At 37.4% G+C, this 72,089-nt stretch overlaps 3 protein-coding genes, 1 long non-coding RNA gene and 3 other non-coding genes across 7 annotated transcripts; 5 read left to right on the forward strand and 2 right to left on the reverse strand.

The window, feature by feature from the left end:
• The first annotated feature begins 20,480 nt into the window (after window positions 1–20,480).
• LOC149713736 (uncharacterized protein F54H12.2-like) lies at window positions 20,481–21,784 on the forward strand. Its single transcript, XM_089844530.1, has 2 exons — window positions 20,481–21,122; window positions 21,179–21,784. The coding sequence occupies exons 1-2, from the start codon at window positions 20,481–20,483 to the stop codon at window positions 21,782–21,784; spliced, it is 1,248 nt and encodes a 415-aa protein (XP_089700656.1).
• A 3,969-nt stretch (window positions 21,785–25,753) lies between these two features.
• LOC149713737 (uncharacterized) lies at window positions 25,754–30,824 on the reverse strand. Its single transcript, XM_089844542.1, has 2 exons — window positions 28,707–30,824; window positions 25,754–27,316 (listed from the first exon to the last, which is right to left on the reverse strand). Exons 1-2 carry the CDS (start codon window positions 30,822–30,824, stop codon window positions 25,754–25,756), a joined length of 3,681 nt encoding a protein of 1,226 aa, XP_089700668.1.
• Window positions 27,487–27,558, forward strand: TRNAP-UGG (transfer RNA proline (anticodon UGG)). Its single transcript has one exon. It is a non-coding gene; the product is annotated as a tRNA-Pro (tRNA).
• On the forward strand, window positions 28,120–28,191 carry TRNAP-UGG (transfer RNA proline (anticodon UGG)). Its single transcript has one exon. It is a non-coding gene; the product is annotated as a tRNA-Pro (tRNA).
• On the forward strand, window positions 28,439–28,510 carry TRNAP-UGG (transfer RNA proline (anticodon UGG)). Its single transcript has one exon. It is a non-coding gene; the product is annotated as a tRNA-Pro (tRNA).
• A 1,559-nt stretch (window positions 30,825–32,383) lies between the features above and the next one.
• Window positions 32,384–33,790, reverse strand: LOC149713741 (uncharacterized). The gene is made up of 3 exons (XR_016371494.1): window positions 33,286–33,790; window positions 33,122–33,220; window positions 32,384–32,973 (listed from the first exon to the last, which is right to left on the reverse strand). It is a non-coding gene; the product is annotated as an uncharacterized LOC149713741 (long non-coding RNA).
• An 807-nt stretch (window positions 33,791–34,597) lies between these two features.
• Window positions 34,598–37,485, forward strand: LOC149713742 (uncharacterized). The gene is made up of 3 exons (XM_089844550.1): window positions 34,598–36,817; window positions 36,885–37,032; window positions 37,241–37,485. Exons 1-3 carry the CDS (start codon window positions 34,598–34,600, stop codon window positions 37,483–37,485), a joined length of 2,613 nt encoding a protein of 870 aa, XP_089700676.1.
• The last annotated feature ends 34,604 nt before the right edge of the window (window positions 37,486–72,089 follow it).

Here is a 72,089-nt window from a genome sequence, read left to right on the forward strand (position 1 = left end):
TATTTTGGTTTTCCCAACTTGTATTTTCAAACCTTAGCTTTTCGCAAGGCTCCCTAGATAAAATAACGGCTGGTGCACGCTTCTCTGGTAAGGGGCGGCAGAAGCTTGTATAGAAAAGGGCATCTCATACCTAGATGGCGTTACAAATCATCAATTTTAAGGCGCGAACTTTTGAAGCAGTAGAAACTTAGCGGGTAACGGACAGCTCAAAGGTGATAATATTCAATAACTTTATATATTTTTTGAGGTTTAAAAAAAAAATATTTGTAATTTTTTAACCCATGAGACCATTTAATGCTTTCAGTTTTAACACATGAGATAATTTTATGCTTTTAGTTTTAACACATGGGATAATTTTATACATTTTAACACGAGAACATTTTATACATTTTAACGTATGAGATCATTTTATACATTTTAACGCATGAGATCATTTTATACATTTTAACGCATGAGATCATTTTATACATTTTAACGCATGAGATCATTTTATACATTTTAACGCATGAGATCATTTTATACATTTTAACGCATGAGATCATTTTATACATTTTAACACATGAGATCATTTTATACATTTTAACACATGAGGTCATTTAACATGTACAAATAAATTTATGACTTAGGTCAGTTGCCTTAAATCAATTTAAAGCATAGAAAGTTGTTGTTTAAAAGACTGAAACAATCCAAGCTCGCGACGTTTACAAATGGGTGCCATTTTGTTTGCCTATACTTGAATTATAGAATATTACTCCGCACTAGAATTTGCTTACACTTAATATATGAAAAGGGTTGATCATGAAAGGGTTTAGAAATTTCCTTCCGTTTCAGCATTCAATTCAGTGCAGCCTTTCGGTTAGGTTCTCCGTGAAATATATTGAAAAACAAACCTATAGACCATTCCATTAAATACTTGCCGAGAAACCAACGCAGAAGGTAAGGGCCACCATGTTAGGCTAGTTCCCTCGCTCCAAGAGGCAACGCCAGATGGAGCTCGCGTTCGCTACACGCGGGAGGCTAGTCGACTCACACTGCCGCGTGCGGTACTTCTTAACGCGAGAAAACTAGCCTAATATGGCGGCCCGGTCCTTTTGCTGTTTACTTTTACTATGGAATTACAGGAATGGTCTATTCTTACAAAACTGCCAGACTTTCGCTCTACAGTCTCTAGTTTCGCAAACTGTCTGGCAACATCTTATAGGCTTGTAAAATAAACCTAGACTTATAACACAGACTTATGACCGGACAACTCACAGACTTCTAAAATAGAGCGAGACTTATAACATAAACTTATAGAATAGACAGATATGACATATTATAGACATAACATAAACTTATAGCATAGACATATTATAGACATAACATAAACTTATAGAATAGACATATTATAGACATAACATAAACTTATAGAATAGACATATTATAGACAAAACATAAACTTATAGAATAGACATATTATAGACATAACATAGTCTTATAGAATAGACAGACATGACATATTATAGACATAACATAAACTTATAGCATAGACATATTATAGACATAACATAAACTTATAGAATAGACATATTATAGACATAACATAAACTTATAGAATAGACATATTATAGACATAACATAAACTTATAGAATAGACATATTATAGACATAACATAAACTTATAGAATAGACATATTATAGACATAACATAAACTTATAGAATAGACATATTATAGACATAACATAAACTTATAGAATAGACATATTATAGACATAACATAAACTTATAGAATAGACATATTATAGACATAACATAAACTTATAGAATAGACATATTATAGACATAGACTTATAAAATGTTCGTATTATAGACCTAGACTTATAACATAGACTTATAAAATGGACGTATTATAGACCTAGACTTATAACATAGACTTATAAAATGGACGTATTATAGACATAGACTTAGCCCAGACTTGGACTTATAATTGAGACGAACCTTACACTTATCAAATTACACTTATAATTTAGCATTATCCTTATAACATAATTTTATATTTAAAGTATAGGGAGCTAACAGTTCTGGCACTGAAACGTCACACCCTTCTATTTCTTACTGGAGTTTCATCCCCTCTAAGTTCTAACGGTTGGCAACAGTATTCTACGCGCAAAAATACCAGCCAGAGTGGGGGCTGCGTGACGTCAGACTATCTCTTCCCCCTAGCCATTTTTTAGCTCCCTATAGTCTTAAACTTATAGCATATACTTATGTACGGACATCTTGCGCTAACAACATCTTACCATGGATCAAGAATGCGCGTGAGGAAATTTGTTTTCACGCTATAGGATAGGCAGCTCCCTTTCTCGAACGACAGCTTATTCTGTTTCAAATACGCGTGAAATTGCCTACAGCCTACTACACGTATTTGAACTAAGGCCTAGAGGTCAGTGCACTCGAGCTAAAAAAACTCGCGGATATTTTAAATCCTGAAGTTTTTCTTGTCTTGACAGCACGTACAAAGCTAGGTTACATAGAGACTTAGCTTTGCGCGTGCTGACAACCGATGTTGTAACAGAGTATATACAGAATATGCTGTCGTCCGAGATAAGGAGTTGCCTATCCTGAAAACAAATTTCCTCACGCGCATTCTTTATCCATGATCACACAATCCTCCACCTTTTCACTCTGCCTTTGAAACACTTTAACTTATAATCTGATAGTGATAGACTGACTTATAATACAGATTTATGCATTCTTATCTTAAAATCTAGTGTACCATACTATCTAAACTTGGGAGTTTTGACTGGTTTGCTTCTTTTATGGTTCAAAGCTTAATAGAGAGCTCCCGCCATGTTTTAACTTCAATTTCTTAAGATTTTGATTTGGATCATTATTATTGTTATTAGATATTAATAGCGAATTCCACTTACTGCTCTCGGAGCGCTCCCATGGAGCAATAAATATAGGAGACCCTGATTTAGCAAAAACAGTCTTTAACGAAGCCGAGAACTACTTCTCCCATTTATATGGCTCCATGGGAGCGCTCCGCGAGCAGTCAGTGGAAATCGCTATAACACTAAAAAATAAATAATATGACGGGCTTTAGATGTTTACATTAAATATGAAATTTAGTTAGTTTAGACAGTTAATTTTCAGATTGTAATTCCTCGAAACATCTCATTAAATAGATGGAACTTATTTGAGAATTTAATTCACTTGCAGATTGGAATAAGGATGATTTTTAAATGTCCTTCAATTCAATGCTCATTTAAGTCAAATGCTTATGGATCGTTTTTCAGGCATTGTTCATTGCACAAACATCTTCCCAATATGAAATTTCGTTGTAGTTTTAAAAAATGTCGAAAAGTTTTTTCAAATTTTGGATCTTTCAAAAGTCATGCCTTTAGACTACATAAAGAACTTTTAAACACGTTTGATAATGAATTTTCAGTATCAAATGAAAAAGTTTTAGACATCTTTGCGTGCAAAGTAATTGATTGCGATTATCAATGTAATAACTTAAAATCATTTTATTTCCATTGTAAAGAACATTTTAAAACTGAACCGGCAATGCCCGTTTAAGGAATGTGTAGCACGAAAATACAAATCTTTGTCGTCATTAAGTTGCCATTTTAGTCGAAATCATAAATCAAGTTATAAGCTTCAATCTAGACCAGTAAATTCGCTTAATGTCGATTTTGATGAGGAAGGACCTTCTGGTTTTAGAGTTGTAAATACTAACGCGGTTTATCGTACGCAACCAAATATGGATGACCAAACACTGATTTCAGAACCAATTTCCCTGGTAAATGAGATTAAATTTTTTCAAACAATCTAGGCATCTTTTATTTAAAATTACAAGCTAAAAAATTTTTGCCAAGTTCAACTGTGCAATTTATAGCCGAGGAAATATCTAATCTGAAATATTTAGAGAAACATTTCATGACTAACAAAATAGCCCTTGAGTTAAAAAACAGCGGGATTAGTAACGAAATAATACAAAAGGTTCTCGGAATATGTTCCGAAGAAACTGCATTTGATAAAGCAAATGAAAATTTTAAATCAGTTCATAAAAGGCACAAGTTTTACAAAACGAATCTATGTTATATTCATACTGTTGCCATATTGATTGGATATCATAAAGGAAAAAAAACAATTTTATCACTATGTACCCGTAAAAGATACTTTAGTTGCTCTCCTTTCAAATACGGAAGTAAAAAAGTTATTAATTTTCCCAAAACCAACATACGTGAATGGACAAAATCAACTACTGGAGGATGTTAGTAACGGAAAAATATTTCAAAAAAATAATATTATTACTGAAGGGAATGAAAACGTTATACATCTACTCATATTCCAAGACGCTTTTGAAACTGTGAACCCACTGGGTTCTGCTAAAAATATACACAAAATTATTGGTGTTTATTATACAATATTAAACATTCCTAAAGAATATAGATCAACAGTTGATCATATACAGTTAATGATTCTTTGCAAAAGTTCAAATTTTAAACATTTCGGGAGTAATAAATGCTTGGAGAAACTGGTAACTGATCTTAAAGTTTTAGAAACCGAAGGATTAATGACAAATGGCCAAAACCACAAAGTGTTTGTAACAAGTATTGTTGGTGATAACCTCGGCAACCACGAAATTGGAGGATTTAATATGAGTTTCTCAAAAGGTTACATTTGTCGGTTTTGTCACATAAAAGCATCTGAGCTAAACGAGAACAAAGTATCTCCAAAGAGAACGATAAAGAGCTACAGTAAAAATGTTAATGCCCTCTGATTAAACTCTGACATGAAAAGTGACCAGGGTGTCCGTGTAGACTCTGTTTTTAACAAGTTAAACAATTTTCACGTTTGCACACCGGCTTTAGCGCCTTGCTTAGCACATGATTTGTTTGAAGGCGTAGTGGCGTACGATCTCCACCGTTTTTTAGTATATTTCATAGGAGAGAAAAAATGGTTCTCGTGGAATTATTACAATTGGGCATTAAATCAGTTTCAATATCAAGGAAATGACGTTTGCAATAAGCCATGTAGTGGTAGTGCTAGTGGGATTAAATTATGTGGAGATGCTTCCCAAATATGGTGCCTACTAAGGCTATTATCTTTAGTCTTTAGAGAGAAAATTAGGGACTATAATGATCCAGTATGGCAGCTTTATTTAAATTTAAAAAAAATGTAGAGATCGTGACGGCGCCAAAGATATCAAAGTACGAAGTTGCTTCTTTGGCACATATGCTTTTGCAGTATAATGAAGGTCTTTTGAATGCATTTCCGAATTATCAATTAAAAGCCAAGCATCATTACCTGATTAGGCATTACCCAGAACTAATTTTACACTTTGGCCCATTGATTCGGGTATGGACACTACGTTTTGAAAGCAAGCATTCAATATATTAAAAATTTGCTGAAAACACGAAAAACTTTATAAATATAACCAAAACATTATCCGAAAAACATCAACTTCAGCAAGCGTATTTTTTATCTGGTTCTCCCTTCACACCCGTTATGAAACGTCATATTCCTACGATTTTTCGTTAAGAGATATTTTCACTGGATCTTATGGAAAAAATCAAAATTTTAGAGTTAACAAGCCAGAACGCTGTTTGCTCAACAAAGCTAGAGTACAAAGGCACTCTTTACGAGCGCGGAAAATTTGTGGTTTTGGAGTCATTTGAAGATGACTTACTGTTTGGACGTATCGAAATTCTGATTATTCATAAAAATGAATCTGATGAAGTTTACATTTGTGTTTCTCTATTTAGGCCGTGAGCTAGGTGCAGTCTACGGTACCAATAGGTGGTACCAGACGAAACTTTAAGGGCTGATAAATGAGGCTTAGGGACGGCTGATAACACTTGATGGACGTCTCAAATCCGTAGCATTTAAAAATGGCGGCCATTTAAAGATGGCGGCCACGTGAGAACACAAAACGGCTTGTATCTCTTGTTCTAATCATCGTAGGCGCTCGTTCTATACATCAAATTAAAGCTCAAAATGCGCTTGACATTTCATCTTAGCACAAAAAATATGCTTCACTGAACCGTTTAGTTGCTGCGGTTGATTTTAGTTAAAATCAACCGATTCTAAATCATGCATTCCCAATATTTCAGAAAAAATAGCCATAACCTAAACATTTGTATATTTTCCATGTAAAGACTGAACTCTTGCCTTTTTATTTAAGCCGTTATTCAAAACACGTACAATATATTTTCAGCACAAGTGATTACAATAATATTGTTTTATTTTTTAATTTTTCAATTATCGTCTTCGCTGTCAGTATCAATTGTATCTAAAGGCGAAGTATACTGGGTTGGGTCAGCAAAATTTGAACAGTTCTGAATCTTGCAAGCGTCTGTACATTTCAGTCCATTTGACAAACATTGACATCTCCTTCCTTCGCACGACTTGGAACAATTGCATGCAATGAATTCGAGAATTGCTTCAGGAGCGGGAGACCCTGTTATCCATTTTATAGACAAATGCCCATCGTTTTCAATTTTCCAACCATTGCCATCAGGAGAAGGAATATCAGGGCACTTAGCCAGCGAACGTCTCCATATGCCTGTTTGATAATTTGCTCGCAGAGTATGTAGGTAAAGTGCGTCCGCGCAAGGAGGCAATTGCCCAGACTCCACTGTTCCTTTCTTGGCCCGCCAAAGCTGATATCGAAGAACGTTGACTAAAGTGACATTGGTAGTTGCATTGTACAGTCGACAAGTGAAATCTTGTAAAATGTTAAACAATTCACTTTCCAAATGAAATTGGTCCCCCAATGAAGCAAATGCCACTTGATACTTAAGATTTTGGCGAAGTATTTTAAGTCCTTTAATTTTTCCTTGCCCTGAAAAAGCGCTTACTGTGTCACATCCGGTGAATGCATGAAGTCCAAGCATTGCTTTGCACAAGTCTGGTCCAAATTTGGAAGCTATTTTTGTTACGTTAACCAAACGAGTTCTTGTTTTGGTTCCACATTTTAGTTTTATTTCAGCAGGTATTTCGAAAGAAAAGGCTAAACCCAAAACCAAGACGTCGGTATCTTCTGTCACAATGATGATAGACTTGAATCCATGCTTAGCAGCGTTACTGGCATGCAGGATCATTCTCGTTTCAGCCTCTTCATGAGAACACTTGAGTTCATTAACTTCGGCGCTAGACTCTCCAGATATTGAAAGACATTTTTGGTTGTATTCCACATACAAACTATTTTCACCTATTATATTTAGTTTCGTGCACCAATCTTCTGCTAAGAACGTCACCAAGTTTTCTTTACTGGAAGAACTTTGCAGGAGACGTCTCCAGTTTTTAATTTTGTGCCCAGCAACGATTCTAGAGAAAGTAATTCCGGAATCAGATCCTCTTTTAATCCTTTCGGCATTTTTAATGGAAACTTCCTTATAGACGTCCAACACAATGTCGATTCTTCTGCTCCCTGAGCCAATTTGAAGTACAAGCGTTAGGAGATGATGAGATAACTCGCCAAATGTATAATTGTCCCCTTTCAACTTTTGTATTTGAGCCATTCCGTCGATAATAGTGCATGTAACTGATGGATGAAATAAACTATCCTGAGGATACGATCCTAGGCCTACCTCGAGATGCCTTGCAAGAGAAGACTTGTTGGTTTTCTTCATGCTTCCGTCATTATTTGCCAGGGACCATGGCAATGGTCCTAATGGATGTTCAAACACAGTCTCCATGTTGAGCTTTCTTGTGGAAGCTATTAGTATCATACGACCAAATAAATGATGTTCTGCCTTCAGAATTGTATCTTTGTTGACACTTTTTGTCTTATTTTTCGTTTGTATTGAACTGAATGTTTTAAGATTCAATTTTGTTAGTCGATCATAAAAAAAAGCTCCTTGGCTTAGCCTTGAATCAATGAACGTTTTATACGCGGCTTCACCCTTTTCTTCTGCCCGTAGAAGATCATTGGCTACGTCCTCTGTTGCTGTTACACTTGTTGAAATGCTTATCAGTTCACCATCGTTCTCATCAAAAGGATTTATCCAGTTTTCTTCAAGTAGATCAACAACCGACTGTACGTTTTCTTCGTCTTTTCTCATACGAATCTGACTAAAATCTTGGTGAGTGTTTGTTCCTTGATTTCGATCGACAAGGTTTCGAAGTTGTTTCAGTGACGTATTTCGGTATTCAGCAGTCAAATAGTATTTGGAAACAGTAGCTGGTTTCAGGCTAAAACCCTTCGTCCCACCTGCCGTTTGAGTGTCCCTATTCACTGTCTCTTCGAGTGTTTGATCGACTGGTATTCGCGCAAAAGCGTTGGTTGTACTCCTCTGAACCGAAAAGCCTCCCGCTAAAAGGTGCTGATAACTATCTGGGTGAGTCAGCGGTAGTCTGCTCATCTGCGAGTGGTAGACCGATAAGTATCTAGCGTAATTCTGTTTGTCGTAAGCAAAGCACAATGGTATTAGTGATCTTATGGCTTGTAGGTGGAGTATCCAGTTTCCTTCTCTTGACGCCCGGATCAACGCTAAAATGTTTTCAGCCATATTGATGTATGACATCCAGAAAGAAGCTAGAGGGCTCGACTCATTTCGTAAATAATTTTGATGATGATCTACTAACGCTGTTATTTCTTCGAAAGCGCTACTATTCATCACGTCAATTGTAAATTGGTAATTTGGATTTAAGGATAAGTCTTTCATGTTTATGAACAACTCCTCTAATGTTGGTAGTTTTTCTGGATGATGTTGGCCAATCCACTTTTCAAATGCTTTCCAGTACAGACGAGAAAGGCCTTCATATACAGTTTTAAGTAGTCTCACTCCTCGATTGTAATGGCGACCATCCAGGACCGCATCAATAGAACCCTCTGCAATAATGCCAGATTCGACGGCTATATCGCGAAGACCAGCTTCTCTGAATCTCTTTCCAACAACAGACAGGTCATTACATATTGTATGAAATGCTCCCATTCGCAAAATTATAGGTTTATAATAATCAGGATCATTCCAAACTATTTCCGCCGCTTTGGCATATAGCGCTTGATCAAATACTAAAACGATTTCAGAGAGGCAAAGAGTCTTCATGATCTTCATTGCCTGACGGTGTACTTCATGTACTGTAGACATATGCGTGGCTGGTGCATTTATTGTTGGTAGATATCCGATTGTATCAGGCTTTACTATTTCATTTTCATTCTTGTTTGTCAGGATGTTGAATCCAGTCCTCGAACTCACAAGTTGGGTATCGTCTTTCATCAAACGCGTTAAAATCCACGTTAAATTTTTGAGTTTGGTCAACCTAATTTCATTGGTATCAGGTGTTAAAGGCTCTATTGGTGTAATAGCAGGAGGACTTTTCCTGATTCCAGATACATATTGTGGTAGTGTAATCGTAGTTAGTGGAATGGATCTTTGCTTGCCCTTTTCTGTCATTTGGTACTGCGGTGGATTAAAGGCACTTAGAACTTGAGGTTGGATAATAATACCGTTCACTCTGTGTGATGTTCCTGAGCCGCTCAAAGTTTCTTCTAATCGATCAATATTATCGAAGGCTAAAACAGTTGGAACTTGACAGTAAGTATTTTGTGGAAGTGGCAAATTTTCTTCAGAATTGTTCAACTTTTGCAAGCATAGAGCAGTGTCAATTTCTTCAAGTTTACTGTAGGATATTCCATGACCCAAACGGTTTATAAATTTGATCGCTTCTACGTTTCCGGTGAGTGTTTTTATTGCCCATGGAAGCAACACATGTTTTGAAGTTATGACTTGACCTCCTGATGCGCCGTATATTAAATCTTGACTGATCGACCAGACCAGCCTCTGAACCCGTGCCGAATCAGCATACCGAGGCATTTCACCACTAATTATTACATTCAAGAGTTTTTTTAAAGTATCCGGTATGGAGATGAAATTTTCGTCGAGCTGCTCCGGGTTTGGTGGCCACGTCTGATCAACTTTTGATTTATTTATTTCTCTTCGTACAGTCGCCGCAATTAAAAACTTTCTCTCTCGCGACGTCTTGTTTCAATCATAAGCCGCAAATTATTGATCTGATACAATGGGTATAAAAAAACGTATCTTATTTTGTTGTTTCAATAAATTTTTTACTAAGCGTTTTTTTTGCACTCTCCACTTTCCATTTCCAACTGCTAAATAGGGGGTTTTGAATGATTGGGATGATTTTAAAGAGAAGGTGAACAGCTGAGCATAGCTCGTCCGAATTACCGAATGACATTCCAGTAAAGGGAGAGTGATGTTAATTGCAATTTTCTGAATACACGTCCCCACGGAATCAATGCCTTGAGCCATATTCTTATGGATAGAGATACCCTTTAATGTTGCACAAAGATATAATCAACAATTGTGGAATGAAACTTAAAATCTTCCTCCGGTGAAGATATGGCCACGGGTGCGACATTCTGTTCCACTATGGTTCGCAAATGCCAGGGGGTGGAGAAAGATTTCTATCTAGATTAGTGGGCGATTCTTGATGTCAGATTCAACATAAGTCTGCACGAACGTTTGGTTGAAAACGGCGCATTTCGGAGAGAACCATCTAGAATTTCAATGGCCAACCAATTCCCTCAATATGTCACCCATTGAAAACCGCTTGATGGAGGAAATAAAGGTTCACTGAAAAGGAGAATACCCACACTCAAATTATAGCATGGGTCACAAAGTGGTGCCTACATTTGAGAAAGTGGTTGTGTTCATTGTCTTCAACTAATTGGGATTCGCCATAATCAAGATGACGAACCTTTCTCAAGAAACCCTTTATTTACAATGCGAAATTAGTATTATACTAAAGTTACACTAGTCTTAGCAGTGTATCCGATGGCAAATTATGGTCTAATTGACAATCAATGGAATCTGCTGAGCTGCACGAAGTATTAAATCCTTGAAGGTTAAGTAAGGACGCAATTAATGCAGAGTGTGTATATATTTTATTGAGAAAAACCCAACCAACATAACAAGTTAAATAAAGAATAAAGACACTTTGCTAATTACTATCCAACATTTATTCTTAATTATGAACATGGTTAGGATAAATACATTTATACGTTTTCATTTTTAATTTCATTATGCGATTAATATTTGATCATTTTCCCGTTGGCGTTTACAACCTGTTGCATTCTCTGCGGCATTGATGAAAACAGATTGCTTATGTAATCGGGCCGCTCGCCAACCTCTTCCCATGCGGCCTGGATGATGGTGAATAGTTCGTCCTTATCATTGGGAATTATATTGTTCTGGGATACAATCCTTTTCATAATCGCCCAGACGTTTTCGATTGGAGATAAGTCGGGTGAATTTCTTTGCCAGTTCATTAGATCTATTTCCGGATCATTCTCATTCAAATTAGCCATGGTTGCACGTGACTTGTGTATACTCGAATTATCTTGTTGAAATATAAATTTACCGTCCGGAAAATGATTGTCTACGACATGAGGAAAAAAAGTATGTTCCAATACATCAATATATTTATCGGAATTAAGGTTCCCTTCTATTCGCGCTAAGGTGCCAATTCCATGTTTTGAAATATAACCCCACACTGGCACAGAAAACCGTCCGCTCTTCTGGATTGAATGAATGTTAGCCGCATCATATCGGGTCCCTTTCTCTCTCCACACTCTTACGTGATGGTCCGTAGATGAACAAAATGTTGATTCGTCGCTGATGACAACTTCATTCCATTCGTTCCTCCAGTGAGGGTGAGCGCGCGCAAATGCTAGGCGTTCTTGTTCGTGCTCTGGTTTGAGATATGGCTTCTCCGCGGCGATAAGACTGTGTAGCCCAACGTCACGTAATCGGTTTCTAATCGTTGTTTCCGACGCTTCCAATTCCATGATGGATTTTACAGATCGAACAGTGGTGGTAGGATTATTCAAAACAAGAGCAGCAATAACGTCGTCTTCTTCTGCAGTGGTAACGCGTGGAGTTCCCGGTCTTGGTTTGTCTGTCAATCGCCCATTTTCACCATAAGCGGCTAGCCATGACCTCACGGTTGGCTTTGAACAGCCCAGTTGCTGCGCAATAAAAGGAACACCCCTACCAGCCTCATGTAACGCAACGAGCCTATTGCGTTCTTCCTGTGATAATCTTGGCATACTGACTGGTGAATGAGTGAGACAAACTGATAGTCTTTATATAACAATTTAAGGTAAAAAATATATTCTAACACATATTTGTTCTATTTTATTTTTAAAATAGAACAAATATGTGTTAGAATATATTTTTTGTTCTATTTTATTTTTAAAATAGAACAAATATGTGTTAGAATATATTTTTTACCTTAAATTGTTATATAAAGACTATCAGTTTGTCTCACTCATTCACCAGTCAGTATGCCAAGATTATCACAGGAAGAACGCAATAGGCTCGTTGCGTTACATGAGGCTGGTAGGGGTGTTCCTTTTATTGCGCAGCAACTGGGCTGTTCAAAGCCAACCGTGAGGTCATGGCTAGCCGCTTATGGTGAAAATGGGCGATTGACAGACAAACCAAGACCGGGAACTCCACGCGTTACCACTGCAGAAGAAGACGACGTTATTGCTGCTCTTGTTTTGAATAATCCTACCACCACTGTTCGATCTGTAAAATCCATCATGGAATTGGAAGCGTCGGAAACAACGATTAGAAACCGATTACGTGACGTTGGGCTACACAGTCTTATCGCCGCGGAGAAGCCATATCTCAAACCAGAGCACGAACAAGAACGCCTAGCATTTGCGCGCGCTCACCCTCACTGGAGGAACGAATGGAATGAAGTTGTCATCAGCGACGAATCAACATTTTGTTCATCTACGGACCATCACGTAAGAGTGTGGAGAGAGAAAGGGACCCGATATGATGCGGCTAACATTCATTCAATCCAGAAGAGCGGACGGTTTTCTGTGCCAGTGTGGGGTTATATTTCAAAACATGGAATTGGCACCTTAGCGCGAATAGAAGGGAACCTTAATTCCGATAAATATATTGATGTATTGGAACATACTTTTTTTCCTCATGTCGTAGACAATCATTTTCCGGACGGTAAATTTATATTTCAACAAGATAATTCGAGTATACACAAGTCACGTGCAACCATGGCTAATTTGAATGAGAATGATCCGGAAATAGATCTAATGAACTGGCAAAGAAATTCACCCGACTTATCTCCAATCGAAAACGTCTGGGCGATTATGAAAAGGATTGTATCCCAGAACAATATAATTCCCAATGATAAGGACGAACTATTCACCATCATCCAGGCCGCATGGGAAGAGGTTGGCGAGCGGCCCGATTACATAAGCAATCTGTTTTCATCAATGCCGCAGAGAATGCAACAGGTTGTAAACGCCAACGGGAAAATGATCAAATATTAATCGCATAATGAAATTAAAAATGAAAACGTATAAATGTATTTATCCTAACCATGTTCATAATTAAGAATAAATGTTGGATAGTAATTAGCAAAGTGTCTTTATTCTTTATTTAACTTGTTATGTTGGTTGGGTTTTTCTCAATAAAATATATACACACTCTGCATTATTTGCGTCCTTACTTAACCTTCAAGGATTTAATACTTCGTGCAGCTCAGCAGATTCCATTGATTGTCAATTAGACCATAATTTGCCATCGGATACACTGCTAAGACTAGTGTAACTTTAGTATAATACTAATTTCGCATTGTAAATAAAGGGTTTCTTGAGAAAGGTTCGTCATCTTGATTATGGCGAATCCCAATTAGTTGAAGACAATGAACACAACCACTTTCTCAAATGTAGGCACCACTTTGTGACCCATGCTATAATTTGAGTGTGGGTATTCTCCTTTTCAGTGAACCTTTATTTCCTCCATCAAGCGGTTTTCAATGGGTGACATATTGAGGGAATTGGTTGGCCATTGAAATTCTAGATGGTTCTCTCCGAAATGCGCCGTTTTCAACCAAACGTTCGTGCAGACTTATGTTGAATCTGACATCAAGAATCGCCCACTAATCTAGATAGAAATCTTTCTCCACCCCCTGGCATTTGCGAACCATAGTGGAACAGAATGTCGCACCCGTGGCCATATCTTCACCGGAGGAAGATTTTAAGTTTCATTCCACAATTGTTGATTATATCTTTGTGCAACATTAAAGGGTATCTCTATCCATAAGAATATGGCTCAAGGCATTGATTCCGTGGGGACGTGTATTCAGAAAATTGCAATTAACATCACTCTCCCTTTACTGGAATGTCATTCGGTAATTCGGACGAGCTATGCTCAGCTGTTCACCTTCTCTTTAAAATCATCCCAATCATTCAAAACCCCCTATTTAGCAGTTGGAAATGGAAAGTGGAGAGTGCAAAAAAAAAACGCTTAGTAAAAAATTTATTGAAACAACAAAATAAGATACGTTTTTTTATACCCATTGTATCAGATCAATAATTTGCGGCTTATGATTGAAACAAGACGTCGCGAGAGAGAAAGTTTTTAATTGCGGCGACTGTACATGGTGCAGCCACCAGGTTTTACTAAGATCGGTCAGGAACACCTTTTATGCAAACTCAAGAGATCCAATCAGTAAGAGCATGGAATCAAAAAGAGAACGAGTTTTTCATCCAACAAGGATTTAACAGAAGTAGAGCGGAGCCTTGTGTGTATAGTAAACAAGCCGAAGACTCAAAATGGACTTACGTCCTACTTTATGTTGATGATATTCCGGTTGCCAACGGGGCAAATCATATTATCGACGCTCTACTGGAACAATTAACACAATGTTTCGATATCAAGGATTTGGGTGCAATATCATACTATCTTGGAAAACAAATCGAGAAAACGAAGGAGGGTCACTACGTACTTAACCAAGCTTCAAAGATAAATTATATGCTCCAAGACTTCAACTTGACTGATGCGAAGCCTTCAAGGATACCAATGGATCCTGCATACCCGAAGTTGTCTGGTGAAGATGACATACTTCCAGATAATAAACTCTTCCGCAAAGCCATCGGGATACTGCTTCACATTGCTACAGTTTCCCGCACGGATATCGCACATGCTGTTGGAGTTCTTTGTTGAAGGATTGCAAGTCCAAGAGAACGAGACTGGACCGCAGTAAAACAAATCATGAGATATCTGAAAGGCCCTATCGAGTTGTCACTTCAAATACTAGCGTCCACATCAACTGAATTGGTTGCCTTTGTTGATGCAGATTGGGCTGGAGACTACTCCGACCGAAAGTCAACTAGCGGATATTTATTCCAAATGGGCGGCAGTGTCATCTTATGGTCAAGCCGAAAGCCGTATCGTCAACGGAAGCCGAAAGCCGTATCGTCAACGGAAGCCGAATATAAAGCTGCAGCGTACGCCACTCAGGAAGTTATCTGGTTAAGACAACTGTTAGCTGACATGGGATTGGCTGTTTGTTCAGCGACAACACTCTTTGAAGAAAACCAAGGATGTTGCAAGGAGAAAATTAATGCAAGGACCAAACACATCGACGTGCGCCATCATTTACTACGAGATATGCAAGAAATAGGAGACGTAGACGTACAATACTGTCCTACAGCAGACATGGTAGCTGACATCCTAACCAAACCTTTGCTATATCCAAAATTAGCCATCTCAGAGCAAAAGCTGGACTCACCATTTTCGGACACCGTCGAGAAGGGGTGTTGGCGTTATCATAGATAAGCGACGGTGCCGTACAGCTGTAGATAAATAATAGGTCAACTAATGTTTTATTGTAGTTTTTTACTAATGTTGTCAAATCTAAGATTCTAAACTTAACTTTATATTTAAAAAATGCTCCTTTCTTCAGATTATAAACTTCTGCCATACAATACTAAATTACCAAGTGCCATTCTTAAAATTTCTATACAACCCTTTACCCTTTGTATAAATTGAAAAGCATATATAGCTACGTAAATAACCATCCCTTATATTCCCTTTCGACCTCTGATATTTTACAAACACACGTGCAAAACAAGTTCAAATACCTTAACTTTTTTCACCTTTGACCTCACCTGTAAAATCTATAAAAACGCGCCTCTCCCATTATTTCGGTAGCAGAACTTTTTGGTCACTCTGACATACACCATACTCTCGCTCTAGGTTAAACCTCGCTTATAGGTTAACCCCCCTCTCGCTTTCTTCGCTGGCTATACTCAGCGCTAGGACTTAACGCTTAAACAGTCCTAGTCGGGTTTTAGACCTTGAACAACCGACCCTCGCGTCGAACTTTAACTTAGTATTTTTTTACGTATTACTTCAACTTATTTATTTTTTAACATAGTCACTTTTTTGCAATAAACTCAGTTTTTATTATTTAAATCGCTCCGTTTATTATCGCCCAAAAACTCTTAACGCGGCCACTAATTCACGAACCAGCCTACCCACAAACCTTTAGATATTTCAGTAACCGCTTCCACAAATGTGTACTAAAGATGTATAAATGCGTTAACTCTGTATTTTAAACTTCCACTTGTGAATAAACTGTTGCCATGTTAAGTTAGCCTCGTTGCTTAATTCTAATAATAACATAGGTTAGTTATGCTCAAGCAATAAATTTTTACTATTTTTAACATTGACACTTGAATTTTGTCTTTATTTTCCCGAATCCTGGGACCAGTAGAAAATAAATAGGGAAAGGGTCACTGGTCCCAGGACCAGTTTAATATTCAAAACACCAGGATTCATTGGTTTAGAGAGCTAGAAATAAAACTTATTTACAAGCCTCATTTTTGAGGATGATCAGGGCCAGAAATAAAAAAATATTATAGAACATGTGTCCAGTGACCTTGACTGGAATATATACAGGGCATGGTCCACCGGAGTGCCCGAAAATAGTCTCGCAACTTCATACTCAAGGTACCAAAATTTATTGGTCAATTCTCCATCCATCTCACCTCCCTTATCCCTGCCGAAAGTGCCCGTAAGTGACGTAACGAGATTTTTAGGGACATCTGGTTGGCTTACCGATTACAGTAGTTCTCAAAGTCGCCGCTATGGGTAGGTGGAGCTGCTCGGAAATAAGGCTATTTTAAATACATCCAGTACTTTGTACGGTTAATATTTGTAACGTATATTACTTTATAAATTGTAACCATTGAAATTATTAATAACCCGACTGTAACGTTTGAACAAGCAGACAGTGCAATCCTTTGACCCTTGTCTTGAAAATATGGATTTTTCACCCTTAATGATTTTATCACAACAATAAACCTATGACGTCGGTACAAACAATAAAACAAGCTGAAGGGTGCTGGCGTAGTTTGTGAAATCACCTCAGTTTTTAGTGCTGTAGGAGTACGACTCGAGTACTCGATCGAAAATACTCGATAACAGATTTTCTGAGACACGTAAAACTTTCGAGTACCAAACCAAGGGTAGATAAGTAATCGAACCTGCTTTTGGGAAGGCTATAACTCTGAAAATGGGATGTAGGAGCTATGAAAATCTACTAGAAATTCACGCTTAAGGGTTAACAGACGATAGTTTTTGCTGATTGGGTAGTTTATATCATAATTCCAGTAATATAGTTGGGTAGTAGCTCCTAGCTGGTTCAATAGTGGAAGTAAAAGTAAAAGTAATAAAATACAGTTAAAAGCGCGTTGACTATTATTTTTTATTTTATTTTATTAATTAATTTTTTTTTTGAAGTTTAGTTTCGTTTGGGACTTGCGCGAAGTATAACAAGGGCTAGAAGTGTCTTCAGTGACGAATGAGGTTCGACGAAGATATCAATGAGGAATTAAGTTTGTTAATTTTAAAGGGAAAGAAGACTAATACCGTCTGGGAATTATTTGAACTGGTTGTCGGTGATCAAAATTTCAATTAATGTCCATTATGAGAGCGATAAATTAACAGGAAGTGTGGGACTACTAGAAAATCAATTCCCAATTACTCGATAAATAATCGAAACAAATTTTCCAACTACTTGATACTCGATTCGAGTAATCAAGACTCAGCTCTATACTCGATAAGGGAAAATTTTAGTACTAGAGACTCGACTCGAAACCATATATTCAAGGTTCGCACAGCCCTACTCCATTTAGCAGGCCAGCTAGCTACACTGTTTCGAGTATACTAGTAGTTAACCCCTGTACTTTAAGAATAAAGTAAACAACCACGCCCCCAAAGTAAACAAGTGTCGTGTTAGCGAGCCCACCTCCCCGGGGTAGATATTTTCCCCGACTATAAAGTATGCACTTTATATGTAAAACAACAACACCGAGAGGATCTTAGTCGACTATCTATAATAACCTTTGCTCCTTCATGTTTATTTAAGCGACGTTCGAGATATATTTACTTCCTGAATTATGTAGCTTGTAAGATACGAGTCGAATTAATTTTTTTAGCCAATCAGTGATCAAAAAATGTCGTAGGTATTTGTACCACAATATCTTTACGTCTAAATATAAGTACTTCAATTTCTTCTTCTTAACTATGTGATAAATAATACACAAATGTAATATTTTAGATTCATTTAAGAAAAATACGCATATAAGTTCAAATTTACTGTTAACATTATTCAACATGGGGGAGAAACCGCGCCGCAGCGCGCCGCTGGGGGTGAAATGGTTAAATACTACTACCCCGACTATAAAACCTTCACTCTTTCACCATTCTGACTCAGTATTCTTCAAATCTCTTAATTATGGAAGACTCGTTTTACGTCACTTTGCCCAGTAATGCGTCTATGGACGATTTCCCCGAGAACAACCAATCATCTTTTAAGGTGAAGTTACCGCAACCTATTAAACTCTTATCAAACTGGAAGGTTGGTTTGGCTGAAGTGGTTTTACCACCAGTTTGGGATAATGTTACTCAGGGTTATGATAGATTTTTAACCATGGCACCCTCTATCGACGATGATGCTAATTGGTTTACTTACAAGTTAGAAATACCACCAGGTGATTATGAGTGCAAAAGAACGAAAAAAGGTCATACGGTTAAATATTCTTTACATAAAACTTTAATTGATATCCTGCGCGATCAAATAAAACCCAAATATAGAGATTTATTGCAAATGAAGGTGGATCGCCATCCGAATGTCGTTGGTCGAAAATCGGAAGAAAGGTTTCTTTTGATGAATATACACCCGGATGTGCAAGTAAGAATCCCGGAAGGACCTCTCTCTCTCGTGCTAGAGTTTCGAGAGAAAAATTTCGTCTCGGGTCGGTACGTTTCACGGTTCCCCTTATCGCGTCACGCCAAAACTTTATCCATTTCTTACAAGGGTAATTATATCGAAATAAGGTCCAGAAAAAAGGATTTCAAAGCCGTAAATCTACAAAGAACGGGAAGCGTAGACGATGAAGATGACCATCCGATTAATGCACCCAAAACTGTCGATGACGAGCTCAAAGCGATTGATATTAACGTAATACCGATTAGAAATAGAGGTCTTAGAGAAAAAGATGTAGCTCTTAACGATGCCAAAGGTGAGGAAGATCTACCTGATGATCATCCCTCTAATGATCAACCCGCTAAAGAGGGTGATACGTTTAAGGATGAATTACTTGACGATCAGCCTATGATGGATTCCAGCGACGACGATTTGCCAAATGATCAAGCCATCAAGCCAAAGATTAATCAATTGACGCATATCATACCTGCGGGTGTTTATCACGATATTGAAGATATTTTAAGAGCTATGAAAAAAACAATTCCCGATGCTTATAGAGAAAAATTTCGATTTTTCGTTAATGAAGACCAAACCGTTACTATTTGGTGCGACAAAGGGTATAGCCTGGCTTTTCCCACTGGTTTTCCGGGTCTTGGTTTAATGTTAGGCTTCGCGAAGAGTCAACTCGGGGTTCAGCTGAAAGATCATACTACCGGAGAATACATTGCGGATTTAAACAGAGGTATCGAAGCCCTGTTCGTGTATACGAATATTATTCAATACCAATTTGTGGGTGACGTCGCTGCTCCTCTTTTACGAATCGTTGCTAGACCGGATAATGCTGACAAGAAAACGTTCATTCAAACGTTTACTAATATTGATTACTATCCGCTAAGACTTAACGAACTAGAAATTATCGAGGTAGAAATAAAAACCGACGCAAATTTACACGTACCATTTAAACTAGGTAAGACTATCCTCAAGCTACATTTCGTAAAAGATGGTTCAAAGGGATAGTTATCTACAGTATTACCTGCAGCAATCAGGTGCTGGCAGCTTTCCAGTATTTTCTGGACCTGTTTTCCAACGCGGGAGGGGTCTTGGAAATTTATTTCGCAAGCTAATTAAATTCATTACACCAATTGTAAAACCCGTGGCTAAGGCCCTCGGACGCGAGGCTTTAGGTATCGGTACCAGAATGTATACCGATATCCAGTCTGGAGAAGACCCGAAAAAGGCTTTTAAAAATAATCTAAAACTAGCTGGAGGTAATCTTTTACATAAAGCTGGTGATCACGTAGCTACTTCGCAGTTCGGTTCTGGTGCTCGTCGAAAAAGGAAAAGAAATTCACAAGGCGGAGCTAAAAAGAAAAGTAAACGCGTTAAGAAGAATCGCACTAAGAGAGATTTTCTACCATAATCAAAAACCATGGAGGTGAGAGAGGGGATGCGTAACGAGCTAGACATTTTTGAAATTCCAACGGAAAACAGCAATGTCATATCGTCTACCGAAGTAACCTATCAACCGATTAGCGCGATTACAGACTCTGGACCGATAACCTTTTACGTTAAATCGAACGAAGAAGAGTATATGGATCTTGGCGAAACAAAGCTTAAAGTTAAAGCTAGAATTCTTCACGAAGACGGAACGGCACTCGAACCTAACGAGGTTAACGTTGGACCAGTCAATCTGTTTTTATTCTCCCTATTCAGTCAAATCGATGTTTTGGCTCAAAATACACCGACTCAAGCATCGAGCAACTGCGCTCAATACGGACCGCTTATTGAAACAGTTTTAAGCTGTTCCGAAGATGCTAAAAAATCTCAACTCGGTTTACAATGTTATTACAAAGACTCGCCAACTTCCCCGGACGAAATGTTTACTCAACAAAACAAAACAAATGAAAACGGAATGTTGAAAAGAGCCGCTAGAACAAAATTATCAAATCAAATTGAAATGATTGGGCATTTACCGGCAGATTTATTTCGTACGAATAAGTACATGCTTCCTGGAGTTGACCTTATGATTCGACTTTTCCGATCTCCTAAACATTTCCCTATTATTTCCAAAGTACCCAATAATATGTTGTTATTGATGAAGCTGTTCTCATAGCTAAATTGGTTAAGGTACGCCCTGAAATTCTTTTGGCTCACGCTAAAGTTTTAGAGCAATACCCAGCTCGATATCCGATTAAGCAAACGGTTATTAAACATTTCCCAATATCTAAAGGCGAAGTCGATTGCACTAGGGAAAATGTTTTCATTGGGAGAATGCCCGATCTTATGATAGTTTTCTTCGTACCCACGAACGCTTTCAACGGTACGTTAGATACCAATCCTTATCATCTCACTCATAATGATTTGAGACATATGTCGGTCGCTATTGACTCGACAAATTTTCCAGACATTCCTTTCGAACCCAACTTTGACAAAAGACAATATACCAGAGAATATGCGTCACTGTTCGTTGTGTTAGATATACTAGGTAAAAACAAAGGCAATTATATTTCTTACGAAGACTATGGTAACGGTTATACCATATTCGCGTACGATTTAACAGCTGCCGGCGATTGTCAAGGTGATTTTATCAACCCTCCTAAGCAGGGAAATCTTCGTCTTAGTATGAAGTTTGCTAAACCACTCAACACCAACACCACTTGCGTAATTTATGCTGTGTTTAACAAAGAGCTCTACGTGACCAGAGACAGAAGCGTTATTTATCCACTTGATTAAAACAGAGATGTCAGCATCTAATTAAGAAAATAGCGACTATAAATGGAAAAATATCTCGACCAACTCTTCATTAATCTTCAAGATGTTCGTCAGTCACAATCTTTCCAGCGATCTGGAGATCGTAGTAAGAAATATCGTCGATCCTTACGTTACCATTCGAAGACGAGACAACGACTCGGAAGTTTCGTTTCATCATTCTATTTGGAACGATCTTTGGAAGGTGCAACCCGAAATTGATTCTCACTTCGATGGGGAATCTGAAAGGTTTCACACTTGGATGAGTACAGATAATATTCTGCTAGAGTGTCTCACCGTTGGAAAAGAAAAGCAGTTGGACCTTAGACAATACGTTCGCGGCGCAAATCATAACTATCACATTATGTACTCTTCCGCTCGCGGATTCTCCCTGAATCAAGAATCGTGGAAAAGTTTGAAGTCTTTGAAAAGTACCATCGATCGCGAAGTCAAAGTTTTACTCGACGCTAAGGATGTTATGAAAAGGATCGTTTTGGAAAAATTGACGAATATACTTTATTCAATTACCATCAAATGCGAAAACAGTTGTTGTCATCACAAGTTAGCTCACGATATTTCCTGCGGAGCCGATAATATCAACTGGTGTCAAGCGGTGGAACAGAATATCGAACAAGCGCTTCCGCGGATGAATTACGACGAGGTTTTGGTCGAATTTTACGAAGAAATGGATGGAACGAAATTAGAAGACGTGTACATCCTTTATAGCGATATTATTAATAATTTAACCAATTTGAAAAATATGATTGTTTACGGATAAATGTTTTGAATAAAGAAATATAAATTTCACCTGATTGAAAGTTATTTACTCATTTTCCACACCAATGTCGAGACTCGATGAGTTGGCGAAAGTTTATTACAATCTCTCTCACCCGGCTGGGTTATGAAGTATAAAGAAATTACAAAATAGTGTTAAAGGAATTTCGAAAAAGGAGACTAGAAACTGGTTGTTAGCTCAGAATACCTACATAACTCACCGACCTAGAAAACTCAAATTCCCCAGAAATCAAGTCTATGTAACTTCTAAAGATGAACAATGGATGTGCGATCTTATGGATTTCAACCGGTTTAAGCGGTATAATAATAAAAAACGCTACGTATTAACTATCATCGTCGTGTTATCGCGCTTCGCTTGGGCTATCCCTCTTCGAGATAAAAAACCGGAAAGTATTGTTAAAGCTTTCTCTAGTATTTTTAAATCTCGCAAACCTTCCAAACTCACTTTCGATCAAGGCGGAGAATTTGTAAATAAAAGGTTTGACAATTTTTTAAAGAAACACAACGTCAGTTCATTCGCTTTAGTAAATGATACTAAAGCGTCCTTAGTAGAGAGATTCAATGGTACACTGTCGTCAAAGATATACAAATACTTTACCAGAAGCGGGAAGTATGATTATGTTAAAGTTTTGCCAAACTTGGTTAAAAGTTACAATTCGAGCGTCCATTCGACAACTGGTTTTAAACCAAAAGATGTTAATATCAATAACGAGCATTTAGTTTGGTTTAGATTATACGGAGATAAGAAGAAGGGGAAGAAACCCGCTCTCAAACCAGGCATGATAGTTAAATTAGCAACTTCGAAAACTAGATTCGAAAAGGGAGGAACTGCCAACTGGACCAAAGAGAATTTCATCATAGATAAAGTCCTGCATCGGAGTCCTCCAGCGTACAACGTTAAAGATGGTCAAGGTGGATCAATCAGAGGCGCTTTTTACGAACCGCAATTATTACAAGTGAGGTCATGAATACGCAACAACTCTCCGAAGTCTTGCACTGCGATCCTCGAACTTCACCATTTTTTATCGGTGTTTTTCCTTCGGACAAGCTACCACCACCCCCTCTAGAGAAAAATGTTTATCTTTTCGTCGTTAATACTTCACCTTCTTATATCGCCGATGGACACTGGGTTGCTTTCTTCGTCAACCGAGAAAGAGCGGAATTCTTTTGCTCCTTTGGAATGAATCCTACCCATTACGGATTTGATTTGACCCCTTACGCTTCAGAATGGATCTACAACGATTGTGTAATTCAACCTATCGATAGCGATTTTTGCGGTTTGCATACTTTAATGTACTGTTTCGCCAAATGCGAGGGTTACAGTATGAAAGAAATAATCCAATTACTTTATAAGAAAAACCTTTATTATAACGATAGCATATCATTGTTAAATTTGTGTACACATTTGTTAAATCACGAGTTTCGATATTATAATGAATAAAATCAAAATTCTAGCCATTTGTTGGGTTTTTTTCCTTTCTCTCGCCTTAATTCATACGGGGATCTCTTGACAGTCCTTGGTGTTTTTATCTCTTTCAGAACAGGAGACGATTTTGCTGCTTCTAGAGATGGATTTGAAAGCTTAATTAACTTTTTCTTCATCTTTTGAGAACGTCGAACTTGATAATTACTTCCAATGGTCTTTTTAACTAACACAATTTATTTTCGAGGTTTCGTTTTGACAATTACTGGAACCGGTGGTTCGTACGATTGTCCGGTATATTGGTGAGATTTTAGATAGCTTGATGAAGGCATGGGTGTTGACGATACAGGCGTTGGCTGAGGAGCTATTCTAACTTCGGGAGGTTCAACCAAGTTTTTCATTGTAAGGTATTGTTGAAGAGATTTTAGATATTGTCTGGCTTTATCATCGGGATTCCCAGGTTGGTTGAGAATGGTGGTAATTTCATTATCCAACGAAGAAACCTGTTTTTCAACATCGGTCATAATCGAGGACGCCGGAACTAGAATCATTTTCTTCATTCTCCACCGGTTATAGCTGACAAAAGAGTTGGAATTATAGCACCAATCAGGCTAGGTAGAAAAAATCCTCCAGTCTGCTTGTACAACAACTGTCGAACCTGATTTGGGCTACGGCGTTTAGATAGCGATTTTATAATTTTTTCGTACCGCCTCAAATTTCTTTTTTTGCTTTGCGGAAGAGCGATGGCGTTTCTTTTCAAGTTGTAACATATAGTGCAAATAGATTTTAACTGATCTTTGCTAGATAACGATATTAAAGTTTTCCTTTGTTGAGGATTAATATCTCTCAGTAGTTTAAGGTAAGGATAATGTTTCCGAAATGACTTGGATGGCATCTTTCACTACAATGAATTGAATCTCCACCAGGGACTTTGTTTTAAATAAACTATTTGTTATTCCACAAAAAATATCATGTTTCCTTCATTGGGAAGTGCATTTGTTCTTAATCTCAAAGAGTCGTCGCAAGTTTGACGCAAATCGCAAATTATGTAACTATACCGTTTGTCAGATGTAGCCATTTCATACGCTTTTGACATTATTTTTTTACCCGGAAATATCTGTCTTTCCAAGTGGGAAATCTGACTCCGAGACCTTAAATTTTTAAATATTACAAAATAAGAAGTATTCAAACTTATAACTCTAGATTCCTTCCCCATAGAGAATAGATTATGAGTAATTAAAATTAAACTTAAATTTAAATGATGACAGCCAACCGTAAAAAGGTAAGAAATGAACGAACTAGCATTAGCAACAGGGGCTAAATCGTCCAACACTAGCAGGTTATTAACTTTGGGGTTAAAGAAATCCGTATCATCAGGCGGCAATCCTTCCAGAAATTCAATTTCTGGTATTTCTTTGCGTATTTCGTGAAACTTTTCTTGAAATAGAGAGTAGCAATATACGATCCTGTGAGGGGGTGGGTCTATAATTTTTTGACGATTTTTCAATAACTCCAAAACAAAATTCGTCTTTCCGCTCATAGACGCGCCGGAAACAATCATTTGAAAGGGTGCTACGAATTTCAACCGACAGGACATTGTCGACTATGATTCTTTTAATTTTCGTTCAAAAATTGGTTTCAAAAGGGTGTTCAAAAGAAATACTCTATCTTTAAATCGCGCGGCGGTGTACAGCCACTCGTTCCTTCGATCTTCGCTATCGGGTAGCCAATGAACTTTAACAATGTGATGAAAGGTAACTCGCTTCTTCTTCTTGGCAATCACTTGCTTCTTCTTCTTGGCAATACCCAAAGGGTAATGTAGTAAAGTCATCTAGAAGAACCCTTTTAGAGAAGGTGACTCCAAATTGTTTTTTTAAGTTTCCTAAGAGTAAAGTTAAGTCCCGCTTGCGTCGAACAACGTTAAACGGGATATCTACCGTATACCGTTTTTCTGGATTTTGTAAGGCGTCTACCATAGATTCAAAATTTATAATTTTTTCATTTTCGCGAGAAAGCGTGATACCTTTCGACTTCACCACGCATTGATTGTCTGATGTTTTATAAGCGTACGATTTTGGTCCTGTACTGACAAATTCTGTTATATGCGAAGCGCCTATTTCTGATTTCCACTCTCCCAAACTACTTCCTTCGGGAGGGATCCAATCATCTTTCCCTCCTTCTAAAAAAATGGCACCATCAGTATCGATATAAAGCAAACGTTTCCCAAGCTTGTGAATAACGTTAAATAGCTCTATTCGAGCGTAGGTTGTGATAAAACCTCCAATAACAGGACTGCCACTTCGTAAAGCAGGAACGAAAGGTTTCTTATGTTTGTAAGTTAGCAAAGCCAATGAATCGTTCAGAGGTCGAATATCTTCCAGATCTTTAGTCTCATCGGTTAATATAGCCACTAGTTCTTCGTATTTATCTATAATAACAGTCTTTCCTCTGTCCAGATTTTGACACATTTTACCGAAAAGCGAGTTTAACGTTAGCTTGCAAATATTCCTTAAAGCTGGATTGTTAGTAACTTCTTCGATTGATATCGAAATGCCTTCTTTTTCGTAAATGGATTGTAAATAATCCTTTTTCTGACTTTCAGTCTCTACGTTGTCAGGCCAACCGCTATTACAAATTTTCAATTTTAAAAACTTGTCAATGTAATCCCCAAACAATCCAGAACTTTGGTTTTTCACGTATCTGAATCGCTCGGGGTAATGCCAAACTTCGGATATAGAAATCAGCTCGTAACCGAATTCCATTGCCAAATAAATTTCGGGAGTATTGAACACACCTTCGAATATACGCTGCTCTCTCGAATGCTGACAAGGGCTTGATAAGCTTTTTTCCGCGCAGGTGCGACATAGACTAAACAGTAATTTTGAATTAGATTTAAATGCAAGAATCGGAATGTATAGTTTTTTGGGGGCTAAAACCTTGCATTTTAACACGCCAAAATATTTATCTTTTTCTAAACTACAATTTCGCGTAAATATAGTAGGGTGTCCTTTTGGAAAGTCTTTAAATTTCATGACAAAACTATAAAGACTGCAGACGTCTCGATACAGTATCTTTTCACCCGGTTGACAGATATGCAACAATTTGAAGTTTTCTACCCTACCCCCGACAATCATTTCTCTCGATCCTATAGAAGAAGGCAATGATACGGTATCGCAATAAGATTTATCTTCCTGATGGTTTCGAAGATATTCTTCAAAATCGCAACTCCACATGGTTTTAAATTCGGCATTCGGAGCGGCGTTTTTGATGTATTCTTCAATGTCTAGTTGAGCATGACTCTGATACGCATGGTCCGTTGGTCTAGGGGTATGATACTCGCTTTGGGTGCAAGTGGTCCCGGGTTCAAATCCCGGACAGACCCGAGTTTTTGAGGAAGTAACTTAGTGACTATTTAAATTCAACTATCTACAGGTTAGGCCTATGAGTTGAGCATGTCTCAGATACGCATGGTCCGTTGGTCTAGGGGTATGATACTCGCTTTGGGTGCGAGTGGTCCCGGGTTCAAATCCCGGACGGACCCAAGTTTTTCAAGAAGTATTTTAGTGACATTAAAATGCAACTAAATACAGGTTTGGCCTATGAGTTGAGCATGTTTATGATACGCATGATCCGTTGGTCTAGGGGTTTGATACTCGATTTGGGTGCGAGTGGTCCCCTGTTCAAATCCCGGACGGACCCGAGTTTTTGAAGAAGTAACTTAGTGACTATTTAAATACAACTATCTACAGGTTAGGCCTATGAGTTGATCATCTCTGATACGCATGGGCCGCTGGTCTAGGGGTATGATACTCGCTTTGGGTACGAGTGGTCCCCTGTTCAAATCCCGGACGGACCCGAGTTTTTGAAGAAGTAACTTAGTGACTATTTAAATTCAACTATCTACAGGTTAGGCCTATGAGTTGAGCATGTCTCAGATACGCATGGTCCGTTGGTCTAGGGGTATTATACTCGCTTTGGGTACGAGTGGTCCCCTGTTCAAATCCCGGACGGACCCGAGTTTTTGAGGAAGTAACTTAGTGACTATTTAAATTCAACTATCTACAGGTTAGGCCTATGAGTTGAGCATGTCTCAGATACGCATGGTCCGTTGGTCTAGGGGTATGATACTCGCTTTGGGTGCGAGTGGTCCCGGGTTCAAATCCCGGACGGACCCGAGTTTTTCAAGAAGAAACTTAGTGACTATTTAAATTCAACTATCTACAGGTTAGGCCTATGTGTTGAGCATGTCTCAGATACGCATGGTCCGTTGGTCTAGGGGTATGATACTCGCTTTGGGTACGAGTGGTCCCCTGTTCAAATCCCGGACGGACCCGAGTTTTTTGAGGAAGTAACTTAGTGACTATTTAAATTCAACTATCTACAGGTTAGGCCTATGAGTTGAGCATGTCTCTAACACGCATGGTCCGTTGGTCTAGGGGTATGATACTCGCTTTGGGTGCGAGTGGTCCCGGGTTCAAATCCCGGACGGACCCGAGTTCTTTCGTATAACGCTTTGTTGGTTTTTCCAAGAAATGAATTGAAGCTACACTGCTTTGTGTGTCTAACGCATCCGTGAAAAAAATCATTATGATATTGGAGAATAATTTCAGGATCGGGACAATAAGCATCGACTGGGAACTTTCCAAAGTATTTTTCACCCTGGATAGAAAAAGTAGTTTGGAAATTTACATTCCTTTGTTTAGCCTCGAGGGAGATCCATTTCATAGCTTCGCGACTTTGATTTTGATGTTGGTATAGGTACCCATTTTGCGGCACGATAGCTAAAGCGTATTCTTTCAAGTATGTGTGAAGGAAAAAACGTAGACAAGCACCCGAAATGGATATAGCGTTCATATTGAAAGGGTCGAAATTGGTAGCTTTTAGAAAAAGATTTTTAAATTTAACCATCGCTTCCTTTAAAACGGAAACATCCATTTGACAGTATTCCTCCAGCTCCTTGTTCATATCGTACTCGGTCTTACGCTTTTCTTCGTACCAAATTTCGAATTCTTCGTAATCCTTAGTCTTCATTTTTTCAGGTTGAAAATAAGATTTGTCAGGCAATTTTCCCTTATAATTCATCGTGTCGTGAGTCAAGAAAATATACGGGAAAAACTGTTTCTTACATTCCCCCAGTTCAAAGGTTTTATTCAAAGATCTAAGAGAGCCGGCGACGAAATTCATCGAGTCCAAAAACTTGATATTTTGGTTTTTGATAAAAACAGCTAAAGCGCGGCTGCCGTTGAAAATTACTTGAGGTTTAATAAAGTAGTGATTAACTAAAGTGTTTAAAATCCAATACGAGTCGAAATGGGAACCGTTATGAGAAAAAATGACGTAGTTCTCAAATCGCGGTTTAATTTTTTTCATTCTTTTGGTATCGTGCTGAACAAACGATTCCTCTGTTTGAAACAAGTAGTCCAAGTACTGTTTACAGCAATCTTGCCCTTTGAAAGTCTTAAATTCGTATGTTTCATCATCCATCTCCATAGCACTGACAAGTAGGATGGCTACATGTTCTTTAGACTCGGATACGTAGCTTTCGCAATCGAAAAATCCATATTTCATCGGAGGAGATTTTTCTTTTAAAGGCATAACGTAACACTGGTTCTTTTCATGCACAATCAAGCACTGCTTACATTTTTTTTCGCATTCGTGAATGCTATTGTTCAGGGTTTCAATTTCTTGACCGCATTGCTGACAACGTTTTAGTCGATCGCAAGTACCATTCGAAATATGTAACGATAAACACTCATTACCTTTAAAATAACGATTGCAAGATTTACACCTGATAACCTGAATTTCTTTAATCTCATGGAAGACGTTAAGTGATGAACATCTTTTACAATTTAATTCACCCTGCGAACAATGGTGGGCCTTTTTTTCGCTAGACTTATAAAAAACAACGAGGCATTTGGGACAATAACTTTCGCCGCCAAACATTCTCGAAATATTCTTTATCGCTACAGCGTGGTTTCGTAAAAGCAAAATAAAAATTTGTTTTCTATTCCATGGGCCAATGTAGTACTTTTGAAAGTTATCTTCCGCGTTGTAAACAATAATTTGATATTCTCCTTGCAAATAATTTTGACACCTTTGAATACCCGCTAAATTTACTGGACCGGGTGGTACACGAGCGTATGTAATCAGTTTAAGAGCTTCCACCTTCTGTAATGAACTCGTGGATCTTTTCATTTTAACGAAATAGGTATAAAGATTCGGTCGCTCTTTCGATTTACAACATCTCAAATCCGCCAAAACTTTCCCAATCACTAACGTTCTAGCGAAACAAAGATCGTCGCTATTTTGCAGAGTGATAAAATTTTTGTCAGCTTTAAGAAATTTTTCCATTTCTACTATAGTTCTATTTCTAACACTTTTTCGGTTGGAAAGCCCCGATATCTCAAAATCGCAGTCGAGGAAAACAACATCAAATCTTAAAGAACTATCTAAAATAAAACCCCTTCTCGATTGTGCTACGTGCTCAATTGCAGCCAAAACGCGTTCGCTAGTTAGTGAATTTAACGCCATTAATTTTAGATTTATAGGAGATTCGAGCTCCTCGGATTGAATGCATATGCGAACTCTATCGTACGTTGGGTATTCATTTTCGATCTCCTTTAAAACACAATCGAGAATGTTTTGCAAATCTTCGTACATATGCGTTAATCTAATTTCGTCCGTGTTTTCGATATCAACGCGAAAATTAACCTGGTTACACTTGTATTTTCTAGAAGTTTTAACTGAAAGTTTCTCTATCTTGTAAAAATGTTTATAGTCTCGAATGGCTTCGTTTATCGAAACCATTCTGGGTAATGCGTAATATTAAATGCGCTCGAAAGAAAACAACGTAAGGTTAAATATTAAAAACCGTCACCCTTTACCTATAATATTAATAATACGAAACAATTATCTGGTAATGCAAAAAAGTATTTAGTCCTGCGATTTTGCCTTTTTAGCTTTGACGACATTTAAGATTTTCTTATGGGAATTTTCTTTTATCTTTTCTCCGAGCTTTTTCATTAAAATTAGAATACCTTTTAAATCATTTTCGCTCAAATCGCCTATGTACTGAACGCGCTTTGAAGGCGCTGTCCAAACATCCTGCTTGGCACATCGTTTTAAATCTTTATATTTAGTAGCTTTAATATCTAGGTAATATTCACCCTTTTTCTGCGGTATTTTAACAATCGAAGCGCATTGGTTAGAGCTTCGAGTATATACGCTTTCTAAACCACCTTCGTCATCCACGCAACTAACTTCAAAACAGTCATCATCGGAAGATTCATACTTTTCATTATCTAAAGATAAATATTCAGACTTGCCAGATCGTTTTCCCTTGCTAGAATCCATTTGGTTTTCTTCCTTTTCTTGATCCAAACGCGGTAAAGACTTGATCCACTCGAAGTGAAGATTGGAATGGATTTTGGGTGTTATCCATACCAGCTTTTATACACCATTTTTTTCATACCCCATTTTCGGTATTATGAAATTTGATTTCATAAAATGGTTACCATAAATTTAAGAAGAGAGATTAGGCAAAAGAGGGAATTACCAACATAATTACTTGAAATACCATGTCAAGATAAATTGCGGAATATATGTCAAGGAGAAAATTCTTGCATAAATTTATGCCATGATGAAATACCAAAGAAGTACAAAAAAATTTCAAGAAAAAATTAATTAATTCTATACCATGATAAATTTTCGTGTCTAAAATTGAGTAATTATGTTGAAAAATTAAACTCGACTTGCGAAAATCATTTTAAAATTATTAAGCAAGAAATGCTAAGATTTTTTAAGATAATATACAGATGAATATAAATTGAACAACGCTACACCCATTTGAGAAGAGTATATAAACGGAGGAGGAAAAATGGAGAAGTTCATCAAATTTTGAATCCCGATCAAGAAAGATCTGGTAAGTTAATGCTTTGTATATCGCGTATTTCTAAGTTAGCTAGTTTTAAACAGCTTAATTGCTTTTCAAGAGCGTATATTCACTCATTTTCAATCAAATTTAATTAAAGTTAGCGTTGGTTTGAGGGGTGAAAACATTGTTCTTTATGCCGAGATAAAAGAATCTGGCGCTATTTTTGTTATTCCATTGGATGTATGGACAATTTTGCTAAGAAACGAAAACATCATTTTAACCCCTTACGATGAAAATAAACAATATTCGGTTATTTTTTTGCCAACTCATCCAGAATACTTTGAAAAAATGCTTGTAGATTTTAAATTGAAAATAGAGAAAGATGGAGTTCATCTTAGACACGAAGTCCTTCCTATGTCTCAAAAACGCGGACTATGGAACCACGTAAAAGAGTTTTTCATTGAGAGAAAATGTATTGGTTTTCGAGAACTGATTAACAATCACATCGCGCTGCTTGAATCTCAAAGAGATGAAATAAAACAAGCGTACGAGATAGTGTATGAGAAATTATCAAACTTCAAAGATGGTATAAACTTTTTAGAAATTAAGTCCCTCTCCGATGCAAAACCAGCTATGAGAGAAATTTTAGAAATATTTTTCAATATCAGCGAGTATGACAATCTAGTTAACGCTCTGTCGCATCTCAATCTCGTCTTCGATGTTAGAGATGTTATAGGTTTTATTTTAACTCAGATTGAGTATTTGCATTCAAAATGTAACTGTTCAATATATTATTAAATCTAAAATAAGAAAACTTTATACCAGTATATTAAATATTTTTTATTTCGATTTTAATTTTTTTTTATTTTCTATTGAACTACATACAACACACCATGCCTGATTTTATAAATAATACAACCGTATCTTGTACAATGGTTGTTTTTACAAAATACGATCGTTTTTCTTCTACATACTGTTACCCTGATGTGGCTCGCGTTGTTGCAGTAAACACACATCAAAATGTCGCCCATTTTTGGCACTCGGCAATACCCAATTTGGGCGACTTGGTTCCAGTTGTAGACACTGCAAAAGATAAAAGCTAATCAATTTTTGAATCCAATGAAATTTTCTAATTGCTTTAACTTGGACTAGAAATATATCGTAAGCTAAACCACTGAACTAACACGAGAGTTTAAATTAAAGTGTTCGGAAGGTTAAAAATAGACTGTACTCAGGTCTTATAGGTGTAAGCGCTCCTGCATTAGTTCTCTCTGCTCTCAAAAAGCCTCTTATTGCTTCCTCCCCATTGAATTCTTCAAATGCGTCCTCGCTAAATTATCATTAGTATCGCAATCAGTTATAGGTTTAATTGTAGAGATAAAGCAAACAATATACAATAGGGGGGACGGTGGAGATAAATTCTCCACAAACTCTCGAAGAAGTTCTTCATCTCGCAGAATAGGGCGTACAATCTGCGTTCTCCGCCTAATGTAGAAAAAAAACGGTGTTTATCATCTTATAGCTGTACTATTTTAAAACTTAAAATTTCTTTACTCACGCAGAATTGGATTGGGTGGAAGAGCTAACAGTGAAATAAATAAATAATAATTAAATATAGGGATATTTCTTTAAATAATTAGTCATAGATAATAATAAACCCTACACCTTCAGTACATAAGCTATCTCCTTACAAGATTTAGTAAATAATTGTTAGAAATATTTTAAACTTACTATTCATTTGATTGAGCATTAGACATTTTTTATTTATTTCGGATGTACTAGAGAAAGAATTTATGATGAAATATACTGATTTTCTTTAGCTTATATACCTTTTGAAAAAACCCCAAGGTATAATATAATACTAGTTCTAACTTAAATTAACTGGAGATATATCAGTTATTGCGAAAGTGTAGTTAAATTTTACTATAGTAAAAACGAATCCGTTCCTTGACACAAGAAAAGGCGGTTGGTTTTATCATGAACGAAATAGTGAACAATCCAGGACTTAACAGCCGTACCTTTGCACGCACAAAGCGAGACGTCCACTAGTTGTAACAAGAAGGGGGTGGAAAAATAGGAGGAGGGGATGGAATTCTGAGAGAGAGAAAAAAATTGGGGACAAATTGGAGCGGTTATTTCCGGTTTTGCTAACGCCATCTGCGGGAGAACAAATAAAGTAGAATATTTGAACTTATAAAGGGTAATGGTGTAAAACGTTATCTCTGGTTCGCTTTTCGTCAAATTATTTTAATTTGGTAGTTATTAAAGTAAAATGGGTAAGAATAAGCACTGTGTATTTCCGAACTGTAACAGTGATAGCCGGTATTCACATAAACCGCACATGCAAGGAGTGGAATTTGTTGCATTTCCAAAGCTTAAACAGAAATCTGAGTACTGTATTCAATGGGTTAAGTGGCTATCACAGTTTAAACCTGGTTTTAATGTTAATAACGTCAATTATGATACGTTTTTGTGCTCAAAACACCTAAACGATGAATTTTTTAAAGGCCAATTATGGCTTAAATATCCAAAACCCCCAGGTATGTGTTTTTATTTATAGCCAAATTTGTTACGTATCACATATTCACACACCCTTTTTTTAGTTGTGAAGATAATCAAACCCCCAGTGTCAATTCTAAAGGAACAAGAAACAAAGGTAGATCATTTTCCTGAAGTATCCAAAACAACCCAACGACTACCAATACTAATGTCAGCGGTAGAAAATCTCAATTCTGCCAACGAGGACTTCGCCGTTATATCAGCGTCACTTGTAAACGCGGTGGATGTACATATGCCCCAAAATATTGATCTTATTGATAATGCAGTTACACACGAACGAGCCCCTGTGAAGATATATAATAAAAAATCTACGGAAACTGTTCCAAAACCAATACTACAAAATCTCCTTGATCATGATTATGGGAAAACCACCTTTTCTGATCAACAATCAAATGATCAGCATTTGTCAGTATTTGATGATTATCGTTCCATTGATGTACTAAACGAGTGTAGCCATCAGCATATCCCATTCGTTGTTGGAGCAAATGCTGTTGAGTTAGTGTCTCATGCTGAAACTGTTTTAACATTGAAAAAATCACTGGTCGAAGATACATTCTCATCCTATGATTTTCCTAAGGATTGGGCGATAAATTTTGAAGATGGCATGAAAATGTTAAAGATTAACTATGAGACTGGGGGTGTTGTTATTTTAATAGCAATTTGTACCGAATTTAACGTTTCACTGAGAATAATGAACAGGTCAATAACAAAGCACCCTCTTATCCCAGAGTTCCCTTCAAAAATATTGTGCCATGAAGATTTAACAAAGTTCTTGAAGAAACTTAATTCGCTTCAAATTTGTTCTGGAACTCGTGAGAACGTTTACTGCAAGATGTTTGAAGAAAAGTCTGTTCCGAATGGTGCTAGGTGTTGGATTAGTGATTCCATCCGTCACACTTCCTGTTGCCTTTTATCGCAAATGAAAAGGTGTGGCAATTGCGTGAAATTAAGAAATTCATTTCGTGTTGAACTTTTCAGACAGAAAAAAGAAAAGAAAAGAATGTCTTCATTTAAAAATATGAGTAATTCAGAACTTATTTTCCAATTAAAGAAGAGCAAATCTGATGGAATCACCTTGAAGAAGAAATTAAGTAGAAGGGAAAAAACAATTAGCAAATTGATTATGAAAACTGGTGAGACAAGTGGTGCCAAAGCGGAAGACTGGCTTACAGATATTCTGACTAAAAACATAAATGTCAAATCTGACGAAGAACTAGCCAACCTTGACTTTCCAAAGCATTTCTTGGCTACACAATTAAAGATGAGCCAATTAAAAAGTAAAAAGTGTCGTAGGTGGCATCCATTAGTGGTTCATTGGTGTCTCTTCATGTATCATCAGGCTCCCAAGTTATATAAATCACTTGAAAATTCAGGAATTTTACATTTGCCTAGTTATCAAACATTATTAAGACACACACCAGATGTGGGTCGCAAACCTAATTTTCAACCAGGAATGTTCATACAGCTAGCTCATGACCTAAAGCTGAATACACTTGAAGAAAATCAAAAATACTTCTACCTGCTATTAGATGAGATGAAGATTAAAGAAGATCTTATATATAGTAAAAAAACTGGAGATCTTATTGGGTATACGAAAATCAAGGATCCTTACGACAAAATAGCTGCAATCAATCCTGAGCTCTTTGACCAAAAGGAAAAGCCCATAGCAACACATGCTTTGGTTCTTATGGTAAGAGGTGCTACCACGAGACTTAAAGCGCCAATAGCTCATTTTCCAACAGACACTATCAGTGGTGATGAGCTTCACTTTATAGTTTGGCGAGCAATTTCGCTCTTAGAATTAAAAGGATTTAAAATCATTGCTGTAATTGGAGACGGTGCGTCAACAAACAGGAAAGTCTTCACAAAACACCATGGCCATGAAGATGGATGCTACAAGTGTAAAAACGTACATGCTTCGGATGAAGATCGATTTATTTATTTCGTATTTGACCCACCACATTTAATTAAAACGGTTCGGAATTGCCTCTTAAACAGCAGAGATGGGTGTAAATTCAGATTAATGTTCAAAAACGGACAGTATATGGTTTGGAACACCATTATAGATTTGTTTGAAAGAGAGCGTTCTAGGTCAACCTTAAAAAAGGCTTTCCGCCTTACTGACGACCACGTATACCCCCAAGCTCAACAGAAAATGAAAGTTAAACTGGCAACTCAAGTATTAAGTGAATCAGTTGCGAATGCAATCTGTGAAGAATTTGGCGAGGAGAAGTCGGAAACCATAAAATTTCTAAGAACATTTAACCGGTGGTTTGACTGTATGAACACGAGGAATTTTCAAGAAGGTTATCACACTCGTAACCCATGGGTGAACCCGTACAAAACCTTAAACGATAAAAGGCTAAAGGTGATATTTTAGAGACGCTCCCATTGTTTTTTAAGTTAGCACTCATCTACAATATTTAATATTTCAGTGGCTCCGAAATGACTTCCTGCAATATCTTAGCGATTGGGAAAATGATGTTCAAAATAGACGGAAAATTAATGGAAAGCCATACACCCCTGAGGAAAGGAAAAAAATGCTTTTAAGCCAAGAGACTTTATCAGGATTGAAACAAACAAGTACGTATTTTGTTACGACCATGCAATACAATTCAATAAGAATTATTTTTGTCAACGAAAAAAAACAATATTTAATGGTTAATTTTAAGTCTTTCACTTAAAGCCTTCCAAATGAATGTCAGTGTTATTAAAATTAACCAATATATGTCAGGTATTAAATATTTATCTTGAATTAAAAATATTGATTCGTATTAATTTATATTTGCAGCCATGGCTATTGTAGAAATGATAGAGTTCTTGCTTTCCAAAGGCGCGATGTTTGTATTGACGGCAAATGTTAATCAAGATCCATTAGAAAATGAATTTAGTCGTCAACGACAGGCAAATGGCTCCGGACAACATCCAACATACCAGCAGGTGTGCGACAACAATCCCAAGCTTCGAGCTATAAAACGAGGGAAAATGAAACTTACAATAAAGGGCAAGAATTGTACCAACAATAATAATTCTTAAATTCGTTTATTTGTAACAATAAGTGTTATAATGAATTATTGGTTCTTTTAAAAAAGACGCATGTTTGACTAGATTATTTGTTCGCGGTTCCCTGATTGCTAATATCTTGGAGGTCTTTTCTTAAAGCTTTCTTAGCCCTTGCTTTCTGGTTTTTCTTCCTTTGAGCTTCTTTCATGTCATCTTTTTCGCTTCTTACATGGCCATTTCCCTCGATGTTGATGAATTTATTAATCATAATGTTAAAGATTTTCTCCCCCATTGCGTAATCTACATTGCATTTATCTAAGGCTTCAATCCAAAAGTTTTTAACGTCCTCATTGTTTGTTAGTAAACTTTTAACTTTGGATTTCCTATCAAACTGTTGCTTATGTGTTTTACAGAAGACTTCTGAAACAATTGAATGAATCCTGCTGAACGTTTTGAACGTTTTATCCGTAGCATAGATAAGACCACCTCGATCTTGTAGTTCAGTCCACTTGCGAGTCGTTAATTCTACACAATCTGGGTCGGTTTTTTCACATGTGAACTCATTATACAGTCGACGTCCTTCTCTTGTTGATTGTAGACTTCTTAAAGTAGTTCCTATTACGTAGTATAGCGCTCCGTCATTTCCCTTACTTTTCACCGGTGCTTCGCCTGGACTGAAAAGTTCGCTTGGATCGTCGTACCTTAAACTCCTTGTCAATATTTCACCTAACATAAACTGTACAGCCCTTTTCTTATCGAACGTTGTGACTTTAGGTTCCTTTTGAGGTTTAAAATGAGTTTAGATTATTCTGCAACATATTTTAATTGTTTGACCTACATTTATATTAGTTGTTGTAGCCAATATTGCTTCCATAAACTTGGTAGAGTGTTTGATATTCTCTGACTTTGTGAGAAATTTATCCATTGGCGTTTTGGTAAATAATTCTTGCAATTCTATTTTAAATGCATGCATAGTATCTGGGTTACGTAATTGAATTCCCCATACTAGAAATGCTGCTTCCTCTGGTTTCAGATCCATTTCTTCTAAGGCTATTTCGATAGCTCCGCAAGCAAATTTGAAGACATTTAAAAACATCACATCATATCTGACTAGATCAACTATTTTTTCTTTTGGTTTCTGCCTTTCTTTCTTCGCTGATGGGTCTAGGGTTGGGATTATAGCCTCAAGTTTAACTGGCAGTGGCTTCATAGTTTCCGTTTGAAGAGGTTGTTTCATCGGTGATTTCCATCTCCTCTTTTTCATCCTTGGCTTTGGTGGGGTATTTTCACTAAAGAAGGTGAAAGTATTAGTATCACGAAATCATAAACAATGCGATGTTAATTATAGGTACCATTTTACTTTCGAAGTACTCGCTAAAGGTTCATCTTTATCAGATTCAAAATCACTGTTATCAAAAATTTTATCACAAGATTCTAAAAAGTCATCGAAAGAATCGTTACGAGTATTTTGATTACTATCACAGTCAGAGTCTGCGGAGATTAAGCATGTATTAATTAGTATAATGTATTAATTACGATAATATAGGGGGAAACCTTTAGTACCAGATAAAATAATAACAGGAGGTGAAATTCCCAAAGTGTTTAGACGAAACATTCTGATAGAAATGTAAAAAATGCTAAGTACATAATTTATTAAGAAACAAGCTCAATTCCAATTTTAATGTATTTTAAACAAGTACTTACTTTCCTTCACGCTTGCAGCAACCTCAATCTTAATGAAACTTTAAATACGACGCCAACAACGTGAAGCTCACACGGTCACATCACCATTCCCTAATTCATATATGCCGCCATTTAAAAGGAGTTAGCAACCCTCTCACGTGACTTTAAATTCTGTCCCTAAAATGACGTAGTACCGCTAGCGCGAATTTGTCTCAACAGGGGGCAACAGTAGCCGCTTGTTACACATAGTGGACGGGGCTTTTCGTTAAAGGTATGTCCTGGATTGTTCACTATTTCGTTCATGGTTTTATGTAGATTACCAATTTAAAGAATTTATTTTGAAAGCTGAGAAGGTAAAAAAAATTATTTGACCCTTGACATAAGAAAAGGCGGCTGGTTTTATGTAGAATACCAAATTAAAGAATTTATTTTGAAAGCTGAGAAGGTAAAAAAAAAATTATTTGACCCTTGACATAAGAAAAGGCGGTTGATTTTATGGTAATAATAAATTAAAGAATTGATTTTGAAAGCTGACAAAGATAAATATTTTATAAAAGTAATTACATTGTTACAGTTATAATAAAGTTTTTATCATATTTTATATTCCAATTAAACTAAAAATACATAATTTAACACAGGTTTAGCGAAGTGTTTTAATAATATCTTTTGATTACAGATTTATACGAAAAAAAAAATGGATTTGATTCTAAACCAACCGCTAACATTGGCAGCTTTAGCCATGGACTATATCGAATCAAATAAAATCACACATTATGGTTATGCGCGAGAAGACGCTTTAAATATCCTATCTATAGGATATCACAACATATTGTTGAAATATTCGACAAAATATTCATCAATATCGAACATATTTTTTTTTGGTCGTCAATCGGTGTTAAAAATTGATTTGCGCGATTATGGAAGACATGTTTTAACATCAAAGTGTTACTCTCGCGCGCATCATAAAAACCAGATTTGTTGCGGACGACATGTGCTAATATACGAAAATATATTAGTACATGATAAGGAGATGGCTCAGGGAGCTATAAAATATTTTATCTTAAAAACTTTATACAAAATTTACAACAAACATGCAATGCCAAATCATTTTGACATTGATTTATATTTAAGACAAATCAGCACTCATGTTGAATACATGAGATGCAATTATGAGCTCTGTTTTTCTCAGGAAATACAGCTTCCAGATGGGAAGCCTGTATTTCCTATACTTCCTCAAAACAAGTTCGTCCATTTCGGTTTTTCTCAAAGTAAAGACAATGGGAGAAATATATTTATAATAGCAAAAAAATAATTTTACGAAACATGTCCCATTTTTTTTTAAACTGTAATTTATCTGGTTAGGCGTTATTTAAATTAACACCCTGTTCCAAATAAAAAAATTAGTTAACATAAGAACAACAGGGCAAATGTTAAACTTTAACCTCGCATATCTCCAGAATTGAATTAAAAAAGGTAAATAATAGTATATTTTACGTTGGAGAGATTTAGTATAAATACCCCAAAAAATCATAGTTAAATCACTCATTCCTCGCTGAGAGTTTCCCGGGATCAGCGAAATGATTTTCAACGTCATTGCTGTGATAATCAGCGCCAGTAAAATCGTTTTGGCAGTCTTTCTTGGTGCTGTTATCTTGGTAAGTCTCACTATATAATATTTTAATCACTACATTTGAGTAAAATGTTCGGAGAATAATTAATATGGGTTTACAGCTAATCCACATTCATACCAAAGTTTGGAGAAGAGTAGCCTAACTTCTTGGTCCCTCGGATCGGTAAGCCCACAGTCTTGAATGCATTATTTTAATCAGCTCATTTGAGTAAAATGTTCGGAGAAAAATAAATATCCAGGACTGTGGGTTTACAGATATCTATTCGATCATCGAGAAGAAACGCTACTGTTCAACATTTTCGAGATTTCTTCAGTCATTTTAGGAATAATCCACGTTGAAATTCCTGTTTGAAGACACTGAAACTCTACGTATACGGTAAACCAAACTTCTTAATTGTATTAATCTAATCTATTGTGTTCCGAAAAAAAGGCTTAGACGAACGTTAAATTAATTAATAAGTTTGGTTTACAGAAAAAACACTCACCGTGGCTTTCGAACTCTATTCTCCAGAGAGTAAGTAATGATATTGAGAATTATATTATAAACTAGTTGTACAACTTTTTTCCCTCTCTCACTCTTATACAGCGCGCTCGCCCTACACCTCCGCGGCGGCTAAACTGGTTTGGATGACTTTCGCTTTCTCACCGAGCGCGTGGGAGGATATTTCGGTTTAAAAGAAAATTCTTGAAACCATGTATAAATTATCAATAAAAAATGTTTTATTTTTACAAAATTACTTATTGATTTCGGTACAGAGTAAAAATTCATACGGGTGATATATTTATAATACTCGTGACTTAAACAAAATAACGATTCGGCTAACCAATACGGTAACAAAATTACTTTCTTTAATATCTCGTAGATGATGCGGCAAATAAATAGTAATGGCGAAAAAAATACGAGTAGAAAATATATATCATTTGTTAGCAAGGCTATTACGAACGATATAGGGATAGTGATCGGCATTAACAATACCAAAAACACCGCGATAGGATACTTTGACGGTGTGTTTAAAAGCATAATTACTATAATACCCACGGATATTAATACATGCTCAAAACAAAAATAAATTGGAGCATCTGGTGAACCTTTCATCTTGTCCTGTTTTATCGATGAAATGAGGCTTATCACCAAAATCCGTTACTTATAGTCAGGAAAAATATCTACCACTGGGAGGTGGGCTCGCTAACACGACACTTGTTTACTTTGGGGGCGTGGTTGTTTACTTTATTCTTAAAGTACAGGGGTTAACTACTTATACTAGCATCTAGTGGCGTTCCTTTAAACTAAACTACAGCATATATTTGCTTTAAAATTCTACGTAATTTCATTGATTAACGCGAGTTGATGTTGATTCATTCATATTAGTACAAATTATTCATTGGTGTTGCTAAGGAAATAGCTGAATTACCATTTGTAAAATTAAGGGATAGCAATGTCTAAGAAACTTTTTCTTAAAAACGAAAGATAAAATAAAATTTATTAAAATGCATTAATAACATCGTAATGTTAAATTATTTAAGAGGATCAAAAAGAATGGATTAAGAATGGAAAAATTAATTTTTTTTCTAAAACCTGGTAAAACGTTTATTAAGTTCAAGGGATAACGAAATAACTGAAAAACGTATTCTTAAGTTCAAGGGATAACGAAATGACTGCTCAACTGTTCTTAAGTTAAGCATAAATTCATATGTTCCATTAGTTTGCCACTGGTTATTGAGAGCTTATCATGAAGTAACATGGGTGAAACGTCATATATTCTCGTAAAGCAACGCCTGGTGAGGCTCGGTCAAAGTCTTAGTACAGACTAAATAGGAAGATAGACTACAATTTAACCGAGTGTAGTCAATTCTCGCGTCGTTCTTGAATTAGCTCTCTCTTAGTAAGTTTCTAGCATTACGAAGGCTCATGCTTACGGAAAATATTTCATAAACTTACGGTTCAAGGAATAACAAAATTGATGATCAACCGATTTTAAGTTCAAGGGATAACAAAATGGCCGGTCAACCGTTTCTATTTCCTCAACTCTGTCTCGGGCTCAGTCACTCTCTAGTCGCGGCGGAGACTAGTCTTGGTCTTTATATTTCGATATCGAACTTAAAAGTGTTTTAATTAACGCGCCTTACGATTAAATTAGTTTTTAAAGAGTAGCAGATTGTTAAGCTAGGGTTAACAAAGTCCAAGTCGAATTGAATATACCAAATTTTAACATGACAAACTGTTTACCGGAGTGCAAATACAATAGAGGTGGTCGTAAACATGGCGAAATGATAAACTAAGGTTTCTGCACCGACTGGTTCCACATAAAATGCCTCAACATAGCAAAAGTTGTTCCAGGATCCTTCTGGATTTGTCCCATATGTATGCAAGAATTAATTGACCTAAAAGGACTACTACCCGAACTCAGGAATCTGAAGGCGTGGAAATCAAAACGTAAGCAGGAGCAAATAGATAGCACAGCAAGCTTAATTGACGGAGATGGCAAACCAAACTAAAAACCGTCGACCAGGTAAACAAAGCCGCACAAGATTTCAAAGACTGCATCTCGGCAGAACTTAAAAACTTTAAATCCATCATAACGACTCTTGAAGAGAAAACAAACACGGTTAACGAAGTCACAATCGAAAGCATTAAAATGCTGGAATCTCAAACTCACTCGAGCAAGGGTACTATTCCACGCGAAATAGCCCGACCACATCGGGAGCTATATACAATGATAAACCAACCAAGCTTTAGAGATCCTACCTCGAACCCCACGTACCCTTTCATGAGATCTACCCCTCAGAACTACCCAGTAACAATAGCAGAGCCGAGGAAACCATATCCTGCTACAAACCCTAAGGACAAACGGCCAAATTCGAGAAATATACGTCCATCTCAGAAGTTACAAGAGCACATATCAAAAGTTACCCAAAGAAATAGTACCTCAAATCAACGTGAAGACAAAACCTTCAGAGTCAGAGCGGTCAAAGTTAATAACGCCTACTTTATCGCTAATTGTGCGGGACATACTAATGAATCCGAAAAAAATAATAATAATGAGAAAATAATAAAATCGAAATAAATAGTCTGAGAGAATCCACGAAAACACAACGCGGTAACTAAAAAAAATTTATACTAAATTCCCCAACCAAATCTGACTTGGTCCTTCAGTCGACCATTTGGCCCTCGAGAATTTCCTGCGCTATCTTGGGACGAGAAAAATCATCCAACACTATAGTCTGGGGAACGCAGCTTGATGCAAACCTAATCAAATCGTGTACCGATGCTGTTAACTATTCATTATCGAATCTGGCAAAAGATTCCGAACTTCAGGAACTGCAAGAACACCTTCATGATCTCAGCATAACCCCCATTTCCATAAATTTATGAGTCTGATCGCTACACAAAGGCCTTCGAAATCGTAATCCTAGAATTCAAGAAACTAAATTAAGAAGTAAAAAAAACTGGCCAACAGGCGTTAAAATAAGGAGGGTGGATCTAAAACCACCCGGGATAGATACAACAGACGAGGTCTGACTCAACTCAAAACCTATATAAATCTTACCCAAACAAATCACCAAGCAATATGGGCTCAAGATTAGGCACCTCAATATCCGAAGTTTAAAATATAAAATAATAGACCTTTTCACCGGTAGAGCGGGGGTGAAAAGGGGGGAAAAATTTCGAGAGGTGAGCATGCGTAGAAAGAATGTTTGGGGGCAGTGCAGTACTTTTAACCATTCCTTTTGCCTTATTTGCTACGCATTCGAGTTTATTTTTATAAAACAGTGTTTTATTACTTGTTGTAAAAGTATTAATTGAACTTCCGAGGTGAAATTTTATCGAATTCAATTGATAGACGTAAAATTAGGGAATTTAGTGAAATTCTAGTCACTAAATTGGGCGCCAAGGCTTACGAGCGTGTTATACGCAGCACTTTCGGCACGGCATCGGCGGTCATCGCCGATGATCCCATACCGTCGCCGAGGCTTAGTGAGTTTAACCTACTAGTATCAATGCACCGTTTCCATTAGAACTTAAACACTTTATTTCTTAACATGGTTTTAATTGTACTATCTCGATTTTAAATACTAGGCATTTTATTTTAATATTGAATTTCAAAAGGTCTCCCATACGTCCATCGTAGCTTAGTTTACACGTTTAACTCCATAGAAGCGCTATAACTCATGCCCCCAAACATTGCAACTTCTCATGCGCGGCCCTTAAAGTGAATAGGCTAATTGAGGTCGAAAATCTCCTTATAACATGTAACATTGACATACTTGGACTCACTGAAACCTGGCTGAAGGAAGATATACCGGATACCATCTGTTCTATAAATGGCTACAACTTCTGGAGACAGGACCGAACTGGCAAAAATGGCGGAGGGGTGGCTATTTACTTTAAAAGCGGCCTACCCATTGCCCGAGTAACCCAACCGGAAACTAACAACAACGATGACTCTAATCTCGAATCTATCTGGATCGAACTTGCCTACATAAATTCTGCCAAGATAATGATTGGATTCATATACATACCACCAAACGCAAACTCCTCCCCCACGTTTGATAACCTAAGGGACTGCATTAGCTTTGTAAACGAAAAATCAAACACAGAAGTACTCATCCTAGGGGACACTAACTGTCATCAATTGAAAGGCAACAACCTACCGACAAAATCCAAGCAATTAAATAAAACTTTGTCCGATTTCAAGCAACTTATAACTGTACCCACTAGGATAACCTTACATACAACTACTCTAATTGACCACATCTATACTAATTACCCTAGCAGAATAATTGGTACTCAAGTAGTGGCATGCGGAGTATCGGACCACGATTTGACATGTATCGTGAGGAAGAAGATCTTTCCAAAATCTAAAAAGACAATGAAAGACATAAGGAACTACAAAACCATGAATACAGATGCATTTGTTGCACATCTCCAACAAAAACTGAGTGTCTTGGATCGAAACACACTTGATGTCAATCAGATCTTGGAAGCATTTCAACAGACGCTAAATCACTCCTTGGACCTTTACACTCCCTTGAAACGGAAATATGTCAGAATAGAAAACGCCCCATGGCTTGTCCCTTTTACAAGACACCAAATTCATTTGAGGGAACCTTTCAAAAACAAAAAGCCGACAATCCTTGCATAAAGCAGCCTATCACCAATTAGTCCGAAAGCAATGAAACTATGTAAAGAGTCTTATTCATAAGCAAAAGATCTCTTACTTCAACGACAACCTGGACAAGGGCGGAAACGCTACAAATATTTGGAAAGTGCTAAAACCGTATATCAAACCCAAACACAAATATGTAATTAGTGCAATCAAGCGCAAGAACCTCATGCATCAAGATTCTCAATCTATTTCTAATGTACTTAATGATTATTTTGCGAACATTTCTGAGACACTAATTTCCCAAGAAAACCAATTAGATGCATCACCATCAAACCAGCAACCCGCCTCGGACGCTGATTCACAGGCCATTAAGACTAGAAACAAGCTCATAACACCGCTACACTGTTAAAAATAAAGGTATTTTGAAGGTACTATAAAATACCTCCGCGACCTTTTTAGTACCCATGAACGTATTTTATTAGTTGTCTCACAGTGCGGGTATTAAATGATTTCGAAAAAGGTATTTTGGAAATATAAGGTATATAATGAAACCTTTTAGAGTTTCTGCGCTTCTGCTGGTATGTTATCGTACCCTGGAAGTAGAAAAGGACTTAACAGACTCCTTTAGAGGGAGTTTTTAGTTCCGGCGTGCTGATTATAATTAACACTACTAAAGTAAAATACATGATATAATACTTCAAGCCCAAATTCTCTAACACTAACTGTTTACTTCACCAGTAGCACTAGTAATGACAGCGTAGAAGAAATCTCTGTTGGAATATTATTAATAACCATAAAGAATAGGTTCGGTAGGGTAGAATAGGGTAGTGGTTTTCTACCCGAGATTTCAATTTCAATCTCAAGTTTCCTAGCTAGTGGTTTTTCTTAAATATATAATTACATATAATTAACATTAATTATTTTCTTTGACAGCTATGTACACTAGCATACGTTACATCATTTAAAGGCAATACAATTATGATATAAGGCTTACATAGTTAATATAAAGGTTTGAATCCGAGCTTACGCCTTCAGTCGCCATTCAGAAAATATCCATGTATATGTGACCCTGAATTACCTTTACACTATAACAGTATCACACCTTCCTTAACAAGGGGAAGCTAAATATAGTATCGGGAAATGTAGAGTGGTTAATCCCTTGCTTACTATGCGAACTCTCACGACCCCGCAAGCCTATGGCGCAGACACTTAAAGGCGAGATGGAAGGCAAAATTTTACCCTCATCCCGTAAGCCCACAACACAGACACTAAAAGTTGAGATGGAAGGAAAATATTACTCTCGTGTCTTTCAGTCTCATTTGCATCGAAGTGGTGTATTGCTTACCATGTCTGAAAATGATTCAAGCCCGCGGTAATAAAGGAAAGTTTACCAGTTTCAAATGTGGCGCAAATATTTTTGATGGCGCGAAAGTATAATTTAGACCTGTTTGGGGGTTTTATTTGACACCTAATTCGGTAGCACAAAATACCTTTAGAAGTATATTATCGAACCTTTTTGAGTGTTAACAGGTACCCTTTTCGGTAATAAGGAGTACCTTTCACAATTTGTAAGTTTTATTCCGACCTTTGTTGAGGTTTAAATGATACCCATTACGGGATCACAAAATACCTTGTAGTCCTCAAAAGTACCTTCTTCAAGAGGTATTTCATAGTACCCTTACACAACGGTATTTTGTAGTGCCTATATAGGTACGTCTGGGGATGCATTGAAAAATACCTTTAAAGTACTAGACAGTACGGTTATTTTTTACAGTGTAAGAGAGCTCGATCTGGTAGACGAAACCAGGGTCTTTAACATGTTAAAGAAACTAAATGCAAATAAGTCAACGGGTTTGGACGGTATCACGCCCTCACTGTTAAAAGCCTTGGCTGCAATCCTGGCCAGACCAGTCTCCAAGATAATAAACCTCTCTTTATCTTCCGGAATTTACCCCAAACAGTGAAAGACGGCCAAGGTACTACCAATTTTCAAATCAGGTGATGACATAGACCCCAAGAACTACCGACCTATCTAGATATTGCCAACGCTATCATTAGTCTGCGAAAAAATAGCTCACACAAACCTAGCTAGTTATTTTGAAGAGGGACGGTTTCTATATAAGCTTCAATCTCGCTTTCGCAAACAGCATTCAACAAAGACATGCTTTCTTAACATGTACGAGATGATTTTGGATAAATTAAATAGGAATATGTACGTTATAATTGTCTTTATTGACCTCTCCAAGGCTTTTGACACTGTGACTCATAAAACCCTTAAGGAGGACCTAAAAGACTGTGGTATTCAAGACAAGGCACTTGCATGGCTAATGTCATATCTAAGCAACAGATACCAGACTGTGTATTATGACAATACTTACTCTAAGCAGCTACTAATTACACACGGTGTCCCGCAAGGCAGTGTCCTAGGCCTTCTTTTATTCAATATACATACATCTAACCTTCATAGCGTTCTCAAATACACTATCGCTAACGAATACGCTGACGACACCTCTTGATTTGAGCAAATCAAAACCTAAATACCTTGGTGACTCAAATCGAATCCGACATCATGGACTTAAACAGATATCTCAAATTACGCGGCTAAACTCTAAATGACACGAAGACCAATTTTATGATTCTAGCACCAAATATAAAAATGAAGAAGTCCACCGAAATATGCCAATTTCTATGTGATAATTCGATCTCCCGAGTCAATTCTTTTAAATACTTGGGAATCTGACTAGATGAAAATCTGAACTGGGAAGAACAGATTGGATACGTTGCACGGAAAGTCAAATCCCGAATCTGGTTGTTACGACCTCTACAAAGCAGCCTAGATACACAAACCTTACGGATACTATACAACGCATGTATTAAAAAAATCTGTGACTACGGCGACATCTTTTATCATAAGCCAAATTCCAAGAACACCACTATTATCGACTCCCTTCATACCATATGCTCAAAATTAATCTCCAAGGGTACCAAATATTCCTCTGCAACCGAGGCAAGGCATATAGCAAAAATTTCTTCGCCATCCGAGATTTATCAACAGAAAATATTAACCTTTATGCATAACATTAAATAAAAATGATTCCCAGAATTCATCCTGGATTGGTTCCCTGAATCAAATGTCCCATACAACACTAGGAGCAGGAACTATAATTTCAGTCTTAACGGTAGCGTCACAAAATTTCGCCCAAAAAGTGTAAGAACTAGAGGAATACGGGCGTGAAATGAACTACCGATCCCAATTAAATCTATATATCTATATGGTGCTTCAAGCAAGCCTTAAAAATATATATTAATTAGTAATGTTAGTAATTTTCTCTGGCCTTTTTAAATTAAATTAATTTGACCTGTGGACACCAATGTAAATAAGACTTGTCTCTTAATGGTTGATCCCAAATAAAAAGCTATTATTATTATTATTATTAATAACAAAAACGCTCTCTCTGAGAGACGACTACCGACTGATTTGAGATCGTAGAAAAATCGCAGAATTAGAAAAGGAGGAGGAGCATGTAACATGGAGGCAGATATACCCTGCCAGATCCAAGGAGTGGAAACTCCAAAGAATCTGGCAGTCATGTTACAATAGAATAGATTGTAACACACCTCTCATTAAGATTTCAGAACATTTGGACCAGTAGATCCAAAAATATCTTCAGTCTTAGCATTGAACCCATCATTTTGACTTTGAAAATAATAATAATAAAAACTATCCACTCTAGTTGCATGACTCCTTTTTAGAATAATAAAACACGTCAAAATACACGTCTCATTAAAATTTCAGGTCATTTCGATCAATAGGATAGAGAATCTGAACAAAAGATCTACCTCCTCCCATACAACTTAATGTTAATTTTCGCTGACTTCGAATTTCCCGCCAAGAATACAAAAGTTGCACTCTTTGGCCGATTGAAAGGGCTTCCACAGCAAGAGCAGCGCAGCGTCCGCTAGCACGGATCGAGTGGGCTATGGCGTTACTCAGAAATATTCAGTTGTTCACGGAGCTACTCTATTTCTTCGAGGAACACTGAGCAGGGTGGTAGTTGGTTCTGAGTTGTGCCACTTACCATGGTTGAAATCAGGTTATAATTCTAATGAAAGTGAGGTTAAACTAAAATGAATTGAAGTGGTAGTTTTAAGTTCCGAGAGGAGTACGGACTTCTCTGAGAAACCTTAATGGGACGTGATCGAGTTAGCTATGCTTAAAAATAATCCCTCTTCCCCGTAAATGGCGGCTGATCAAGCCAGTTTATTTTTCCAGCGTAAAACTCCGCGAGATTCTTGAGAACTCGGCGGCGCTCAAATCGACCAATACTATTGCAACAGTTGCAATTAAAAATTACATCCGTTATAAGACCTTTTCTCATTTCCTTGTAAAAGTCACACTTTCCGCTACTCTAAAATTTGCAATCATGATTTTCTAGTTCGCGAATTCCATTATTCAGCCATTTACTGTCAACATTCTCATTTCCGAATAGTTCTTTTCATTGCGCTTCAAGTTTACGACGAACGTTAGTGGACTGCTCGATTGTCAGTGGTCGGAATAATTATTAATATTGACCAAGGTTGTCGTTTATTTGGTCTTCAATTTTTTTTGTAATTTCTCCGTCCGTTCTAAATCGCTTACTCTAATGTTCGATTTTCTTGGGTAAATTACGAAAATGGTAATTACTTTGGTTATTACTGTGGTAAATTACCACCGAATTCGTAGTACTTTCGGCTGGATAAGAGTCTAAAAACTCCATGTTTAAAATCGTGTTACACTTTTCCGACAATAATTCAAACCACACTAAAACCCTATTAATTGTATCATCATCATTAACATTATTTTCTAAGAGTTTCCTATTCTTTACTGTTACTACGATTAGTCGGACAATGCAGCAATTTGTACCATTTTCTCCATTATAGGTTTTGCTTTTCCGCGTAGGGTATTACTACTATCCTACTAAAACATTTACCACTAGGTGTGTGCGAAGAGCACTTTTTAAGGTATTTGTTGAATTCCAAATAGCAGTGTTTTTGGGAGCCATCTCTCGGCTCGGAGTAAGAAAATGACCAAATAATTCGACCAAATAGTGTGAAGTTTTAAAATTCTACCAAATTTAAATTTCTATAAAACTATTCTACCAAATTTCAAATTTATAGATGATGGGACAATGAAAGGGGCTTTTTAACACCTGAAAGCTTATAATTCAACAAACCAACGCTTTATTTTAATCAAATTAGGTCAGATGCCAATATATCCCTAGTCGATCTTCCTTGATGAAAACATACTTTTTAATAGGTATACTCTAGTGATATGTTACAAAGAAATTCGCTCTATTTAGCTTCGCAGCGACAAGTTGATAATACCATTACCCCTTCAAACCTTTAATGGACTAACCTTGTCTATCAATTTATAATAAGTGGCTCATTCCAGCTATAACCTCCTAGATCACCTGACTCAGTAAACGCATGTAATATTGAACAATAGTCACGTCAGAATTTTCAGGTTGTGTCTGCCGAGTCATGTCATCTAGGAGACAATGGTCCAGCTGACACTCTATCACAGCGCCCTCAATTTCACAAAATCAACAGAAAAATACAAAATTAATTTGGTCAAAAAACTTCCACTATCCACTATAGAATGGTCGGTTTTTCGAAACTCATTTTTGGTATTCTAGAATTTTGAAAACCATTATTCGATTTGTCAGTGCGAATATTAAACCTCAATATTGACCAAATTATTTGGTGCGACTAAATAGTAACGAATAGTCTGCAGGGCCCTATTTACCACTAAGTAAAACAGTGGCGCCGCCAGAGGGTAGGCTGGGTAGGCTACAGCCTACCAGTAAATTTCAGAGGGGCCCCGAAATTAGGTTCCTATAATATTAAAAATACCATTATTACAATATTTTGATCTAGGCCTACAAGGCAATTTACTTAAGACAAATTTTCACACGGATTTGATTTTTTACAATATTCTACAAAATGTGAAGTGGGGTAACACTTTCGAGTTAATAGTTTTTGACATGCCAGAAAAGTCAACTCGCTTTTGGTTTTTAGCCACATCTACGATGAGGCTCTTATAGTTTGACCTGGCCTGTTGTCATTCTCGTAGTAGTAGTAGTGTAAACGTTTTGGATCGTCATTGAAGGGATATAATAGTGAACGAAAGAGGATTGTGGTGAGGTGATATGTTTCGTTCCTTCACTTAATTGTACAAGTGAGGTTAATGATTGTGAATTGTGTTTTACGTTTTCTCGATAAATCTAAAGCGAAAGAAACGATTATTGGTTTGCCTTAATATACTGGAAGGTGTTAAACTCTCCCTTAAAATGTCTGTCACCCGTCGACAATAAGGATTTCATGCATTCAATTCCGCTCTTCTATTTAAACATTCAAGGAAATCGAGGTTGGCTTTAAATGCAAAAGCAAGTTATACTCATGGTATATTTTTCAATGGTCTTAAGGCGGTGTTTATCACGATCCCAGAATTTACGTCTATTTCTCCAGAAAGCGAAAATAATTTTAAAAGCAAAGTATGTAGTATCTTCATATATTTAATGTAGTGTATTACAAATTTAACATAAGTAAATTTACGAACGCAAGGATTACGGCCCAGGCAATTATTTCTTAGATCAGGGAAACGAGGGGCTAATCACTGGGATTTTCAGTACTTCAACTAAGATTTAGTTATGCGTTATTGTGGGGCTACTTACTCAAGTTTTCTGTTTGTGTCGCACTATTACAATTATAAAAGAAGGTAAACTATTGATGTACAGATTACGGGCAATCATTTTAGCACAGTTAAAGATAGCGCATCGAGGGACCAATCAGTCTGATTTTCTGTACTTCAATTAAGGGTTTACTTATGCGTTACGAATAATCATTTTTGCACTCTTTAAGGGCGCACAAGTTTCCTATTTGTGTCACACTATTATAATTATAACAGAAGAAAATGAATTGAAGTTAGGATTACTAGTAATCATTATATCACACTTAAAGGTGGCTATTCACTGAAATTTTCTATTCGTTACGAAGTGGCTAAAATTATGGTTTGTTTCGCGCTCTTTACCTAACCTTCTTCTGGTCCCATAAAACGTCGAGGTCAGACTCTTTTGGGTTTTCCTCACCACATCGACAGTGCACAGTGACCTCATAGAGGCTCTAACTGCTCCCCCTCTCTCTGGTATCGTCCCTTTCAACCGAATTCCCAATGGACCGAAATCCCATTCGACCGAATATCCCGCAATGATTTTAGATTTCCAGCCCAATGGCTATATTCCCGATGGACCGAAATCCCAATCGTCCGAATATGTCCCTAAAAAATACATGAATATAACTTGAAACACTGTAGCCGTCAGCGATTCGGTGGTGTAGTGGATACGATGTTGCACTGCGAAGCAATGGGTTGTTGGTTCGAATCTCCGAAAGGTATGTTAATAATATTAAAAGTAAATGTTTCGTGATACTAACTAAAACGCTCACTTTCATTCCTTTCAAGGCAAGAGATATACAGGGTGTTTCTGATAAGTCTGCCATAAATCAAGGGGCGTGTTCTTTGGGTCAAACTGAGTGGAAAGTGTCAAAGAACATGGGGTGTACAAGAATTTGCAACGAAGATATGGCCCCCCAAACATTGGCCCCTAAAACAAGAAAATATTCGAAAATGTAGACTAAAACAAATTCAGCCTTATCAACTTGTTTAGAAATAATGAGACAATTTCAATAGTTTCCCTCTAACATCGTTATTGAACTTTCACCTGGCAGAAGTGTATTAAATGAGTAGAAGTATGCCTACTCTAGTAAAGTAAATTCAAAGTATCATGGTACCTTTCGGTTGGTATTACTTTTATTCTTAACAAGTTAACATGGACGTTACAGGTATTGTTCAAAATGTCCACCACCGGCGTTAAGACAAACATGAACCCGTCTTTCGAAAGATTCTTGGACATGTTGGAAGATTCCTGGCATGTTCCTGATTGTTTGACAACCTTCAATAATTCGTCTTCGCAAGTCTTCCTCATCACGGACTTCATTCTTGTACACGATGTCTTTAAGATGACCCCAAAGATAGAAATCGCACGGATTTAAATCCGGAGATCTGGCTGGCCACGTAACTGGTCCTCCACGCCCAATCCACCTCAAATTAAACGTAGCATTAAGATGTTCTCTAACTGCACGGCTGAAATGTGGGGGTGCCCCGTCGTGCATAAACCACATGTCACGAAGTAATGCTAACGGTATGTCCTCGAGTAGTTCAGGTAAAGTGTCTCTTAAGAACGTGAGATATGCTTCACCATTTAGTCTGGGTGGAAGAAAATGCGGACCTAGTAAATGATTACCGACAATGCCGCACCATACGTTTAAAGAAAATTGCTGTTGGTGACTTCTAACACTAGTTGCGTGTGGGTTTAATTGGCGCCATTCGTGGTGGTTGTGATAGTTCAGAATTCCATCCCGGGAAAAATGTGCCTCGTCGGTTACTAAAAGGACCCGTGGAAATTGATTGTCCTCTACTCTGGCCAAAAACCACTCGCAAAAGTCGATGCGTCTTGGATAATCTGCCGGGTTAAGAGCTTGCACCTTTTGAATATGATACGGGTGAAACTGATGTCCGCGGAGAATTCGCCAGACCAAAACGTGATTAACATGTAATTGTCGTCCAACTTGTCTGGTACTTGTCGAGGGGTCCTCATCGAACATGGCAAGGACGTCTTCCTCGATTTCCTCCATGTCTTCTGGAATGTCTCGCTCTCGAACGTTGTTGCGTTGTACTTGTCCGATGTCCCTCAAGCGCCTGTCAACAGCCTCGAACGTACGACGATTTGGTATGCGTCGTTGCGGAAATTGTTCCTGGTATCGCCGCTGTGCTTCCACTGAATTGCCCTGCGCCAGTCCATACATGAGATGCATGTCTGCATATTCTGCATTGGTATACGCCATACTGTACTACCACACGTTCGTTCGAAGTGATACTGTGACGTTATCAACAACATCGCGTTACTTTATAGCAAACCACCGTTTAGTTTTTACGTTTGCGTCATGACTGTCAGCATTGTTTTTTATTCACGGACTTCATTCTTGTACACGATGTCAAAAAAATCTTTGAGATGACCCCAAAGACTTTTTAGCAAACCACCGTTTATTGTTTACGTTTGTGACCGAAGAACAATCGCCCATAAAAACCTTAAGTACCAAGTTTATTCTCAAGGGAAACAATCTTATTTTGGTTGGGAATTGTTAAAATTAAGTTACTTCTAGTTAAATAAGATCGAAGTCTAAATTTAGATAAGCAATAACTCCTTAAAGTTAAGGAAAAACTAAAAAATCTAGTAGAAAAATTTAGCGTTAACATTAGCTTTAATTTTACAAAAAATACATCGTAAGTATGTCTGACGAAGAAAGCTTAGAAGATCAGGTGAAAACCTTAGCCTCGTATATGAACTACAATAATTTAGCAAAGTTTTGCTTTGCATACAAGGGTATATCTCGGTAACCTTTTCCAGAATGATGATGCCCATGCAAATCTTCCTTGGCTAGTAAAGCCTTCCTTGAACATGCCAAGTTTAAAAGTTATTTTTCCATTAGCGTTGAATTTGTATTATTAAATCTAATTGACATGAGATAGTATACAGGATACTTCATTGTGAAATATTTGACATGACCTTTAAATCCAAACACCATTACTCGTAGAAGGTCCCAGGTCTGTTAAACATATTTGAGAGTGAGGGTTGACTGAAAACCGTATAATTATAGATTTTTACCTGCCATAAAAGGAATTCTTTTCCAGTATACATACAATTAAATTTTGGGTCTCTAGCTATAAAATTAATTATTATGTTATTATCATTATACATTTAATCACGAATTTATAGCTTCGCTACTTAGAATGGCCAAATGAAACGAGCTTATTTCTGCTCGGTTGTCCCCATCAGTTTCAATGAGCTTTAAGATCACCCATTTTTCTCAACACACATCTTACCATGGCGTATGTATGGGGCAATGGCCATTCCAAGTAGCAAACGCTGCTGAGAGTATAGTAGTACAAGTAGTGTTATAAAACACAAGTGTACATTTTAAATACTAGAGAGTAAGGATGTCGGTATAAACCAAAAATTTTACCCCCTTCTTTTCCCCTTTCAGGGGGGTAAATTTTTTTGGTTGATTGATGACGTCACGTGATGGTGTTGCGGGGGGAGGGGGAATTGATGACGTAACGTGATGGTGTTGGCGGGGGGAAGAATTGGGGGAGGGGATTGATGACGTCACGTGATGTTGTTGAGGGAAATTTGAATTGTTGCGCCACCTGGCGGTGGTTTACTTGATGACGTCACGTGGCTGATACCTGTAGGGATATGCTTATGATATGGTAGATCCTGGTAGGCTTATGCTATAGTAGATTCTGAAAGATAGGCTTTTGCTATAGTAGATTCTGAAAGATAGGCTTATGCTATAGTAGACTCTGAAAGATAGGCTTATGCTAGGTTATTCTAGGCTTATTATCATTACGAATCGGGTTTTAAATCAAAAACCATTTAATTAGCGTGATAATAGCATACATAAATAAGTTAAATTAATAATAAATTAGTTAAATATTTAAAAAAAAACCTCCTACTTAAACTTGATTCAAGTCGTATCTGAAGATTTTTTTTTCTATTCCGGACTAATAAAGCGCCGTTGGTAGGAAGTCGAACCCTGGAATGGAAACTCAAATGTTGCTGAAACAACACAGAGCTGGACGCATTACCACCAGGCAACCACACGGTTTGTTAATAAGCTCCTTTTACACTTTTTTTTAGTCGCCGTATATGATTTTGAAATTGTTTAGCAATTTTCATATCGTTAATTTTTCGATTTGCGGTAAAAGCTTTTAGGAAAGCTTTCGTACTTTTCTTCTTACTTCTATAAATAAGATAGAGGGCGCTTTACTGCCCGCATACGCTACTTTCTAACCTCTGAAGTTGTCGCTTACCAAAAGTCCATTTTCTGCAGAAATACTAGGCAGAAATGGTGGCAAACCGTAGCCATCGAAATAATACCCTACACGAGCTCTGTCTATGAAGACCGATACCCAGTGAGACCCCTTTTCATAGTGCTGATCTAAATTTATAATTAACGATGCGGGATATCTGGTAACCTTAGGTAACCTATTTGACGCGAAAACACCCAAAACGTTGGGCGTATCTGATAAAGCGAGAATCAAGTCTACGGTGGTGGTTGCTGACATTTTAATAATCTACAATTACGTTTCTATTTTTATCGATTTGAATCATGCTTTGAAATTCGGCGTATACAATGCAGACTGCGGCTTCGGGCAAAGGTTTAGCGAATCCCATGTCCAATCTTAATTGTCCTTGTTTAACGGGATTCCAGTGGTTTGTTTCGCTAGCAGATAGGTCCGGTGTCAGATCAAAAGCGTACAGAGTTAACCCTTTGGCAAACTCGTTGGGAGTAATATCGTTACCGTCGTCTTTATAATGAATACCCGTGCCCGCGAACAATGTTTGATAAGCTTGTATATACAAGTTTTTACCGAAATCAGGAGTCAACGGTTTCGAAGGTATTTGTTCGTTATCGAGGTACAGAAACAAAAAATTTAAATCGTAAGTTTTAAAGTTAAAGGGATTCAGAGCGTAACTGCCCTTGATCGCTGCGTTGGAGACTATTCCCGTAATGACGCGATTAGGCTGAGGGCATAGATATATATTGTTAAATATTTTAGGACTGAGTTTAACTTAATTATATTTGGCAGTACCGTTATTAAGCGCTGCTTCATGCGCTAAAAATATTTTAGGACTGAGTTTAACTTTACGTACCGCGAGTGGAGCGTCTAGTATCTTGACTTTACAGTTTTTGAGAGTGGCTGTTTCTTGGCACGTTAAGGCAAACTCGTCCTTGTTGCGAGTAAACACGACTTTAAGGTCCACCCCGTTTAAGAGATATTTGGGAATATTAAACACGTCACTAAACACGGGTGTAAAATATTCAATCACGGCCGATTTAGCAGTTTTAGCCATTCGGGCGACGAAACCTTTATTTGAAAAGTCGTCGAACTTTCCGGCTTCGTCCTTTTCCCATCCGGCCATCATGAGGTGAGATTTTTTAGCCGCGGGTCCGTAATTTGAGACAGTTTCGATAAAAGAAGTGAAGGCGTAGTTTTGAGCGGCTGAAGAAACTCGGGTATTGTTCAAGAAAACATCGCAAGTTCTCCACAATGCGTGGCCAGCGTTGTTCACGAAAGCTACCACGGCGGCATCAGGAAGATCACTTCCACCTTCGTTGGTGATTTTGACTTTGTTGTAATGCATGGTGTGGGCTACATCGATGTAGCTATCTCCATTGCCCGAGATGAGGTATTCGAGGGTAGAGCTATCACCAATGGCCGCCAAGGGTTTGGCCCATACACCTTGAGCATGTTCGACACTAGTTTGAATCGGCACAGGGGCAAAAATGTCCAATTCACTCTTAAGAGCTTGGAGAGAAAACATGATTTTTACCTCTCCGTGTGACGTAGTCCAGGAGAGGTTATGTAACGGCCGTGTCTGTCTGTGTGTCTGTGTGTGTCTGTCTGTCTGTCTGTGTGTCTGTCTGTCCGTTGTTACACCCACGTGACCGCGTTCGCAGTTTGCGTATCGGAGCAAACGTGTTCGCCATTTCCGAACTGCTTTCACAGTCACGGAAATGGCTCCTCTACTTGAGTTCTCACACCACCATCTTCTGGTCTTCGTCCATCCCACACGGACACCAGTCTGTTCTTACTGGCTTCTAATCACCACCATCTTCTGTTCTTTGTCAATCCCAACATTGACACCAGTCTGCACTTACACTGGCTTCTAACAACACCATCCACTGGTCTTCCGTCTATTCCACATAGACACCAATCTGTATCATTGGCTTCTACTCCATTATCATCGTTTGGTTTTAGGATATACGCGGCGATCAGCTAGGGTTACGAGAAACGTCTAGCCTCCCTAAGGTGGGATCGCCACCAAAGGTTTTCGCAATTGCGCTTTTTCCTTACTATTATAATGGAAACGAATCGTATATATACCCCAAATTTGAAAAAAGCGGGCAAGAGGGGTACCCTTCACTTTAAACGTCAATATTAGCAAAGTTTGAGAAGATAATAGGTATAACTTTATTTTAAACGATTTAACTATTATTAATGTTAATTATTGAAGATTAAAATAATTAAAAATAATTATATTTATTTAAATATTAAAAATAAACCTCTCGTGCAAAGAGAGAGATTATCATTGCCTCCTATATCTACCAAGGCCCGTGCATGCGATATATTTTCTCATTGCCTCCTATATCTATCAAGGCCCGTGCATTGTGATATATTTCATTCATTGCCTCCTATATCTATCAAGGCCCGTGCATTGTGATATATTTCATTCATTGCCTCCTATATCTATCAAGGCCCGTGAATTGCGATATATTTTTCAAAACAACAACAAAAATGGGAAACCCCAACTCAAAAACATAATAACGTTTTTATTGGATACTTAAGTTTATATAATCTTCTTGACACGGAGAGGTAATATTTTGGTTTTCCCAACTTGTTTCAGGAGCTAAATATATCGCGTGGCGTCTGCTTTGAATGACGGTGATAAACAATCTCTTTTTCGCGGCACTTTTCACATTCTGACCTTGCATTACGTCACCAAGAATCTTTCACGTCACCAAGAATCTTTTGACCCGTACTAATGGCTTTAGGTGCCAAATACTTTGCACCTCTAATTAAGAAGGGGCGTGCCCATCTAAATAGCCCTTTCAGGGCGCTCCCTATCCCGTGCCCTTTTTGGTGGGGGTCCCGACAAATACTTTTGACACCCCTCCACTCCCTACCTGATCTAAATAATACCTCCTATACTCGCAACGAGACTAGAGAGTAAGGATGTCCCTATAACCCAGGTTTTACCGCCCTTCTTTCCCCCCCTTCAGGGGGGGGTAAAACCTGGGTTATAGGGACATCCCTGGGGTTGGGGGGGATGGGGGGATTGATGACGTCACGTGATGGTGTTGGGGGGGGAAGATATGGGGGGGGGTTTATGACGTCACGTGATGGTGTTGGGGGGATGGGGGGAATTGATGACGTCACGTGATGGTTTTGGCGGGAAATTTGAATTGTTGAGTCACCTGGTGGTTGTTTTCTTGATGACGTCACGGCTAATTTTTTGATGACGTCACGTGGCTGATTCCTGTAGGGATAGGCTTATGCTATTGTAGGCTTATGCTATTGTAGTTCCTGGTAGGCTTATCCTATGGTTGATCCTGAAAGATATGCTTATGCTAGGTTGTTCTAATCTTATTATTATTACAATCAGATTTTAAATCAAAAACATTTAATTAGCGTGATAATAACATACATAATTAAGTTAAATTAATAATATATTAGTTAAATATTTAAAAAAATCCTCCTTAAACTTGATTCAAGCCGTATCTGAAGATGTTTTTTTTCTATACCGGACTAATAAAGCGCCGTTGGTAGGAAGTCGAACCCTGGAATGGAAACTCAAATGTTGTTGAAACAACACAGAGCTGGACGCATTACCACCAGGCAACCACACGGTTTGTTAATAAGCTCCTTTTACACTTTTTTAGTCGCCGTATATGATTTTGAAATTGTTTAGCAATTTTCATATCGTTAATTTTTCGATTTGCGGTAAAAGCTTTTAGGAAAGCTTTCGTACTTTTCTTCTTACTTCTATGAATAAGATAGAGGGCGCTATACTGCCCGCATACGCTACTTTCTAACCTCTGAAGTTGTCGTTTACCAAAGGCCATTTTCTGCAGTTTAAAGATAAAAATCTTCTTATACTAGGCAGAAATGGTGGCAAACCGTAGCTATCGAAATAATACCCTACACGAGCTCCATCTATGAAGGCCGATACCCAGTGAGACCCCTTTTCATAGTGCTGATCTAAATTTATAATTAACGATGCGGGATATCTGGTAACCTTAGGTAACCTATTTGATGCGAAAACACCCAAAAAGTTGGGCGTATCTGATAAAGCGAGAATCAAGTCTACGGTGGTGGTTGCTGACATTTTAATAATCTACAATTACGTTTCTATTTTTATCGATTTGAATCATGCTTTGAAATTCAGCGTATACAATGCAGACTGCGGCTTCCGACAAAGGTTTAGCGAATCCCATGTCCAATCTTAATTGTCCTTGCTTAACGGGGTTCCAGTGGTTTGTTTCGCTAGCAGATAGGTCCGGTGTCAGATCAAAAGCGTAGAGGGTTAACCCGTTGGCAAACTCGTTGGGAGTAATATCGTTACCGTCGTCTTTATAATGAATACCCGTGCCCGCGAACAATGTTTGATAAGCTTGTATATACAAGTTTTTAGCGAAATCAGGAGTCAACGGTTTCGAGGGTATTTGTTCGTTATCGAGGTACAGAGACAAAAAATTTAAATCCCAAGTTTTAAAGTTAAAGGGATTCAGAGCGTACCTCCCCTTGAACGCCGCGTTGGAAACTATTCCAATAATGACGCCATTAGGCTGAGGGCCTAGATATATATTGTTAAAACTCTCGGTGCTACTTCCGGTAGAGATAGTTTTAGTTTAAGTTCGGTGCGCGTAAAATTATATTTGGCAGTACCGTTATTAAGCGCTGCTTCATGCGCTAACAATATTTTAGGACTGAGTTTAACTTTGCGTACCGCGAGTGCAGCGTCTAGTATCTTGACTTTACAGTTTTTGAGAGTGGCTGTTTCTTCACACATTAAGGCAAACTCGTCCTTGTTGCGAGTAAACACGACTTTAAGGTCCACCCCGTTTAAGATATATTCGGGAATATTAAACACGTCACTAAACACGGGTGTAAAAAATTCAATCACGGCCGATTTAGCAGTTTTAGCCATTCGGGCGACGAAACCTTTATTTGAAAAGTCGTCAAACTTTCGGGCTTCGTCCTTTTCCCATCCGGCCATCATGAGGTGAGATTTTTTGGCCGCGGGTCCGTAATTTGAGACAGTTTCGATAAAAGAAGTGAAGGCGTAGTTTTGAGCGGCTGAAGAAACTCGGGTATTGTTCAAGAAAACATCGCAAGTTCTCCACAATGCGTGGCCAGCGTTGTTTACGAAAGCTACCACGGCGGCATCAGGAAGATCACTTCCATCTTCGTTGGTGATTTTGACTTTGTTGTAATGCATGGTGTGGGCTACATCGATGTAGCTATCTCCATTGCCCGAGATGAGGTATTCGAGGGTAGAGCTATCACCAATGGCCGCCAAGGGTTTGGCCCATACACCTTGAGCATGTTCGACACTAGTTTGAATCGGCACAGGGGCAAAAATGTCCAATTCACTCTTAAGAGCTTGAAGAGAAAACATGATTTTTTCAGGAGCTAAATATATCGCGTGGCGTCTGCTTTGAATGACGGTGATAAACTGATAGGCGTTTAACTTTGCGTCTCCTTATCTTTAATCCTGAACCTTGCTGAGCAGCAGTCATGTTCTCATAAGTTTCCTGCAATCTCTTTTTTGCGGCACTTTTCACATTCTGACCTTGCATTACGTCACCAAGAATCTTTTGTCCCGTACTAATGGCTCTAGGTGCCAGATACTTTGCACCTCTAATTAATAAGGGGCGTGCCCATCTAAATAACCCTTTCAGGGCGCTCCCAATTCCGTGACCTTTTTGGTGGGGGGGTCCCGACAAATACTTTTGACACCCCACCACCCCCTACCTGATCTAAATAATACCTCCTATACTCGCAACGAGACTCTAATGTTTGGGGTTTTGGCATGGTCTAAAGTGTAGTTTACAGGTCGACGTTCCAAACTCGAATGACGCGGCTTGGCCTAAACTATTCCTTATATCAATGTCTATAGTATCAAAGTAACGTTTAGCAACTTTAACGTAATGGGGAGAGTTAAATGATTTAGTTATAGTCGAACCGTGAGGTTTTTCGCTGTCTACGCCTACTATACGAAGTAGCGAGGCTACCGTATCGCCTATAAATTCATTAGCTACTATATCGGAATAAATAAGCAATTGGTCGGGAATATAATAATTTAAATTAGCGGGAACAGAGCTTCTATACGATTGGCTGGTTTTATCTGAAGGGCAAGAGAAAGACGTACTTTGGCCTTTTGGGGTTTTAAATCCTAATATCCTTTTCAAAGTGGGAGAAAGAGCCAAGATACCGTTAGGTTGAATAGTTAAAGAAATGTAATCAGAGAGGGGATCCGAATCAAATTTAAACTTTGAACCGTATTGAAAGCCGTTTAACCCGGAAGCTATCTGTTTAAGTAGGGCTTCCAATGATTTGTAATAACCCCCGGGAACTATAAAGGCCTCGGCTTTAACAATAGGCTGTGATTTTCCGTCCCGACCTTTTTTATTTTCATGCGAGACCACCTGCACATGACCTTCCTCACTGGGTATGTTAAAAAAGGACATTGGGTACAAAACTTCTACTAGAGCAACCTCCCAGTCATCCCCGATCAGCTCTATAGCCTGGGGCAACTTGGTAGTGTACGAAGACGTCTTGTTGTTGTCATAAATTTTCATGCTAGCGTTGCTGGGGAGCGTTAGGTAAAAGGGAGACTGCATCTTTAGCCGGAATCCAAGAATTCATAGAAGGGGGATAGCCTAGCCACTTTACAAAGAGCTCCTTTTGTCCTCTACTAGTACGCTTGCGAATTACTTTCTCGATCTTGTACGTCTCGGGTCTAGCTACCGACTGAAGTTCCATCCCGTAAAACACCCCCTTTATTGGTTCCCCGTTTAAATCTTCTAGTTTGAATACCGGAGGGCGTCTGTATATTTTTCCCACTATTTTAAAAACCTCTATTGTGTACGTTCGCTCGTACCCTTTTTCAAAAATCATCTTATTTCTACTTACTCGGACGTATTCGCCCACCTTTAATTTTTTCCCGTAAACTTTCTTTTCGCTAAAGTACTTTCCGTAAACATTTTTAAAAACCTGAAGGACATTGGTACCAGTAACTTCCAAAGGAGTCATTTTTATCGCGGAATGCACCGAGTTATTGTAAGCCTTAACCAGGTCATCTAGAACATCTATATATCTATTGGTATTCTTTTCTGTAAAATACCTGTACATGCGTGACTTTAAAGTTTGATTTAATCTTTCCACCATACACGCTTTTATATCGTCATTCTCAGTTGTAAAAAATATAACCCCTTTCTCCTTCAAGTATCCTTGTAATTGGGAATTTCTAAATTCAGTACCCTTATCCGTTTGTAGTTTCCTAGGAACCCTCTCTCGAAAGACAGACTTAAAAGCCTCAACCGTTTCAACACCGCTTTTGGATTTTAAAGGTACGGCCCAGGCTTTTCTGCTAAAGCAATCTATTACGGTTAATATGTATTTGTACCCGTCGTTGTACTGACTCAAAGAACGCATGTCGTTCAAATCCGCCTGATATTGATCTCCTATGTTAGTTACAACCACTTTGTTTCTTTTAAAATTTCTAAAAACTCTCTTATGTAGAGTGTACGCGTCTTTTCCCTTTAACCAATCTAGTACCTGTTTCTTACTAATACCCTTTAATTTCACTGCTAAATATAATTTTTCAGCACCCCCGAAACTGGCAGGGTGGGAAGGGTTAAAGTAGATACCTTCTAAAATTTTGGAGATTTTACGTACGCTGTCCATTTCGGAGACTCGGTTTTAAGTTTTTTAGCACGCAAACCTATATCGCGATTTTAGCAAAAGTAAATAAACCGTCAAAAGTATACTACAACCGGAAACAATACTCGAAAACCAACAAATCAAACCCGTGTCCTAAAGTGTTCTCTAAACCATTTATTACTCAAACTTTAAAGACACCACTAATCTAAGACAAAAAGTTTAATTTTAAACTCGAAATTTTAATTTAAATCACAAGGACGCCTACGTAAACCTCAGTAACTTGTATGCTTAACATCTATAGTTACAATTTGACTGATAATCTACTCCGAGTCCAAACGGCTTTACCTAGAGGTATGAAATTTTGCAGGGACGGTACTCAAAGGCAGTAGGCGGGCTCTAAGATTTTTTTCAATTCCTCATCATCTTGAAAAATGGCGGCGTCTACGTGTTTCAACCGAATCTATAACATTTAAAACACTGGTTCTCAATTTCCGTAAGACTGACTTCATGTCTTTTGAAGCTCGATTTGCCACCTTCGTTAAAAATGGCGGCCTGAAATGTAATAATATATCTCGATGGGCAACGCCGGTTGTTTTTTTTTCTACTCTGTAAATACTAAAGAGTGAAGATGGATTTTTTATTCTAAATATTCAAGTTGGAATTCTCCTAAATATTCGAGATGAATTCTTTTCTAAATATTCATGATATAATTTCAGCAAAACTTCATCTGCGAAAAGATATACAACTAAAATAAAATTTCTATCCGAACAACCTTGGAGAAGCTTCAACCATTGACAGGGCAAGAAAATGGTATTTAACTCTATACATGGGCGCCCGTTAAATTTCTCATTTCAATTAAAATATCCAAGGCGTCTTAGATTACTGTGTAAATCTAAGTGTCCCTGTATCCATATAGATTATGAAACATAAACTTTAAACTACAAAAGACTAATATCAAATTATTTTAGGGTAAATAGTCAAGGTTAATAATGGAAGCAGACTCAATTTAGTTTTTTGCCAAATTAACGATAGTAAAAGTGAGATATTAAATTCTCAATGTCACAAACCAAGGCGATTACCGACTATATTATAGCAGGAAAGGTATGGGCTATTGAGTCTGATTGTTTTCCGATGATCATTGAAACTGCTCGACTCTAAGCTAAAAATATATAGAGCAACCTTCATACGCTGAAACACGACACAATTGCAAACGCTGTGCTTTTTATCGTTTGTAGGGCCTCTCTCTCTTTTTTGCTCTATGTTCCAAAAACAGCCATAATTTTCAAAAAACGAAATTCTTAAGTAAAGTTTAAAGGGATAGTTATCACGTTTAAAATGTGCTGGGAATAAGAAAAATTGCAGAGTAAAGCCGAGAAAGCGGGAAATACGTTAAAATTATCCACGTCGTAATGTATTTTCATGTCATAAGAACTTGCGAATAATTTAACCTGTACATATATATATATTATTAAAATTCAAACCATTCTCATCCACTTTGAATTGAACAATATGTCTTCTCAACCATTCTCATCCCCTTTGAATTGATCAATATGTCTTCTCAACCATTCTCATCCCCTTTGAATTGAACAATATGTCTTCTCAACCATCCTCATGAATTTGCCGTCGAAATATTATTCCCAATATATTATTTTCAGAGCATTTCTCAACATCCAATTCTCAGGCGTCCAAAAATTGATTACCGAACGTCAAATAAGTTCTGTTACACCTGTATTTTAGTCATGCCACCTATTTTGCTCCTTAAACCTTCTCAAAGTATATTCTTGAAACACTGTCCATCATCCAGCTCGTCTAACTTTTAATAGCAATTCAACAGATAACGCCGTCTACCGTAAAATATCCGTCAAAAGAATTATCCCCAAATATCCACCCACTGTATTAGCAACTTGGAGATTATAAAAAATCATTAAACATATCCAAATCTCTAAATATTTATACGTTTACAAACCACCACCAACAACCCTCCATTTCTGAAGACTGAGTCTAATTCATAAGTTCTCATTTCTCATATGTCAGTGTGGAACTAAAAATTCTCGAATTGGAACATCTTGTTTTTCTGATCGTAATGTTTTACTACTGAGCTAAGTTGATATAGGTAAAATAAATAATCGTTAGGCTTATTTGCTATTATTTTGAACGTCAGGTTTTTTGTCATAACTTTTGATTTTCTGAACCGATTTACAATTTGAAAACAGTTTCGGATTCTAAGTGACAAGACGCGTGCAACGATAGCATTGTTGATCCATTTGAAGCATTATTTCGTAACGTCACTATCGGGGGGCTTTACTATTTCCGCTATGGCTAACGCCCTATTAGCGCCACAGTGTCATTTGTAATTTTAATATAATTTTGAGAAGTAAACCTATTTAGAAAGTCCTACTTTGATATTATAGCTCAAATAGGAAACAAATGGCAGCCAAATGAAAATGTCCAGAAACTTTTGTCCGGGACTGTACATATTATTGTCACTAATTTCTAAAGGCAGGAAAGTTGACCCAAATATTTCTCCCTGCCTGTTTTCCCATAGAACCTACACACCGAAAGCACTTGTGTCGCACTACCGCATTTTGAAACAAAAGAAAACCCACTTTCCATTCCTGTTATATGGCTTCTTTGGTCTGATATAAATTGCGCTCTCTTTGCCTTCATTTCAACACATTTAGTTCAATAACGTTTAGTATAAGTCAGGTTGAATAATTGTTGCTGAAATATGGCTTACCTTATTCGGTAAATAATTTTCAATTAATCTGTTATTATAAACCAATTTATTTTAATAAACACAGAAAGAAACCTTTAAATTAACTAATTCTTTATTCCCTTCAGCGCAGAAAAACCACCATACGTAATTAAAGTGAAAGTTGGTAATAGAAAAACAGTGTGCGACAGCCTCATTTGTACAGACCGATACTTCTCAAGGATGATAATTAAATTGTGGGAACATTTGACCGACGCGCCGTTTCGAAGATTAAATGAAAAGATGAAATCGGTTGAAGACATGGACTCGTGCATTGGCGAGACATCGGTTGATATACAAGTGGAGAATAAAACTTTGTCCCATCACAAAGTTCTGGTGAGTTCCTCCGAAAAATATTTTTCCTTGGGAACAATTACCTTGTTTGGTCTCGGAGCGAACCTCCAATTTCGTACACAGCGATTCAGTTTGTTGCAAAACGCACCAGTACTAACAGAGCTTCAACTCAGCAAGATTTTCAAGTCTCAATATGGAGAAGATGACCATAACGATATATCGACTTCAAGCAATTTAAAAGACGTCCAGTGCTTCAATTGCAAGGGGTTTGGTCATTATAAATCCACATGTACACTGAATATGGCTTCCAACAGTAAACATGAAAATCGAGCTGCACCGTATACTCAAAGAAAAACATCAACTACGCAGCAAACGCCATCCATGTCAACATCAACTACGCAACAAACGCCATCCACGTCAACAACAACTTCGCAACAAACGCCATCCACGTCAACATCAACTACGCAACAAACGCCATCCACGTCAACATCAACTACGCAACAAACGCCATCCACGTCAACATCAACTACTCAACAAACGCCATCCACGTCAACATCAACTACGCAACAAACGCCATCCACGTCAACAACAACTTCGCAACAAACGCCATCCACGTCAACATCAACTACGCAACAAACGCCATCCACGTCAACATCAACTACGCAACAAACGCCATCCACGTCAACATCAACTACTCAACAAACGCCATCCACGTCAACATCAACTACTCAACAAACGCCATCCACGTCAACATCAACTACTCAACAAACGCCATCCACGTCAACATCAACTACTCAACAAACGCCATCCACGTCAACATCAACTACTCAACAAACGCCATCCACGTCAACATCAACTTCTCAACAAACGCCATTCACGTCAACATCAACTACTCAACAAACGCAATCCACGTCAACATCAACTACTGAACAAATGGAATCCACGTCAACACCATCTACGCAACAAACGCGACCTCAGACAACGACCTCTTCGCAGCATAAAAGAACCAACTCAATTGAGGATGAAGATGACTTTGACATGTCGGGTGATGATGATTCGTTTCTAGCATCAATAGACGAGAAAACTTTTTATAACTCTAAAGATCAGGTAATATGATTTACACACTTTTTTTACAGAAAATTAAAACCACAATAACCATAAACAATGTTTGACTAAATTTTTATTTTTACAGCCTCAAGACCAAAATATTCCAATCACGAAAGAAACTACTCAAGTAACACCTGCAACATCAAATGAGCTTCAGAAACCTGACGCCAACATAAATGTTGAAAATACAACGACAGACGACGCCGACAAAACAGCACTTAGTCAGATGTCTCAGGACGTATTTTCCCAATAATATCTTTGTGTATTTGCTCACTTGAAAATAAAATATTAATTATATCAAAATGAAATTTCACTGAATTCATTCAACCATAAGATATTTCCTTGTACCGAATAAATTGCCCAGAAATTAAGCATGGGCGAATACCAGTTTTTGACTGTCGAGACGAATATCGAATAGTGAAAAATTTTCTTATCGAATACCGAGACGAATAGTTGTTTGGGAACCGAATATCGAATAATTAGGCTTAACTTAAAATTTCCCTTATCGAATAGTTATCGAATAGTCAGAAATAGAAGGATTAATTAAAATCAATTTAAATTATATTTAGAATTTAGATGCGCTATAGAGTAGTAGCACTTCAGGCCTGTTTTCCCATAGAAACTTATACAAAGTGTAACTGCCATTACTTTATTTAAAACATTTTTAGGGTTAATATTTTTGTTTTCTCGAATAGTTAATCGAATATTTAACGAATAGTTAATCGAATATTTAACGAATAGTTAGTCGAATATTTAACGAATAGTAGGCCCGAATAGTAAAATTCACTATTCGATATCCGTTCGAATACCCCAAATGGGGATTATCGAATATCGAGACGGTTATTCGTCTCGATATTCGATCGAGTTATTCGTGTTACTCGAGTATTCGCCCATGCTTAATATTTTTGTTTTCTCGAATAGTTAATCGAATATTTAACGAATAGTTAATCGAATATTTAACGAATAGTTAGTCGAATATTTAATGAATAGTAGGCCCGAATAGTAAAATTCACTATTCGGTATTCGTTCGAATACCCCAAATGGGGATTATCGAATATCGAGACGGTTATTCGTCTCGATATTCGATCGAGTTATTAGTGTTACTCGAGTATTCGCCCATGCTTACCAGAAATAGACGTATATAATATTCACATAATTGGTGTTTACAGCCGGGAACAATAAAACATTACACTTTTCAGTTTATATGGACTATTTGCTGTTAAGAACTCAAGTAGAAAACCGTTAATAAACTAAAATATCTACTCATAACCTATTAGTGGAAGCTGCAGTGTTTTTAAACATATAGACGTTACAAGGAGTATAATCCCAATAGTGGAAGCCGTAACTTTATTCGAACATGAAACAATCTCGCTTATATTTATCAGACATCATCTATTACGAACTTATATCTAGAAACGCAAGGAAAATATGGATGACAAAATGCAATCAGCTATTTAACTACGGCGATATATTTAGCGACTCCACCCTTGGTTCTATACATATCATTTACAACTGAAAAATAAGATGTGAATTTACGTTTTGACTAACTCCAAGCCGTTAAGACGTCTTTACAGAGGATTTGAAACACAATCGTATTTCATAGTGTCTCGAATCTGTAGGTTTCTATCCATGAACAGTGCTGAGAGAATGAAACAGCGGAAATTCCCTTCAAAGTCGTTGCTTCACTGAAGCCAACATTGTCAAGTACAGCGTTCAGGCAGAAGGCTATAAAAAATGTAGTATTGCAACAAGTAGGGATAAACCGATACAGAGAAAAGAAATTATTATGGTTCTGAGAAAAGCTTCCCATTTTGCTTGTTTCGCAACGCAATGCACGGCTCTTGATAGATATAGGAGGCAATGAAAGAAATATTGCATGCACGGGCCTTGGTAGATATAGGAGGCAATGATTTAATCTCTCTCTTTGCACGAGAGGTTTATTTTTAATATTTAAATAAATATAATTATTTTCAATTATTTTAATCTTCAATAATTAACATTAATAATAGTTAAATCGGTTCAATATCTCTAACTAGCATGTGGAAACTACTCTCTCGCTATACTCCAACAATTTTCTTGGTTTGCCAGTATGATTGGTAACATTTCTCCATATCAAAGCCATAGATATAGTAAAACTATAAAGGGTCTAGATTCACTTCCCTGGGTTAGGCTTAACGAAAAAACGCGGACGTGACAATTAACGAGCAGACAACCACGATTTTCTGGGAATAGCCGTACAAAACGCCATCTGTCGAGTGAAACTTGAGGTGAAAATTATTTACTCTCACTCTAAATTTCAATTTGGCCTCACGCGATATTAGAATTAGGCGTAACAACTATGTTCGAATATCGCTGAAGGTTATTTAGTCCACGGCTAGGAATTTTACTAAAAATAACTACTTTAGTCCTTTAAATTTCCAGGTGTGTTATTTTTACATACCGACAATACAAAAGGCCAGCCAAGCAGCAGAGAAAGTACTATTGGAATGGAAAGACAACTATTCCAGTTAAGCAGCTATGGTTGTCTACACGAGAATACTTTATTTCCTTTCTTAAGAAGTCTTAAAACTTTCCTCGAATAATTTTCAAGGTTATTTAACATAAGGGTTACATTTTTATATAGGCCTACTGCTCAGTGTTTACCTCTGTAATTAAGACGTCCATTTACAACTCTTAAACATTTTATTTAAGCGCTGAATTCCCTAAACCTAACAATAACATCGTGAATCATTTCCCCTGTGATATCACTATATGTTGGCATTTTGACGAAATTTCTAGGATTCACCGATCTTGGTAATCCAACTTTATCCGTGAAGTGCCCGCATCTGTGTATCACAGCTGGATTCTGAAACATCAAAGTTAGCGACGAAGTATTTAATATTTTCCAATGTAGAGTATCACATTCCGTGTGATATCACCCTATGTAGGTAATTCCACGGAAGTTCTAGGATTCACCAACCTTGGAAATCCAACTTTATCCGTGAAAAACCCACATCTGTGAATCACACCTGGGATATGAACCCCCGAACTCTACATAACATTTGTCATTTCTTTTATACAGTATATCATATTTAAATGTTCCCTTTCTCTAACTTACATTACAACGAACAACAAGTAAATCTGCTTAAAAGTTAATTTGAATCAAAAAAACCCACTTGTACGTGGGAAAAAAGATTCTGGGAAAACCCACATGGGGAAAAACCATTAACATATATCAACATTTAACATTATCATAATTGTCTTCAATACACAACGTCGTATTAAAAGATTGCGATGCTTTTTCGAAATGAAAGGCTCAGTAGACTTTAACGATTTTCCAGAGAATGAAAGACGTCTCCAGAATTTCACGTATGTGTAGAGATTGATAAACGTAATGCTTCATTAGCCTTTCAAACGTTTAGAACGAACATTTTAAAGAATGGAGTTTATTAATTGAGAAACAGGTTTTCAATG

This window comes from Phalangium opilio, unplaced genomic scaffold (assembly GCF_054372755.1).
Source record: "Phalangium opilio isolate 3A_F unplaced genomic scaffold, DU_Popi_V2 ptg000009l_1, whole genome shotgun sequence".
Lineage (NCBI taxonomy): Eukaryota > Metazoa > Arthropoda > Arachnida > Opiliones > Phalangiidae > Phalangium > Phalangium opilio.

What these genes read in the sequence shown, in the direction of transcription:
- LOC149713742 (XM_089844550.1), top strand. Translation starts at nt 34,598, where the DNA reads ATGTCAGCGGTAGAAAATCTCAATTCTGCCAACGAGGACTTCGCCGTT. An exon ending in TAAACGATAAAAGGCTAAAG is followed by an intron (nt 36,818 to 36,884) that starts GTGATATTTTAG and finishes TTAATATTTCAG; the next exon opens with TGGCTCCGAAATGACTTCCT. An exon ending in ATCAGGATTGAAACAAACAA is followed by an intron (nt 37,033 to 37,240) that starts GTACGTATTTTG and finishes TTATATTTGCAG; the next exon opens with CCATGGCTATTGTAGAAATG.
- LOC149713736 (XM_089844530.1), top strand. Translation starts at nt 20,481, where the DNA reads ATGGAGGTGAGAGAGGGGATGCGTAACGAGCTAGACATTTTTGAAATT. An exon ending in ATTTCCCTATTATTTCCAAA is followed by an intron (nt 21,123 to 21,178) that starts GTACCCAATAAT and finishes AAATTGGTTAAG; the next exon opens with GTACGCCCTGAAATTCTTTT.
- LOC149713737 (XM_089844542.1), bottom strand. Translation starts at nt 30,824, where the DNA reads ATGGTTTCGATAAACGAAGCCATTCGAGACTATAAACATTTTTACAAG. An exon ending in TCGAGGCTAAACAAAGGAAT is followed by an intron (nt 27,317 to 28,706) that starts GTAAATTTCCAA and finishes CATGCGTATCAG; the next exon opens with AGTCATGCTCAACTAGACAT.